Raw genomic sequence first — 72,089 nt, 5'->3', positions numbered from 1 at the left:
TCAGTCTAGTAAGGGAGATTGGACAACGCCTAACCAGCAGAACGGACCTCGCAACTTCATCTGCAGGGTTACCAGTTCACTTTGGGTATCCTTGCCGATTTGATGCCAGCGTCTGATTTAAAGGTATGATATTCGAACTTCACTAGTAACAAGTCATCGTTATTTTGTTTGCGTGGTTGAGATGGACGACTTCAGGTTGAGTGCCGTAACATCCACGTTCATATTCTTTTTTCAGATCGTAGCAATGGAACCAAAGGAACGACATGCAACTTTGATGCTTCAGGAAATTCAGCTCAGCGCTGGCGTTTCCATGATGCGTCCAATGGAGGGTCATTTAAAGCCTTGACAACTACTCTAGCTGAGGGGACACTGGCTGCCAGGTACGATGCAACGCATGCACTTGTGTTCATGCTTGGCGGCGGTAGCACCCGCTAGAAGCAGGTTGTAGCGTACCTGACCGGAAATTATTTTCATGCAGTCAGTGTGAAGCGGTTAATTGAAGACATCGTTAAAAAATGCGAAAAATACGGCATCAGTGTGCATGTTTTGGAAACAGACATGGGGGAGGTAATCAAACTATTTGGAAGTCATTTGAAATTGTTGTTGAAAAGCATAGCCGGCCAAAGACTTAATGTGTTTACCCATGCGACCCGAGCCGGAAGCTATTTTTTATGCCAGAGATGCACTAAATGTGCAATACATGTTTTGTTCCAAGGTTTTTTTTGTTTTTTTTTTTTTGTACTGCTGTTTTTTTATAGATTTGCGTGTTGGAGAAAAATGTTGTTTCGGATCCACAGCCACAGCACAATGGTATGAATATAACGAGCCGAACTCGGGACGGTGCGTGGACGGTTGAGTGTTCAAACCATAGGCGACGGAGCTGCCGGCGGTAACTATGTAAATGGATGGATGCTGGCGGCTGTGACCCTTTATATTGCGGGGTAGCTTCCGCCACCAAGCCTAGAATCCTTTCTGTATTTTTCGAATTCTGCGTCGAACTTTTGTATCCCGTATGAGCGCAAAACCGGCATAACATATTATTTCGTGCACAATTTCACAATTCCATTGATCTCTATCACCAATCTGGTAACCCTCTATTTATGACAACTTTGCGGCGGCGTCAATCACCAAATGTAGTGGACGACCGGCATCCATGGGGGCCGCCACAATTGTTTTGTTCTTTCGAGCTTGCGTTTTGGACGCCGATAACGATTTTGCATGATCGAAAACACTTCATATGTCAGCACGTTTCGAAACAAAAACAACAAGACCCACAGCGAGCACGTTTCACCCCAATCCCTCCTTACGCCACATTTCGTCCCCAATAATCGAGGACAGAAATTTCTTTCTTTGGCTGTTCTTCCTTGAAATCGCATCTACGAAGTGCTGCACTTTAAAAAGCCTACGTCAGGGCCGTGAGCAACGGAGCTACCGCCACGCCTCGTTCAATGATAGCGTCGGTTTTTAGCAGACCACCGAATCACACGGTATTATAGGAAGAAAACGGTCACGTGTCACGCGCGACCCAATCGAGGCGGGGGGAAAAATAACTTTTGCAAGGGAAAGGGCATGGCCGATGAGAAATTTCTCTTCCCCATTTAAGGTTATGGGTCGGACCACTAGCGCTAACTTTGCGCGGATCGTTCTACGACGCGCAGTTTATTCTTGCTAAAAAAGAACCCTTCAAATTTGTATGGAAAAACACCGTGTAGAACATTCTATTTTATTGATTTTAGTGACATTCCGTGGCAATTTGCATTTGTTTATTCTAAAAAAGAAAACATTTTAAGGCCTTCTAAGTATTACACAATGAAGCAGAAGTCATTGTGCGACGAGTGACCTTCTGAAAGGGGCTTTAGAGGATATGGGGGTGTCGTTTCCTGATATCGCCGCTATAGCAAATAAGCAAAAAGGGAAAAAAAATATGCTCGAAATCACTAACAATTGTGTAAAAATACTCGAAGCCTAAAAAGGAAATAAACTTTATATTGTGACCAATCACTGCCACCCGGTTTGCTCGGTGTAGTACGCTCTCATTACTCGTACACGTCAATACGGCGGAAACAGACAGCATCACGCAGCGGCATACTCGTCCAAACATGGGAGCTCTCGGGAACCTCTGGTGCCATTGTCTGTATTCAGAACACAATAAAGGCTGCAATGTAGGAAAATTCACATATTCATTTAACTGAATGATGGCATTCGCAGCCATCTCTGATTCCAGATTTCGTTGGCCAAGGAAGTATTTGAACGACTGAAAGAAACTGAATTTTTTAGCATAATGATGGATTTACAGAAAACATTGCTGAACTCCTCGGGACGTGTCACGTTTTTATTCTCAAGCCATTTTATACCTTAACTTATCGCTCCTTATCCTCCTCCCCCCTTTACCACGCAAGCGGGGCACCTGATTTCTAAGGGCTATTGTTCAAAATTGTGCGAAAGGTAGTCGCGCCAAGATGGACTCCAACAGCGGGCTCCTGAAAGTGAATTCGTTTTAGTGCAACACAAGGTGCAATCAAAAATGGTACTTTCAGCACTCTGAACAGCGGTATAGGAAAAAACAAAACACGCTGTAAGAGTTTTGGTTTTTTGTGCGGGACAACATTGCGGATGCTGTAAAACGCCAGGACGTGCAAACGGCCCATTTTATAATACGGCACGATTTCAAATCTATGCTGCGCCCTCCTAGCGATAAACTGGATCGAGAAACAAACTTCATGCGAATAAATACGGTATATTATAGTCTGCCAAACACCAGGAGATTTTCGAATTGGGCAAAACCTCTTCAGCTTCCCTTTAAATGTACGCATCAGTGAAGAACATTTTGAATGTTTAGATCATTCGCAATCCTGATGACAATTCAGAAGGGTGTTTATGCTTGCTTTTGTTATGTTGGTGTTTTTGTGTGTTGCTGCAATTTCAACTGGCCTTGAATTAATTATCATGCAGATTCGTATATTTTTATTTAGTATTATTGCCATGTGTCTGTCTATTTACGTTTGAAGATTCGTGCACTCATTTTGGATAAACAACGTCCTCTACTCGATTATTTCCGTATCTGAGCACGAATCCGTGGATGCGACCAAGATTTAGGATTACCTACAGAAATATTCGTCGTGACTGCCGAAAAACAAAAATCCGGTTTACAGCAATACAGGAATTTGCGTCCACGTGAACACAGGACCACACCTATATAGCGTTAACCTCATTCCGAAAAATAACGCGATATAAAACAGTTAACAGTGTCTTGACTCTTTCCTGTGCCGTTAGATTGGGCTTGTAATGCCATACACAATATATAGAGTGAAAGATAACACAAACTAACATCGGATTTCTAAAGTAAATTGTTGAATCAGATGAAATCGTATCTATATTGGCGTTAACTTAAATGTCCCAAAAAGTACATCCTGTAAAACCCTTAATGTTCGCAATCCCTCAAAGGGCTTATGACACGCCAAAAAGAAGATATGAGACAACATTACTGCTAAGACCCATTGTATGTTTCTATAATCCTGCTATATTTGTTTTGGAAATGGCGTGATAGTCTCGTGGATAAATCGATTTATATGCGGGTCTCCGAAGGGCGGATCCAGGCGGAGCTCAAGGCAGGCTACGTAGCCAGCCTTCCGCACGGCGTCCTATTGCACGCACTCACACACTTGGCCCTCTTGGCGTCTCGAGCTTCAGCTTCTTCGTTTACTTTCCATGTTTTGAGAATGCGGTCCGTGACGATTACGTCTACGGCATCGCTCGCCTTGTCAAACTGTTCAACATTGGTCGCAGCAGCGATGAGAGTGATTGCTATCAAGAGATGTTGGAAGCTGTTAATTTTGGCTGCGACCTGCTGGTGACCAGGGCCAGCGATGGCGAGTTACTGACGAAGTCGCCGTGGTCACCGTAGTCCGGGAATATCTCCAAGGCGCATGCAGGGTGAAAGGTCAACGGGCCGAGGGCGAGAGTGAGACTAGAGTTCGGGTTACTGAGATGCGTGAGCGCTTTTGATCGTACCGCGGCGAGGAGAGCTTGGGCGATCATGGGGGCGCCTAGAATGAAAGAGCGTTCATGATCACATGGTTCATGGATACCGTAGTGAGACTAACTTGGGCAGTGTTGCCTGGTCGCGTAATGAAAATGAGAAAAATTCTTAAATTGAATATTGCAATTACCAAAGCTCTAAATATCGTGTAACTTGGTGTATGTACTAAATAGCTTATGAGCATTCAATTTCAAGCATAATCTATCCGTTTAAGTTGTGTGTCATAACCCCTCAAAATTTTGCGAATTTCGCGAATTAAAAAATGCGCGAAATTTACGGGCACGCGAAAATTTCGGGCCTTAAGGGTTTCAATGCAGGTGTCTGGAATTTGCGAAATTTAGTGGCCGCCATTATGTCCTCTGTAACCGATTCGAGAAAAATAGGGACCACGCAAAATAGAAGATTTTACAGTATATCAACCGTCTAAATTTTTATGTTTTGAGGTATTCCTGCTACGTTCGAAGATACACAAACATTTTCTATGCAGCTATACTTTCTGAACTTATCGAAACAATCGGAGTCTGAGGAAAGCGAAAGTTCACACCAAGAGAAGAGAAGGAGAACGTCGGAAACACATGGCTGTGTTTGAAAATCTCGCGATTGTGCCAAACGGCTTTCTTCTGTCACCTCGTCCGTTCTTGCCTCACCTGTCACTCAAGAAAGCAAAATATAAAATCGAGTTATATTTGTGAACTTCTGTGTTTTCAATTCAAGGCTAGAAATCTTTCCTTCCGCTCTCTTTGTCTTTTGCCTTGTGTTTTTTTCACGCTTTTTTGTTGTTGTTGTTGTTGATTTTTTTTTTGGAAAAATGGGGGAAAGGGAGGGGGGTAGCTGTCGGATGTGCGTACAGAGGAATACAAAGCATTAATGTGAAGCTCTCTGCCGTCCTTGGTACGCAGCATATTTCCAGGCTAAGAGCGATCCAGTCAGTTTTCATGATTAAATACGCACGAAAAGACGTGTCAAATTTCTTCGTGCCGGTAATTTAATACCGTGTTCGTCTCGCCGATCGCAGAAATATGTTGTAAAACAAAAGTTTTTTTGTTTTACAATCGTTGATGACTCTCCTTTCACGGACGCAATATGCTCGCGGTAACACTACAAGCCTCTTTATATTAGTGGCTTCCCAGTTTCTCACGAACCGTTCTCAACGCCGTTGAGTCAACGCCGGCGAGCTAAGAGCGAGCGAGCCAGTTTCCATTATTAAATGCGCCCGAAAAGACGTGTAAACGTTCTTCGTACAGCTCAATTAGTTCCGTATTTGTCTCGTCTCATGATCGTATTAGGTGATGTTCATTGGCGAGACCGAAGGAAACAGGAAATACTATTCAGAGCTTTACAGCGATTTACCTCGGGATGTCTCTCTCGCAGGCGGGCGAAACTTTTCTGAACGATTCCGTGGAGCCAATTTCTTCGTCGCTGAAGATTTTCTTTTACCGTCGAGACGGCGAAAGGCTTCTTCCCTTTCGTAACGCTGTTTGTGCAATCCACAGCGCAGCATGACGGTAACGCGTTGCCACCTAAATTGCAATAAAAATACTATAAAAATACCCTCGGCCAGGCCGTAAGCAACGAAGCAACCGCCACGCATCGCACAATGATGGCGTCGATTAATTGCGGACCACCGAAACGCGCGCTATCATACGAAGGTAAAGGTCACGTCCCAGGCACGATCTAAAAGATTCGAAGGGAAAGATAACTTTTGAGAGGAAAAGGGCATGGTCTAAGATAAATTTATCTTTCCCACTTCAGGCTATGGTTTGCGCTCCCTTTCAGTAGTTAGGGACCTCATCTGGTTCGGACCTCTAGCGCTGCCTTTAGGCGAATCCTTCTGCGGTGCGCAGTTTATTTTTAAAGTTAATTAAATCATGCAATTTTTGGGGGGGCTAACACCACGTAGAACTTTCCATTATAATGAGTTTAATGATAATCAATGACGATTTGCATCTGTTTATTGTAAAAAAAGACAACATTTTAAGGCCTTCTAAGTATTACTCGATGAAGCAGAAGTCATTTGGCGACGAGTGACCATCTGAAACGAGGTTTAAATCATTTGGTGGTGTCGTCTGCGGCTGCTGCCGCTATAGCAAATACGCAAAAAAATATAAAAAATTATACTCTAAATCTCTAATATTTGTGTAAAAATACTCGAAGCCTGAAAAGCAAATAAAGTTTATTCTGTGACCAGTCACTGCCACCCGGTTTGCTCAGTGTAGTACGCTCTCACGACTCGTACATATCAATACGGCGGAAACAGACGGCGCCAAAAAATGGGAGCTCCTAGAAACCTCTCGTGCCAGTGTCTGTATTCACGACCGAATGAAGGCTGAGGTGTAGGAAACTACACAAATCTATTCAACTGATTGGACCAATTGCAGTCATCTCTGACTTCAGATTTCATTAGCCAAGGAAGAATTGAACGACTGAAAGAAACCGAACGATTTAGTATATTGTTGTGTAGCGAAGGTGATGTCGTGGAAAAAAAGAAAACGAGGAGAAGAAAACAGCTCGCGACAGAGTTGGAAGCCCACGGAGCAAAGCAAGCGGACGTCCAGTAAATGAACAGCTTGTAAGCGGTAAAAGCTACATTGGTGTCAGAAGTGGGATTTAGAAGATTTCCCTGACGTACTGAGGTCCGCACGAAGAATAAAGGCGCAATCTTTGGGAGCCTATCATCTTCGTCTAGAGGACCGACTGCCTCACTCCAAGGAGCCTCGTGTCGTTGACGTTCCTGCCCACACCCCCTTGGGGCACCCGAGCCTACGACTAAAACCATCACCATACAACGGTACCGCTCCTTGGCCCCTCTACATAACACCATTCAACTTCATCGCTGACGCGAACAATTGGTCAGAGGCCCAAAGGGCTCAAGCCTTGGCCACCCATCTCGCCAGACCAGCGTTGACCCTATTGCATCTTTCGCCACCAGAAAATCGTCAATCCTACCAGGCTTTGGTCGCGGCATTGGACGAGCGCTTTGGGGAAGGGCAGCTCCGGTTCCTTCGTCAGACACAACTTCGCAACCGTCGTCAGACTGCGCTGGAGACAATCTCCGACCTCGCGGATGACATTGAATGCCTCGCAAGTTTTGTGTTCCCAGACTGCCCAGAGGACACGGTGGAGGCTATCGCTATTATGGCATTTATCGACGCAATCTCGTCTGTTGAGGTAGAAGATGCGGTTCGCTTAGCTCGCCCTAAGACACTGCGGGTAGCTTACACTTGTGCCTTGGAGGTATAGGCTGCCCGACCGGCATCTCGATCCACGCGTATAGAGTCCTTCATGCAACAGCAACCTGCAGCTATAAAGACGGCAACACTTCCAGCTCCAATTGGCTGGAATTGCCACTAGCAAGGTCACACGGGGTCGCAGTGCCCCAACTATGACCTTGCCTCTAGTAGCCGTACCTCAACGACAATGGCTTCAAGAAGAATTACGTCAACTCGTGTCTTGGCTTCATTTTGACTTCCATCTACCTCCAAGGCGTCGTGCGTGCACTTGTCAATACCGGTGCAACAACCTCTGTGATACGGTCAGAAGCTTTGGTGAAGGCAAACCGAGTTGTTCAAGCAAACTCCGGTGACTATGCTATACAGACCGCAACAGGAGAGACGGTAGCTGTACTCGGCTACACTACCGTGCCTTTCACTATGACAACCCTTAAAGTTGATTTTCCCATTGTCGTCGCGGCTGTCGAGGAGCAGTGCATTCCTGGCGGTGATTATTCTCTAAGCACAGGAATGCGTGCTTGTCTTCAATGCCGGATTGCTGAATTTGGGAACCGACTCGTTTCTCCTGAGTGCTGCCACAGTGGCGCTTTTTTGCGACAGTGAACCCCCCAAAAATGCCGAGTTCCCGTGTCCGTGTCTCCAGGTATTTCCAACCAAGTTAGCCCCACACGTGTTACCTCTCTACGAGAACGCGACTTTTGGCCTCGATAAAACCAGCGCGGGTAAGCTTCATCAGCTACTTGAAAGATTTGCCAAACTTTTTAGCGCTGGAGACAGGTATATGGGCTTGTCATCAGAAGCTACACACCCCATCGTGACGGGACAAGCTACCTCTGTACGACAGTCTCCTTGACGCGTTCCCCTTGCACAACAGTCATCCGTTAACGACATCATAAAGGCCATGCTACAGCAGGGCGTGATTGAACCCGCGTGTTCCCCTTGGTCTTCACCAGTCACACTGGTGAAGAAAAAGGACGGGTCAACATGTTTTTGCGCGGATTATCAACAACTTAATGTTGCTACCAAGAAGGACTCCTTTCCTTTGCCTCAAACTGACGATATCTTGGACGCTCTCGCAGGCTGCGAGTAATTTTTGTACACTTGACCTCAAGAGTGGACATTGGCAGGTTCGCGTACACACGGATGATTAAGAAAAGACTGTCTTCACTACAGGTCATGGCTCGTATCAACTCCGAGCGATGCCATTCGGGCTCTGCAACGCCCCGGCTACTTTCCAGAGACTAATGGAATCTGTGGTGCATGTTTCAGTAGAAACAGTATGCCTTGTATACCTCGACGACGTTGTGGTATTGGGCAATACATTTTCCGATCACCTGGCGAATCTCGAGCTCGTGCTTGCAAGCTTCGAAAGGCAAACCTAAAATTTACGCCAAAGAAATGTTCGCTATACAAGAGCCAGGTTGAGTACCTCGGGCACATCATATCGAAGGACGGGGTTTCCACAGATCCTCGGAAACTCTCTGCTATTGCCAAGTGGCCAACCCCGAGATCCACCGCTGACGTTCAAAGCTTCATTGGGCTCGCATCGTACTACCGAAGATTCGTCCCTAGTTTCGCCCGCCTTACCAAGACCTTGTATATCCCGACAGAAATGGAAGCTCCGTCTGTCTGGCCCCCAGAATGCCAACTGGCCTTCGAGACACTTAAAACGGCCCTCACGTCTCCACCAACTCTTGTCTTTCAAAAAACGCAAAACGCCATTCATCCTTGACACCAACGCTAGCGCCTCGGCAGCCAGTGCTGTACTATCGCAAAAACAAAATGGGCATGAGGGAGTCATAGCGTACTATAGTAAGGTTTTTAGAAAGCCAGAACGCAACTACTGCACCACCCGATGCGAACCTTTGGCTATCATCAAGGCCAAAAGCCGTTTTCATCATTATATTCTGGGACGGAAATTCATTATCCGAACCGACCACACATCATTAACTTGGATGTTGAGTTTTAAGACCCCTGGAGGTCAGGTCGCCCGATGGCTGGAACGCTATAACCAATACCATTTCGACATAGAGCATCGCCACGGCTCACTCCACACCAATTCCGACGGCCTTTGGCGTCGCCCATGCGGAGAGAAGTCGTGCAAGCAGTGCACAAGCATTGCAAAACGCAGCTGCATCTCGCTCAAAACAATTCCTTGTGGCAACGAAGCGTGGAAACCGGAAAGTCTTCGGGCAGATCAACTTGACGATCCAGACATCGGCGTGCTCATACAGTAGAAAATGAAGAATAGGCGAATCAAGGAAAAGAGGTATACAGCTGATCTCCCACCCTTAAGGGCTACTTCGTGTAATGGGGCTGTTTACACCTTCGCGACAACGTTTTCTATCGACGCTGGGAGTCCGCTGCGGGTGGCTCTCTCGTCTGGCAACTGGTAGTGCCACACATATTCTGCTCCCACGTATTTCAACAACTGCACAGCAGTAAAGAAAGAGGACACTTCGGCGTGAATCGTACAATAAAGAAGATTCGCCAACGCTTCTACTGGGTGCAGTGCCACAGTCGCGTGAAGCAGTGGTGTCGTCAGTGCGACATATGCGCCTCCCGTAAAGGACGTCACGCCAAACAGCGAGCACAACTTCAAGAGCATGTGACGGGGGCGCCTTTTGAGCGCGTTGGCATTGACGTTCTAGGCCCACTTCCCCGATCTAAATCTGGTAACATGTTTTTGTTAGTCATTGTTCCGATACTAAACCCCGAAATTGCTGACACCCTGGTGAAGAATTGTATCACCAAGTACGGGGCGCCCATGAGCATTTACTCGGATCAAGGCAGGAGCTTTGAATCTCACGTATTTCAAGACGTTTGCAAAATCTTCAACATCGCCAAGACGAGGACCACACGTTTCCACCAGCAGTCAAACGGCTTGATAGAAAGGATAAACCGCACCATCTTACAACATCTGTCGATGTTTGTAAATGATCGTCATGATGACTGGGACAGCATCGTGCGCCTCTTTTTGTACGCATACCGTACAGCAGCTCACGAGGTCACCGGTTATACGCCAGCGATGATGCTGCTCGGCCATGACCTTCGTATACCCTCTGAAGTAACCATTCCACGAGCATCAGAACCGACCACAGACCGTGTGTCTTTCGTGAGCAAACTGAGAACGAATCTCGAGCGAATGCACGCATTTGCTCGACAACGGCTGTCAAGCGGTCTCGCTCGCATGAAGAGCCAATATGACGCACACGTCACAACACGCCCCTTTTCACCAGGTGACAGGGTATGGTTGTATAACCCGATTCAGAAACGAGGACTCTCCCCAAAGCAGCAGCGTCACTGTCAAGGACTCTTTACTATCGTGAAACCGCTCAGCGACGTGGTCTATCGCATACGTCAAAACTATCGATACCGGGCTCTCGTGGTTCACCTTGATCGACTGTCGTTGTATGAAGAACTTCGTTAAACATGGATAAAATTCCAGAAGACGGGAGGGGGATATTGTAGCGAATGTGATGTCGCGGAAAAGAAGACAACGAGGAGAAGAACATGGAGTGCCCGCGAAATAGTTGGAAGCCTGCGAGCAAAGCAACCGGACGTCCAGTAAATGAACAGCTTGTGAGCGGTAAACGCTACTGTTGGTTTTACAGAAAACTTTACTCAGCTCTTCGAGACGTGTCACGTTTTTATTCTCAAGGCATTTCACACCTTAATTTATCGTTACGATAAATTAAGCTGTGATTACCGAAAAATTAAGGTCCCCAAAAGCGAGGCGCCGGATTTCTAAGGGCTATTGTTCAAAATTGTGCGAGAGTTGGTCGGGCCGAGATGGACACCAGCAGCGCGCTCTTGAAAGCGAATTCATTTTAGTGCCACACAAGGTGCAATCAAAAATGATACGTTAGAAACCGTGAACATTGGTACAGGAAAAAAATCCAGGCTTTAAGAGTTAAAACAATTTGTGCGAGGCAATACTGCGGATATTGTAAAACGCCAAGACGTACAAGCGGCCCATTTTATACAACCGCAAATTTTCAATCCTCGACTGCGTCACTCCTAGCTTTAAACTCTAGGCGCAAACTTCATACGGATAAATATATTATAGTCTGTCAAACACCAGAAGATTTTCAAATGAGACAAAATCTCTTTAGCTTCACTTTAAGTGCACGCATCCGTGAAGAATAATTGAAATGTTTAGATCATTGGGAATCGTGATGACCATTGAGAAGGGCTGCTTTTTTTGCTTTTGATATATTGATGTCTTTGTGTGTCCTTGCAATTTGAGCTGGCCTTGAATTATTTATCATTCACTTCTGTCTATTATATTTTTATATGGTATTATTGCCATATGTCTTTCTATTTACGTTTGAAGATTCATGTTCTCAATTTTGGATAAAGAACGTCCTCTGCTCGATTATTTCCGTGTCTGAGCACGAATCCGTGGATGCCACCAAGGTTTAGGATTACCTACAGCAATATTCGCCGTGACTGCTAAAAAAACAAAAATCCGGTTTACAGTGATGCAGGAATTTGCGTCCACGTGACCACCGAACCACACCTATATAAATTCTAAGCCCCATTCCGAAAATCTGGCTTTCAACAATAAGAAACCGAAATCCCTAAGTTGAAATAACGCGATATAAAACGGTTAACAGTGTCTTGACTTTTTTATGTGCGGTTAGATTGGGCTAGTAATGCCATACACCATATATAGAGTGCAAGATAACACAAACTAACATCGGATTTCTTATGTAGATAGTTGAATTAGATGAAATCGTATCAATATTGGCGTTAACTTCAAATGTCACAAAAAGTACATACTGTAAAACCCTTATTGTTTGTTCGCAAGCCCTTAAAGGGGTTAAGACACGCCAAAAATAAGATATGAGACTACAGTACTGCTAGGGCTTATTGTATATTTCTATAATCCTGCTGTACTTGTTTTGAAAATGGCGCGATAGTTTCGTGGATAAATCAGTTTACATGCGGGTCCCTCGGAAGGGCGGATCCAGGCGGAGCTAGAGGCTGGTAACGTAGCCAGCCTCCCCCACGGTGTCCCTTTTCACGCACTCACAGACTTGGCTCTCTTGGCGTCTCGAGCTTCAGCTTCCTCGTTTTTACCTTCCGCGTTTTGAGCATGCGGTCCGTGACGATTACGTCTACGGCATCGCTCGCCTTGTCAAAGTGTTCGACATTGGCCACAGCAGCGATGAGAGTGATTGCTATCAAGAGATGTTGGAAGCTGTTCCCTTTGGCTGCGACCTGCTGGCGACCAGCTCCAGTGACGGCCAGTTACTGACGAAGTCGCCGTGGTCACCGTAGTCCGGGAATATCTCCAAGGCGCATGCAGGGTAGAAGGTCAACGGGCCGAGGGCGAGAGCGAGACTAGAGTTCGGGTTACTGAGCTGCGTGAGCGGTTTTGATCGTACCGCGGCGAGGAGAGCTTGGGCGATCATGGGGGCGCCTAGAATGAAAGAGCTTTCGTGATCACATGGTTCATGGATACCGTAGCGAGACTAACTTGGGCAGTGTGGCCTGGCCGCGTAATGAAAATGAGAAAAATTCTTAAATTGAATATTGCAATTACCAAAGCTCTAGATATCGTGTAACTTGGTGTATAGACTAAATAGCTTATGAGCATTCAATTTCAAGCATAATCTATCGGTTTAAGTTGTGTGTCATAACCGCATAAATTTTCGCGAATTTTGCGAATTGAAAAATTCGCGAAATTTAAGTGTACGCGACAATTTCGGACCTTAATGGTTCAATGCAGGTATCTGGAATTTGCGAAATTTAGTGGCTGCAATTATGTCCTTTGTAACTGATTAAAAAAAAATAGGGACCACGAAAATAAAATATTTTGCAGTATATCAACCTTCCCAATATTTATGTATTGATGTATTCCTGCTACAGTCGAAGATACACAAACATTGTTTATGTAGCTATACTTTCTGAACTTATCAAAACAATCCGAGACTGAGGAATGCGAAAGTTCACACCAAGAGAAGAGAAGGAGAACGTCTCAAAAACAGCCAAGTGTTTGAAAATCTCGCACTTGTGCCAAACGTCTTTCTTCTGTCACCTCGTCCGCTGTTGCCTCACCTGTCACTCAACGACGTTTGTTGAAAGCAGAAAAACAGAATCGAGTCATATTTGTGAACTTCTGTTGTGTTTTCAAGGCTAGAGATCTTTCTTACAGCTCCCTTTGTCTTTTGCCTTGTCATTTTCTCACGTGTGTTTTCTGTTGTTATTTTTTTTAAGGGGGAAGTGGGTAGTTTTGACATGTGCGCACAACGAAATACAAAGCGTTGTTGTGAATCTCGCTGCCGTCCTTGGTACGCACCATATTTCCAGGACCACACGAATTTCCGATACTGGTTCCTTGGAATGATCACAATGTCTCCAAAATTGCTGTCACTCCTGGCTAAGAGCCAAGGAGTCAGTTTTCATGATCAAATACGCACGAAAAGGCGTGTCAAAGTTCTTCGTGCCGGTAATTTAGTTCGTGCTCGTCTCGCCGATCGCAGGAATATGTTGCAGAACAAAAGTGCGAGCTGCTCCATCCTTGGTGACTCTCTTTTCGCGGACGCAATGTGCTCGCGGTAACCCTACAACCCTCTTTTTTTTAGTGGCACCCCAGTCTCTCACGAGTCGTTCTCAATTCGGCCGACTGAACGCAAGCGAGTTAAAAACGAGCGAGTCAGTTTCCACTATTAAATATGCGCGAATAGACGTGTAAACGTTCTTCGTACCGCTAATTCAGTTCCGTATTTGTCTCGTCTGACCATCGTATTAGGCGATGTTCATCGGCGAGAACGAAACAGACAAATAATACTATTGAGAGTATTACAGCGACTTACCTCGAAAAGTCTCTCTCGAACCGTGTTCCAAAGTTTACTCGATCCTACTCCAGAGTAAGGGTTTTTACTCTGGCGTTTCAAAACCTACCCGCGTCCAGCACTTTTCAGTTCGTGATGTGACGTGGCACGACCCACGGGAGTAACTCGGATCCATTTCGGTAAGATTTGGAACACAGCCTCTGAGGCAGTCGAAACTTTTCTGAACGATTCCGTGCAGCCATTGTCTTCGTCGCTAAACATTTTCTTTTCCCTTCGGGACGGCAAAAAGCTTCTTCCCTTTCGCAACGCTGTTTGTAAAATCCACAGCGCAGCATGATGGTATCGCGTTGCCGTCAAAATCGTAATAAAAATAAATAAGAATACCCTCGGTCGGGCCTTAAGCAACGGAGCAACCGCCACGCATCGCACAGTGATGGCGTCAATTTATAGCAGACCACCGGTTCGCGCGGTATCATAGGAAGGTAACGGTCACCTGTCGCCTACGATCCAGTTGATGCGAAGGGGAAGATAACTTTTGAGAGGGAAGGAATGGCCGAAGATAAGTTTTTCTTGCCCATTTCAGGCTATGGCTCACGCTTCCTTTCACTACACAGGGACGTTATCTGGTTCGGACCTCTAGCGCTACGTTTGGGCCAATCGTTCCACGATGCGTAGTTTATTATTAAAGATAATTAAATCCTGCACATCTGTTGGGGGGTACACCATGTAGAACTTTCCATTATAATGAGTTTAGTGATAATCAGTAACAATTTGCATGTGCTTATTGTCAAAAAAGACTACATTTTAAGGCCTTTTAAGTATTATTCGGTGAAGCAGAAGTCATTGTGGGACACAAACTAACTTCGGATTTTTTAAGTAGATAGATGATTTAGATGAAATTGTATCTGTATTGGCGTTAACTTCGAATGTCCCAGAAAAGTACACACTGTAAAACCCTTAATGTTCGCAAGCCGTTAAAGGGGTTATTACACGCCAAAAATAAGATATGAGACAACAGTACTGCTAGGACCAGTTGTATGTTCCTATAATTTTCTTACATTTGTTTTGGAAATGGCGCGAATAGGGGAAAGGGAGGGGGGTAGCTGTCGGATGTGCGCAAAGAAGAATACAAAGCATTAATGTGAAGCTCTCTGCCGTCCTTGGTACGCAGCATATCTCCAGGCTAAGAGCGAAGGAGTCAGTTTTTATGATCAAATACGCAGGAAAAGGCGTGTCAAAGCTCTTCGTGCCGGGAATTTAATTCCGTGTTCGTCTCGCCGATCGCAGAAATATCTTGCAAAACAAAAGTGCGAGCTGCGCGTTCGTTGGTGACTCTGCTTTCACGGACGCAACATGCTCGCGGTAACACTACAAGCCTCTTTAAACTAGAGGCACCCCCGTTTCTCTCGAATCGTTCTCAACGCGGTTGAGTCAACGCAAGCGAGCTAAGAGCGAGCGAGCCAGATCCCATTAATAAATACGCGAAAAAAAACGTGCAAAAGTTCTTCGTACAGCTAATTTACTTTCGTATTTGTCTCGTCTCGTGATCGTATTAGGCGATGTTCATCGGCGAGACCGAGAGAAATATGTAATAGTATTCAGAATTTTACAGCGACTTACCTTGGAACGTCTCTGGAGGAAGTTGAAACTTTCCGAACGATTCGGTGGAGCCATTGTCTTCGTCGCTGAAGATTTTCTTTCCGCTTCAGGACGGCAAAAAGCTCCTTCTGTTTCATAACCCTGTTGGTGCAATCCACAGCGCAGCATGACGGTAACGCGTCGCCGCCAAAATCGTATTAAAAAATAAATAAGAACACCCACTGCCGCGACGAAGCAACCGCCATGCATCGCACAAGGATGGTGTCGATTAATAGCAGACCACCGAAACGCGCGCTATGATAGGAAGGTAAGGGTCACGTGCCGCGCATGATCTAAAAGATACGGAGGGAAAGATAACTTTTGAGAGGGAAAGGCATGGTCGAAGATAAATTTATCTTCCCCATTTCAAGCTATGGTTTGCGCTCCCTTTCAGTACATGGGAACCTCATCTGGTTCAGACAACTAGCGCTACCTTTAGGCGAATCGTTATGCGACGTGTAGTTTATTTGAAAAGATAATTAAATCTTCAAAATTTTTTTTGGGGACACCACCTAGAACTTTTTATTATAATGAGTTTAGTGATAACCACAGAAGATTTGGATCTGTTTATTGTCAAAAAAGACATTTTAAGGCCTTCTAAGTATTATTCAATGAAGCAGAAGTCATTGTGCGACGAGTGACCTTCTGAAACGAGGTTTAGAACTTGGTGGTGTCGTCTGCGGCTGCTGCCGCTATAGCAAGTAGGCAAAAGAAATAAAGAAAAATATAGTGTAAATCACTAATAGTTGTGTAAAAATACTCGAAGCCTGAAAAGCAAATAAAGTTTATTCTGTGACCAATCACTGCCACCCAGTTCGCTCAGTGTAGTACGCTCTCACAACTCGTACACAGGAATACGGCGGAAACAAACAGCGCCCAAAAATGGGAGTTCCCAGGAACCTCTGGTGCCAGTGTCTTTATACACAACCGAATAAAGGCTGAGATGTAGGAAACTTCACAAATCTGTTCAACTGATCGGACCACTTGCAGTCATATCTGACTTCAGATTTCATTGGCCAAGGAAGAATTGAACGACTGAAGGAAACCGAACGATTTAGCATATTGTTGTGTGGCGATGGTGATGTCGTGGAAAAGAATACAACGAGGAGAAGAACACAGAGTGCTCGCGACAGAGGTTAAAGCCCACGGAGCAAAGCAAGCGGACGTCCAGTAAATGAACACCTTGTAAGCGGTAAACGCTACATTGGTGTCAGAAGTGGGATTCAGAAGACTTCACTGAGGTCCAGACGAAGATGAAAGGCGCAATTTTCGGGAGCCTTTCATCTATGTCTAGAGGACCGATTGTCTGACCCCATAGAGCCCCGTGTCGTTGACGTTCCTGTCCACACCGCCTTGGGGCACCCGAGCCTACGACTAAAACCATCAGCATACTACGGTACCACTGCTTAACCCCCTACACATCACAATTCAGCATCGTCGCTAACGCAAACAATTGGTCAGAGGCCCAAAAGGCCTTGGCCGCCCATCTCGCCGGACCAGCGTTGACCCTATTGCATCTTTTGCCACCAGAAAATCGTCAATCTGACCCACGTTGGGCGCCTTGTGGTAGGGTTGCCTTGCTGCATGCCCATCCGGAAGGAACAACACGAAGCCGGGGTTCCAAAACGAGAAACTACATTTATTAACGTGACAGGAATGGGTTGTTAGTATAAACGTAAAACATTGCCGGAGCGCTGAAGCAGCTCGCCTTCGTGACTACGGTCCGACTTCTCCTCTTTCTGTGGGCGTGTTCCCTCTTTTATAGGCTTCTGCGCCTGTCCTATACGTGCGCTATTGCGCGCCTCGGCCGTTGTCCAGTTTGGGCATTCGGCAGCGGCCTCTGGCCGTGGTGGGAGGCTCTTGCTCCCACACTCGGGATAAAATTCTAGAAGACCGGAGGGGGATAATGCAGCTAAGGTTATGTCGCGGAAAATAAGGCAACGAGGAGAACACAGAGTGCTCGCGACAGAGTTGGGCCTATAAGCAAAGTAAACAGATGTCCAGTCAATTAACAGCTTGTAAGCGGTAAACGCTACAGTTGCTTTTACAGAAAACATTGCTCAGCTCTTCCAGGCGTGTCGCGTTTTTATTCTCAAGCCATTTCACACCTTAATTTATTGTTACGGTAAATTAAGGTGTGATTAACGATAAAGTAAGGTTAAGATTGCACTTCGCGTTTTAGTGCAACGCGAAGTGCAATCAAGAATGATACGTTACGAACCCTGAACAGTGGTACAGGAAAAATATCCAGGCCGTAAGCGTTTAAACAAATATTGTGCGAGTCAATACTGCGGATATTGTAAAACGCCAAGACGTACAAGCGGCCCATTTTATACCACCGCACAATTTAAATCCTCGACTGTGTCACTCCTAGCTATAAACCCTAGAAACAAACTTCATGCGGATAAATATAATATAGTCTGTGAAACACCAGGAGATTTTCAAACGAGACAAAACCTCTTTAGCTTCACTTTAAGTGTACGCATCTGTGAAGAATAATTTAAATGTTTAGATCATTGGAAATCGTGATGACAATTCAGAAGGGCTGCTTTTTTGCTTTTATTATGTTGATGTTTTTCAGTGTGCTGGCAATTTCAGCTGGCCCTGAATTGATTATCATGCAGTTCTGTATATTTTATATTGCATTATTGCGATATGTCTCTATTTACGTTTGAAGACTCATGCTCTCATTTTGGGCAAACAACGTCCTCTACTCGATTATTTCCGTGTCTCAGCACGAATCCGAGGATGCGACCAAGATTTAGGATTACATACAGCGCCGTGACTTCCAAAAAACAAAAATACAGGAATTTTCGCCCACGTGACCACCAGACCACACCTATATAACTTCAAAACCCCATTCCAAAATTCTGGCATTCAAAAAAAAAAAAAAAAAAAACCCAAATCCGTTAAGTTGAAATATCGCGATTTAAAACAGTTAACAGTGTCTTGACTCTTTCGTGTGCCGTTAGATTGGGCTAGTAATGCCATACACAATATATAGAGAAAAAGATAACACAAACTGAGATCGGATTTCTTAAGCAGATAGTTGTATTAGATGGAATCGTATCTATATTGGCGTTAACTTCAAATGTCTTAAAAAGTACATACTGTAAAACCCTTAATGCTCGCAACCCCTTAAAGGGGTTATGACACGCCAAAAATAATATATGAGACAACAGTACTGCTAGGACCGATTGTATGTTGTAATTTTCCTGCTATATTTGATTTGGAAATGGCGCGATAGTTTCGTGGATAAATCGATTTATATGCGGGTCCCTCGGAAGGGCGGATATAGGCGGAGCTGGAGGATGGCTACGTAGCCAGACTTCCGCGCGGCGTCCCGGCCCTTGCACGCACTCACAGACTTGGCCCTCTTGGCGTCTCGAGCTTCAGATTCCTGATTTACCTTCCACGTTTTGAGCATGCGGTCCGTGACGATTACGTCTACGGCATCGCTCGCCTTGTCAAAGTGTTCGACAATGGTCGCAACAGCGATGAGAGTGATTGCCATCAAGAAATGTTGGAAGGTGTTCATTTTGGCTGCGACCTGCTGACGACCAGTTCCAGCGACGTCGAGTTACTGACGAAGTCGCCGTGGTCACCGTAGTCCGGGAATATCTCCAAGGCGCATGCAGGGTAGAAGGTCAACGGGCCAAGGGCGAGAGCGAGACTAGCGTTTGGGTTACCGTGTTGAGTAAGCGGATTTGATCGTACCGCGGCGAGGAGAGCTTGGGCGATCATGGGTGCGCCTACAATGAAAGAGCGTTCATGATCACGGGGTTCATGGATACCATGGTGGGACTGACTTGGGCAACGTTGCCTGGCCGCGTAATGAAAATACTAAAAATTCTTAAATTGAATATTGCAATTACCGGAGCTCTAAAAAGTGTGTAACTTGGTGTATATACGAAGTAGCCTATTGGCATTCCCTTTCAAGAATAATCAATACGTTTAATTTGCGCGTCATAACCCCTTTATTTTCGCGAATTTCGCGAATTGAAAAATTCACGAAATTCAAGGGCACGTGAGAATTTCGGGCATCAAGGATTTCAATGCAGGCGTCTGGAATTTGCGAAATTTAGTGGCCGGGATTTTATCCTCTGTAACCGATTCGAGAAAAATTGGGGCCACGAAAATAAAAGATTTTACAATATATTAACCTTCCCAATCTTTATGTTTTGTGGTATTCCTGCTACGGTCGACGATGCACAAACATTTTCTATGTAGCTATACTTTCTGAACTTATCAAAACAATCCGACACTGAGGAAAGCGAAAGTTTACACCAAGAGAAGAGAAGGAGAACGTTTCAAACACATGGCTGTGTTCGAAAATCTCGCGATTGTACCAAGCGGCTTTCTTCTGTCACCTCGTCCGTTCCTGCCTGTCATTTTAGAAACCACAAAAATAAAATCGAGTCATATATTTGAACTTTTGTGTTTTCAAGGCTAGAGATCTTGCTTACAGCTTCCTTTGTCTTTTGCCTCGTCATTTTCTCACATGTGGGTCTTGTTGTTATTTGTTGTTGTTGTTTTTCTGAAAAGATTGAAAGGGGGTAGTTGTCGGATGTGCGTACTAAGAAATACAAAGCGTTGTTGTGAAGCTCTCTGGCGTCCTTGGTACGCAGCATATTTCTAGGAGTACACGAATTTCCGCTACTGCTTCTTTGGAATGATCGTGGTATCTCCGAAATTGCTGTCACTCCTGGCTAAGAGCCAAGGAGTCAGTTTTTATGATCAAATACGCACGAAAAGGCGTGTCAAAGTTCTTCGTGCCGGTAATTTAGTTCTGTGTTCGTCTTGCCGATCGCAAAAGTATGTTGCAAAACAAGAGTGCGAGCTGTTCGATAGTTGTTGACTTTCTTTTCACGGACGCAACGGGCTCGCGGTAACCCTACAACCCTCTTGATTTTAGTGCCACCCCAGTCTCTCACGAGTCGTTCTCAACTCGACCGACATAACGCAAGCGAGCTAAGAGCGAGCGAGTCAGTTTCTATTATTAAATACGCGCGAAACGACGTGTAAACGTTCTTCGTACCGCTAATTTATTTCCGTATTTTTCTCGTCTCATGATTGTATTAGGCGATGTTTATATGCGAGACCTAAAGAGACAAATAATACTATTCGCAGTTTTAGCGAGTTACCTCAAAAAGTCTCTCTCGGACCGTGTTCCAAAATTTACTCGATCTTACTCCAGAGTAAGGGTTTTCTACTCTGGTGTTTCAAAATCTACCCGCGTCCAGCACTTTTCAATCTGTAATGTCACGTGACACGACCCGCGGGAGTAACTCGGATCCATTTGAGTAAGATTTGGAACACAGCCTCGGAGGCAGTCGAAACTTTTCTGAACCATTCCGTGGAGCCATTGTCTCTGTCGCTGAAGGTTTTCTTTTCGGGTCGGGACCGCAAAAAGCTTCTTCCCTTTCGCAACGCTGTTTGTGCAATCCACAGCGCAGCATGATGGTGACGCGTTGCCGCCACAATCGTAAGAAAAAATAAATAAATATACCCTCGGCCGGCCGGAAGCAACGAAGCAACCGCCACGCATCGCACAATGATGGCGTCGATTATTAGCAGACTACCGAATCGCGCGGTATCATAGGAAGATAACGGTCACGTGTCGCGCGAGATCCAATTGATGGAAGGGAAAATTAACTTTTTAGGAAGGAAAGGGCATGCGCGAAGAGAAATTTCTCTTCTCCATTTAAGGCTATGGTTTTGCGCCACCTTTCAGTAAATAGGGATCTCATCTGTTCGGACCTCTTGCGCTACATTTGGTCAAATCGTTCTGGGATGCGTAGTTAATTATTGAAGAGAATGAAATCCTGCAAATTTTTGGGGGAACACCATGTAGAACTTTTCGTTATAATGAGTTTGGTGGTATGCAATTACCATTTGCGTTTGTTTATTGTGAAAAAAGACAACATTTTAAGGCCTTCTAAGTATAACACGATGAAGCAGAAGTCATTATGCGACTACTGATCTTCTGAAACTAGCTTGAGATAACATGGTGGTGTCGTCTGCGTCTGCCGCCGCTATAGCAAATACGCAAAAAAGGAAGGAAAATATACTCTAAATCACTAACAATTGTGTAAAAATACTCGAAGCCTAAAAAGCAAGTACATTTTATTTTGTGACCAATCACTACCACCCGGTTTGCTCAGTGTAGTACGCTCTCACGACTTGTAAACATCGATACGGCTGAAAATGACTGCACCACGCGGTGCCGGCACCGTCCAAAAATGGGAGCTCCGAGAAACCTCTGGTGCCAGTGTCTGTATTCACAACAGAATAAAGGCTGGAATATAGGAAACTTCACAAATTTATTCGAGTGAATTGAACATTTGCAGTCATCTCTAGTCTCAGATTTCACTGGCCAAAGAATCATTTGAACGACTGAAGGAAACTGAATTACTTAGTATATTTTCTGGTTTAACAAAAAAACATTGCTCAGCTCTTAGAGACGTGTCAGGCTTTTATTCTGAAGCCATTTCACACCTTAATTTATCGTTCCTTTATCGTCCCCCCCTTCTTTCCCCCAAAAGCGGGGCACCTGATTTCTAAGCGCTATTGTTCAAAATTGTGCGAGATTTGGTCGGGCCGAGATGGACTCCAGCAGCGCGCTCTTGAAAGCGAATTCGTTTTAGTGCAACACGAAGTGCAATAAAAAATGATACGTTAAACACCCTGAACAGCGGTACAGGGAAAAGACTCGGGCTGTAAGAGTTGCATTCTTTTTTTTTTTTGTGCGAGTCAACACTGCGGATCTTGAAAAACGCCAAGATGTGCAAGCGGCCCATTTTATGCCACGGCACAATGTCAGTCCTCGACTTCGCTACTCCTAGCTATAAACTCCAGAAATAAACGTCAAGCGGATAAATATATTACAGTTTGTCAAGCACCAGGAATTTTCGAACGGGACAAAACCTCTTCAGCTTCACATTAAGTGTACGCATCCGTGAAGAACAATTGAAATGTTTCAATCATTGGGAATCGTGATAACAATTCAGAAGGCCTGCTTATGTTTGCTTTTAATATCTTGATGTTTTTGTGTGTGCTTTCAACTTGAGCTGGCCCCGAATTTTCATGCAGTTCCGTATATTTTTAGCTGGTAGCATTTCCAAATGTCTTTCTATCTACGTTTGAAGATTTATGCTCTCAGTGTTAGATAAACAACGCCCTCTACTTGATAATTTTTGTGTCTGAGCACAAATCCGTGGAAGCGACCAAGATTTCAGATTACCTGCAGCAAAATACCTTGTCACTGCCGAAAAACAAAAGTTCTCTTTACAGCGTTACGGGAATTTGCGTCCACGTGACCACCAAACCACACTTCTAAACTCCGTTCCAAATATTGTAGTGAGTGCGCAGGCGAGCTGGTGGAAATTAACCATTCTGATGTTAGCCTGAGACTGAGGCAGGAAAAGAGGAAGTTTCAAAGTAGAAGAAAAAGGAACAGTAGAGGATAACGTCTTTAACAGTCTCGAGCTCGAGCGTCTCGAGCTCCAGCTTCCTCTAATAGAGACGTATCCTCGACTGTTCCTTTTTCTTCTACTTTGAAACTTCCTCTTTTCCTGCCTCAGTCTCAGGCTAACATCAGAACCGTTCCAAATGTCCGTCTTCCAGTAGAAATAAACTAAATTTCCTGAGTTGAAATAACGCGATATAAAACTGTTAACAGTCTCTTGACTCTTTTATGTGCCGTTAGATTGTGCTAGTAATGCCATACGAAATATATGGAGTAAAAGATATCGGAAACTAACATAGGATTTTTTTTAAGTTGAGAGTTATATTAGATGAAATCGTATCTATATCGGCGTTAACATCGAATGTCCCAAGGAGTAGATACTGTAAAACCTTTAATGTTCGCAAGGCCTTAAAGGGGTTATGACACGCCAAAAATAAGATTTGAGACTACAGTACTGGTAGGACCCATTGTATGTTCCTATAATCGTGCTATATTTCTTCTGGATATGGCGCGATAGTTTCGTAGATAAATCGATTTATATGCGGGTCCCTCGGAAGGGCGTAGCTGGAGGCATGCTACGTAGCCAGCCTTCCGCACGGCGTCCCCTTGCACGCACTCACAGACTTGGCTTTCTAGGCGTCTCGAGCTCCAACTTCCTCGTTTATACCTTTCGCGTTTTGAGCATGCGGTCCGCGACGATTACGTCTACGGCATCGCTGGCCTTGTCAAAGTGTTCAACATTGGTCGCAGCACCGATGACAGTGATCGCAGTCAAGAGATGTTGGAAGCTGTTCATTTTGGCTGCGACCTGCTGCTGACCAGGGCCAGCAACGGCGAGTTACTGACGAAGTCGCCGTGGTCACCGTCGTCCGGGAATATCTCCAAGGCGCATGCAGCTTGGTAGGACAACGGGCCGGGGACGAGAGCGAGAGTAGCGTTCGGGTTACCGAGTTGCGTGAGAGGGTTTGATCGTGCCGCGGCGGAAGGAGAGCTTGGGCGATCATGGAGGCGCCTAGAATAAAAGAGCGTTCATGATCACGTGGTTCATGGATACCATGGTGGATGAATGGATGGATGGATGTTAATGGCTATACCTTTTTTAACGGGTGGTAGCTTGCACCACTTAGCCCAAGTCTAAAAAGACAAAAACGTGATTCCTCCCGCCATTTTTAAAGACCAATTATCCTTCCCCTATCACCAAGCCGTGTGGGATATCACCGGGATAACCTTCGGGGGGATCGGTCAAAAAAAGTTGGACTAATTTGGGCAGTGTTGCCTGGCCGCGTAATGAAAATGACAAAGATTCGTAAATTGAATATTGCAATTATCAGAGCTCTAAAAATCGTGTAACTTGGTGTATATACGAACTAGCCTATGAGCATTCCTTTTCAAGAATAACCTATCCGTTCAATTTACCCCTTTATTTTCACGAATTTCGCAAAGCGAAGAATTTCCGAAATTCAAGGCCACGCGAAAATTTCGGGCCTCAGGGATTTCAATGCAGGCGTCTGGAACCCGCGAAATTTAGTGGCCGAGATTATTTCCTCTGTAACCGATTCGAGAAAAATGAGGAGCACGAATATAAACAATTTTACAGAATATCAGCCTTCCCATTTTTTATGATTTGAGGTATTTGTGCTGCTTTCGAAGATACACAAACATTTTCTATATAGCGATATTTTCTGAACTTATCCAAACAATCCGAGACTTAGGAAAGCGAAAGTTCACACCAAGAAAAGAGAAGGAGAACGTCGGAAACACATGGCTGTGTTTGAAAATATCGCGATTGTGGCAAACGGCTTTCTTCTGTCACCTCGTCCCTTCTTGCCTCGCCTGTCACTCAACGACAATTCTAGAAGGCACAAAAACAGAATCGAGTCATATTTCTGAACTTCTTCTGTGTTTTCAATTCAACGCTAGAGATCTTTCTTACTGCTCCTTTTATTTTTTGCCTTGCCTTTTTTTCACGCGTTTTTTTTTTTTTTTTTTTTTTTAGAAAACGGGGGAAAATGGGGGGGGGGGGGGGGGGTGTAGTTTTTGGGTGTGCCTACAGAGGAATACAAAGCATTGTTGTGAAGCTCTGTGCAGTCAACAGACAATCAAACGACAATTGTTGAAAGCACAAAAACAAAATCGAGTCATATTTCTGAACTTCTTCTGTTTACATTTCAAGGCTAGAAATGTTTCTTACAGCTCCCTTTGCCTTTTTCGTTGTCTTTTTCTCACGCGTGCTTTTTTTTTTTTCTTAAGGGGGATGTGCGTTTTTAGGTGTGCGTACAAAGGAATACAAAACATTGTTGTGAAGCTCTCTGCCGTCCTTCTACGCAGCATATTTCTAGGAGCACAAGAATTTAGGCTATTGCTTCCTAGGAGTGAGCATGGTGTCTCCAAAATTGCTGTCACTCCTGGCTAAGAGCGAACAAGTAATTTTTCATGATCAAATACGCTCGAAAAGGCGTGTAAAAGTTCTTTGTGCCGGTAATTTAGTTCTGTGTTCGTCTCGGCGATCGCAGAACTTTGCTGCAAAGCAGAAGTGCGAGTTGCTCGATCGTTGGTGACTCTCCTTTCACGGACGCAATATGCTCGCGGTAACGCTACAACCCTCTTTATATTAGTGGCACCCCAGTTTGTCACGAATCGTCCTCAACGCGGTTGAGTCAACGCAAGCGAGCTAAGAGCGAGTGATAGAGCGAGCGATTGATAAATATCATTATTTAATACGCGGGAAAAGACGTGTAAAAGTTCTTCGCACCACTAATTTAGTTCCGTATCTGTCTTGTCTCATGATCGTATTGGCTGATGTTCATCGGCTAGACCGAAAGAGACAAATAATACTATTCAGAGTTTTACAGTGACTTACCTCGGAAAGTATGTCTCAGAGGCAGTCGACACTTGTCTAAGCGATCCGGTGGAGCCATTGTCCTCAGCACTGAAGATTTTCTTTTCCCGTCGGGACGTCAAAAAGCTTCTTCCCCTTTGCAACTCTGTTTGCGTAATCCACAGCGTAACAGGATGGCATCGCATGTCCGCCAAAATCGTAATTATATAAAAAAAAAAACCTAGGCCGGTTGTAAGCAACGGAGCAACCGCCACGCATCGCACAATGATGGCGTCGATTTATAGCAGACCAACGAATCGCGCGGTATCATAGGAAGGAAACGGTCACATGTCGCGCACGATCCAATAGACCATTTGCAATATTCCCAAGCGCCCCGGACCGCACTCAAGAAATCATGGGAACGGTGTTCCTTCAGCTTTTAAGAAATATTTTATTGACGTTTGGCACAAGGTCGCGAAGGGCACAATGACGGGGCGAAAACTGGCACAAGGACGGGCAAACTAGACTGTCTCAGAAAAACGCGACGCGACGCCAGGAAAGTGCAACAAAACTACCGGTATTCCACCGGGGAAAGGGGAAAATAGGGAATTGTACTAGACCGTTTCCGCAGCCCGCTAAGCACCCGGATAGCACTCCGTAATCCGGCACAAGACCTTGAACTACGCAGACAAGGATGGCGGTGAGCATGCGTGGCTGCGGTGTTTTCTTCGGGGATACCGTAGCGGAGGAAAAGAACGATCTACTACAACTCCCTAATAAAACGGTCAAAATTAAACTCCACTCACACCTGGCGAGGGGAGCAAACGATAAGGAAATGCGGCCGTGGACTAACGTAACGTAGCAGCAGGACCACCTGGGCAGGAACTCGCGCTCGCCTAAACAAAAAAGTTCAGAGCCGAGGTGGCGGAGCAAGCCTCCACTGAGCTGCGACACGAGAGGCCGCATGGCACGGGTGCGCTGCTGTTGGCTCACCGCGGTACAGCGATTCCGCCAGAGGACCTAGTGTCCGAAGGCCAGGAGAAGCAAAGCCAGGCCACCCCGTAAGCACTGGCCACCGAGAGCGAAGGCGGACTCCGAAGGGGCGAAACCCGTGGTGAACGAGGCGCCAGAAAGTTTGCGCTACCGGACGTTCTTGGAAGATATGCGAAACAGTCTCTCCTTGTCCGCAGTTGGGCAACAGGGGTTTGGGACTAAGCCCCAGCGGTGGAGACGTTGCTTCGTGGGCAGGATTTCCCACACCCGACGCCACTCAAAATCGTCCACAGGAGGCAGACGGCGGGACACCAATGAAGGTCACGGGAAGGCGGTCGCCCTTCGGTGCTCCTCGGGAGTGACACGCTGAACGCAAAGTTCTTCAACAACACGAGTAGGGGCCACGTCCCGTAAGACAAGGTTCGGGAACGCGCGCAGCAGTTCGTTATGGAGGCTCACCACCTCGTGGTAGAACGGAGGAGTGGACTCGGCGCTAGGGTAGAGGTTACCCAAAGCGCGAGGAACGGGCTCACGACGCGAAGTTCCCAGGAAATAGAGGGCGGGGGAACGCGCAGTCCAGTACTCCTAAAGCTGTACGAAGGGCCAACAAACGGGTCATGGTGCCGACACACGGCATGCCTCTGCCACCAAGGGACGTGGGGAGACGAAGCACCACCCGGCTGACATGCTGGGAGCCCCCGTTCCAATTGTAAAAGCGGAAGAAGCAAGAAGTGACGCGGTGAATGAACCGGAGGGGAGGGATGGCGACGTGAGCGGCGAAAAAGAGAGGACCGCAGAAAGCGGCCTTAACAAGGTAAGCACGGTCTCGAAGAGACAATGTGAACGCTTCGGCAGCAGAGACCTGCCGTTCGAGGTTGGTGGGTGCAACTTCTTAGGTGCGGGACGCCAAGCCACGACAGTCGAAGAGGAAAACGCCACGGATGCGGAGCACGGTGACGACCTGGATATCCGCCGTCAGGTTTGGAGGGAAGGCGCCACGGAACAGACGTGCGTTGCACGTGGAGCGGTTTAACTGTGCGCCCGATAGGACGCCATACTCGGAAAAGAGTCGCATGGCAGCCTCAAGGCTCTCCGAGTCCCGAATGAACAAACCGACGTCGTCAGCGTACGCTCTGACGGTAACGCTGTCTAGACCGGGCAACGGGAAGCCTCGTATGTCCCAGCAGAACGCCAAACGTCTTAAGAGAGGATCGAAACATAGTGCAAGGGGGATAAAGGGCAGCACTGCTAAACTTCCTGAGTAACGGGAAATGGAGCAAGGGGTCATCCATACGAGAAGTCGGCTGGTCAAGACGCTGTACAGTGACCGCAAGAGGGCGACGAACCTCTCAAAGAGCCGAAGGCGCCCAAGACCTCGAACAAGAGCTGGAGTTCGACACGGTCGAAAACCTTCTCGTGGTCTAGTGAGACGAAGGCTCCTGACAAGTTGGTGAAATGCGCGTACGTAAACAGGTCGCGGGTAAGAGAGAGGGAGGAGATGTTTCTCCCGGGAGCAGAATTCGTCTGAGCCCTGCTCATCATGCAGGGCAAGAGCGGTCCGAGACGCGAAACAAACACAGACGCCACAGGATTGTAGTCCATGTTAAGGAGTGTGATAGGCTGCCAAGCCGCGAGGTCCCACGGGGAACCATCCTTGGGAAGAAGGACGACCCGATCGTGTCGGAAGCAAAGAGGGACCTGCCCATCTCTCCAGGATATGGTTCACTAGGTGGACTAGTGGATCCGTGAAGACGTCCTAAAAGGCCACGTAAAATTCTGCAGGGAAACCGTCGTGCCCGGGGGCAGACCCGACATTCATCGCACGAAGGCCAAAAAGTTCATCACGATTAATGTGGCGTACAAGAGAAGGACACTTAAAGTCGGGGTAAGACGGTAGTTCACCACAAAATAGGCGAGCTCGCTCGGCAAAGTTCAAAGCGGACACCGCTGGGTCCGTACGAAAAAGGGACAAGAAGAACTCGTAGAACACCGCGCTAATGTCGCGGGGGTCGGCCAAGAGGCCGCCACTTGCGAGGCGGATATTCGGGACGCACGGGGACTCATCTCTCCCTGTACGAGAGGCGCGCAGGCACTGAAGAACTTCGGGGTCATCCACGGGCTGACCTTGCAGTTGCTGTGCGACGGCGGGTCGAAACGTCGAGTAAAGCAGGCGCTGGTAGCGGTCGCGAAGAAGCGCCAAGTACTCCGACATCAAGTGTGTGCGCGCGCCGCCACGCTACACGATACGGATGCGGCGAATCTTTTCATTGAAGGCCTCAGTAACGCGGCGTCGAAGCAGCTTCCCCGCTGTCGTCGCTTGAAACCGGGAGTCGTACTTGCTGACCTCCCAGCGGGTGGGAGGCACCGGAGCAACCGACAGCGACATGCGAATTGACCGGTGCAGGCTGGAAAGGGCCTGCTCGTCTCGTAACAGCGTGGTGTCCAAACGCCACGTGTCGCCGCGAAGATGTAGAAAGCTCGAGAGGTCCAAAATCGACAGACACCGGGTGGTGATCGGAAACGCAGCCGGCAGCGCTGGGAACAGAGAGAACAGCTCAACGAATGAGGCGCGGCAGGAGACCGGGAGGGAGATACACCCGATCGAGTCTAGGGCCAAAAAACTTGACCGTGTTAACGGCGGGTGGCGACGCAGACAACCGAGTCGAGTGGCGGGGCGCGTTTCGCGCTCGTATTGGGCGCGCTAAGGCTGCGCTGCTTTACTCCTACTACGAGCGCAGCAACAAAATGGAACACTGCGCACACGAGCTCCACACACCGAAACTATCGACAAGCCGCGTAGCCACTTCGGACCGCACGGCTATGACTAACCCGGTATCTCGTGGATACCGGTAGCAGAAGCCGAAATTATCATCGAAGATAAATTGATTAAGGCCTCTGTGAAGCACCAGAGTGTAAATAAAAAAAAAAATGACGGCGACGTTAGGAAGTTTCTAAAAATGTTTTAATACTCGTACAAAGTTTGAAGACTTTTTTTGAGCACATTTGCGGAAAGTTACCTTGAGTGATCGATGTATGCTGTTCAGATTTAACTGAAGGAAAACATTCTTGAACTCGCTTGTCGACGCAGGACGCTGTAAAACTTTGTCAGATGTTCCGTGGCTTCGTCTTCCAGCGCGAGACGAAACCCGTCAATGAGCTGCGCCGATACCGGCACACCATCCTCTGATATCACGTCAATTTTTTTTCAGGCGGGATGCATGAACAAACCTTTTCCTCAACACTACCTGATATTTCGGCTTTCCAATCGATGTATATGTCTTCACTGGGGCAAGCATTCTAAAAATGGCAGCGTCCGACTGTCTTCTCATCTTGGCAACCTTTCTGTCGCTTGCTATCGGTACGTTACCTTTGGATAGATAAATAAGTTTTCAGACGAGATGGATGAACAAACCTTTTCCCCAACGTTAACGGATATTTCGGCTTTTTAATCGGAGCACGGACTTAACGCGCCCGAGACGGTCGGCTGTCCAAAATGGCCGCTGCTCAAGCTTGACAAGCCGACCACAGCCACCACCGACTGGTCGTTCCAACGACCATTCCCAACTGTCCCTATCAGGTGCGTAACCAGGGGGAGAGGGGGAGGGGGGGGGGGGGGGGCTCCGGTGGCAGAACACCACCCGAACTTTTATTTACCCTCCACTCTCCCCGGCCGCCGCCGCCGTCGCTGCTTTCTCTTTCGGGCGCTCGCTCTTTGTTTGCATACCTCGGCTCGCAGCCTCTTTGAAACCAGCCAATGTCCACGCGTTTAGAGTCTTTTTCTATGGCAACACGGCAGCATCGCCAAGGCGCCGAAGGCCAGCCAAAGCGCGAAACGCGATCGAAGCGGTATAGGTTGTCAGTCGGTTGACGTGCTCCCAGTAGCAGCCAATCGGGACGCTTTCCTACCGCCGGCAATTCGTTTGTTTTCTTGCGCTCCATCATCGCTCCCTCCTCTCCCCTTGTTGACGTGGGAACTAAGTCTTTTTCGTGGATGATAAGGACACGTCAATATTTATAAAAACAAAAACGCTGTAAAAGTCACGCCCATTTTTTATACTGTATTTCAATTGTTAAACTGACCGAAAACGTTTTCATTGTCCTGCCTTTTAGAGGTAAAAGAAACTTGAAAACTGCGAACGACAAAAGGAAATGTAACGATTTAAAGATCAAGCGAAATGGCAGTGACAAAGAAATCACGTGAAATCTAAGAGGCGAAATATCAAAGGAATGATCATCACTGACCTATTGCCAACCGGTTCCTTTAAAAGAAGCTTTGCCTCGTACACAGAGTCAGTCTTGAACAGGGGTCCGAAGAAGCAACATATCTGCTGAGGTGAGCCATCGATATTCTTACTACTCCTTTCTTTCTGTACGAATGCTAGTTTAAATTGAAACTTTGTGACCAACAAACAGTTTTCTATTTAACTTAGATATCCCTTTCTGGTCGTGCTGAAGAAGTCAAGATGTATCCTACACTGCTTGTGTTTGCTAGCCTTGTGGCCGCCATCGCCAGTGTTGGCTCTCAAGACACCTCCTCAACCGGTTCACCTGTGGACGCCTGGAGGGTAAGAACTGGAAAAGGATTACTTGAGTACTTGATTCTCATTTTTTCTTGGAAACCCACGCATTTTTTGAAACTATATGTTTCGTAAGGTCCTAAAGTTTGAAATATCGTTTTAGATTTTACAGTAGCCTCGCCGTTTATAGTAGAGTCACTAGAATTTAAAGTTGTAGTATTTAAAATTTGCGTTATTTTACATACATTTTACAATAAAGCTGCTTAAAGGGGCCATGAAAAGCGAAATGAGAAATCACGTGGTGTGTGAAGTGCTTGGGACGATAGTTCCAAACTTCCACCTTCCTTTTTGAGCAAACCATGGACCGTGTCATTCGCAAGCGACAATAAGTGCCGTCACGGCAATCATTGGGCACGAACGCGAATTCAAATATTCGTCGACGGGTTGATTGTTGCCGAGCGCCTACGTCCGAGTGACGCAGTGCTCGTGTCCAATGCCTGAGCTGGTGTAGGCTGGCGTGCTTTGAGTACCGCGGATGTAGCACAGTGAAAAGGCGGAAAGTTTTCGAAGGAAATGAGGTACGAAAGAGTCTGGTATATCTTCGAATTTTCGTACCAAAAAGCAGGTTTCACTTTCTACCGTTTTTTTTTTTTTTTTAATTTGGCCCAGTGAGCGATATGCGATTTGTAAGATTCCAATCTAAAGTTTTTTATCCCAGCCCAAAATTTCTTTCATGGACTCTTGATTTCGCTGAAATCTCCGTGAAGCCCACTTTCAGTATTCTGCTGCCTATTTAAGAAACGTGCAGGATCTGGAAATTGCTGTGCGGTCGAGCCATGCTCTTTGTTTGTCCTTTTCTTCTCCGTTTATTCTTCTAAAACGTGTCATTCATGCCCGAGTCCCACTAGAGCGACGAAGTGAAAGAGACGACAGTGACAAGCCTCAAAAACTTTCTTTCGCGATTTGACATGCTTTGTAGAATATAGGAAGCTATGCTCAAACACGAGCATCATGCAGGCGAGGGCATCTTTTGCAGGCTTGCAATCACTCGTGCTTACTTCACGAGCACCGAACGACTAAACGACTGCCAAAGGTAACATCTCGAGCATGCTGCATGTGTTTTCGACATGTAGTTGTTGTTTCTTTATGGTTGTCGTTATAGTGGAACTCGGTCGTACAGTACGAGAACTGTTCAGCCCTTCTGTGGCGCCCCAAAAACACCTACGTGCGTTTGCGGGCTTCTCGTTTTCGATAGAGACCGCGATATTAAACGGTGTGCATCACTTTGATCTACGGAAAGCAGCAGCAGGGTCTTGTGGCCTCCTTCTGATTAAGAACGTTTATCGTTCTAAACCAGACGTAATGCGTTGAACCTTGCAGCAGTGTCCAGCAATAAACACGGTTTCCGATTCCTCTCGATACACCGTTTCACATTAGGTCTGACTGCGGCAAACGCCACGATCCAATGGAGCCAATCATACAGCGCCATAAGTGCTTGGTCACGGCAGTCGTTGTCTTTCTGCGTTTGCTAATAACGGCTAAACCAATCACGGACGAAATAAAAATGGCGCAGTATTAAGCAGCATTCACTTTGCGTGATTGTTTTACACGGTAACAGAAAGCTTATAAAGGCGACCAGCGCCGTGATGATGCGCTTTTAGCGCTTATTGATTCACTTCGTGGAATCACAGTGTTGGCTGAGGTCGAATTAAAGGGCAACTTCGCTCAATTCCGAAGATATCAGAATAATGAGTGATTTCGCCTTAAAAAGCCCTAGTAAAGGACACTACGGCCTTTGCTTCGCGAAAAATGGGATATGTATTTTTAAATTTAATTTTAAGCATGAGCAGAAGTCGAAACTGAAACTTCCGGCTCCTTCCGGCAACATGTACCTCGGGCCGTCAAGAACGTGGCGATCACGTGGTACGAGATGTCACGTGTTGCCGGACGGCTATGCCTGGTAGTCGATCCCGTGTGAACCATCTTGCGGCCGAAGCGCGTCGGCACGAGAAACAGCTTTCCAGATAAAGGTAGTTTGAGTCGTGTGATAGCCTTGGGAACGGTACTAAAAACAAAGCTCTCTGACGCACGCGTCACTCCAAGGAGCAACGGGGAAAACAGCCCGACCCAGCTGCCTGTGTTCGTCTCGCACTGCGAAGCGTACCGGAAGTTTTGCAACCTACGCAGCTCGAACATTCTTTCCCAAATATGATCAGGCTTCACCCATACAGTACCCCGATATTGACGAGTCTGAATCCAACTCCCAGGCAGACTTATCTAGTTCTTTTAGCTTATCTGAACTTATTGCGGCGATTAAAGCTACGAAGAAACCCACAACCCCCGGTCACGATGGTGTCTCTACTGAGGTATTACAAAACCTGAAAGGTCCAGCCCTTGACACACTCCTGGAGGCCATCAACCAAGTATGGGTGACAGGAGACATCCCCTCTGACAGGTAGCATTCTATTGCGGCTCTATCCGGAAACCAGAAAAGGCACCCAACACTCTCCAAGCTTTACGATTTGATTTCGCTTACACCGACGATTTGCAAGCTTGTACAGAGGATGGTAGCCACACGAGTGTCCTGGTGGCTCAAAAGCTACGGCAAATATCAGCCCGCGAAAATCAGCTTCCCACCGTTCTTGGGTACTGAGAAGGGCCTGTCGATTTTGATGGACGACATCATACAGGTCAAGCTGTATGCACAATTGTAGCTTGAGACATTGCCAAAGCGTATGACAATATTGACTACTGAATAATAATGACGAACCGTATGCAGAGAGCAATTCGTGAACTCCTTGCGCAGAAGTTGCGGTTCCATCAGAAAGACGCCGAGCTCTGTTAGGCTCTGATTGAATGATAGAGGGTGGACCTCGAAGAAAGCTGCCTTGAGGTCTACCCACTATTCTTCAATCAAAGCCAATCAGAGCTCGGCGTTTCTGACGTCACCACAACCCCTGCAAAAGAAGCAGACAAACTTGAGGTCCGCCTAGAGCTGGTGTTTCTTCCGCGGGTTACTCGATTTGTATACTCCTTCATTCGGAATCAAACCTTTGCTATAAGGGAGGATGGACAATGAGAGAGATGTTTTACATCCAATAGGGGAGTCCCCCAAGGCACCGTCTTGTCTCCGGTTCTTTTTAACATTACACTGATACCTCTAGCATGGCAACTCCATCAGGTTCCGGACGTCGAATGTCTCATCTATGCTGTCAACGGCACTTTATGGACTAGACACAAGGACCTCTCTGGCAAGCCAAGCTGTTCCAAGAAGCCCTTGATATTCTTCTGAACTATTCAGATTCAGCTGGGCTGTAAATATCTCTGCAAAAATGCCACAATGTTGCGTAGCAATCAAGGCGGGATGTGAGGAATTCACTCCGGCCCCCTTTCAACTCAAGCTGGGTACTATAACAATACCTAAAAATACGAATGTCCGGATACTGCGCCTGGATATTCAAAACCAAGGGCTCCGAAAGATTAGGCCAACATCTGCCACCACTCCATTTCAATGGGCGCATAGCGCCGAAAGCTGGTGGTGCCCGTGCAGACATTGCTCGACGGCTGGTTCATGCGATCTTGCAACCGCCAATTATATACCAGGTGCAGTTCCAACAACTCACGGCGGCACAGTGGTCGCAATATGAAACTAGGAATCGTGACGGAATGCGCGCTTTTACGACGCTGCCTCCGGATTACTCTAGATTCAATCCTACAAAAACACACGAGGCTGAACACAATCACGAAACTCATCTCTCAACGAGAACAGGCAAGGGAACAGCAGTTTGTACCAGCGGTTGCTGCGCTACATGCGTATTTTTAACGTGGCTCCCCGAAACACAGCACGGCAACCACTGTCAAGCTTACACTGACGCAGCGATCTTCCCACACGGCTGCCGATTTTCATTCCTCATCAGCTCCTTTGACATACTTGCACTCAGGGGCACCAGCGATATGCATCTGCGAAAGTCGACCCTCTTGTCATGGAACTACAGGCCATCCACGTTACTGTACAAGCAGCAGCCACCAAGATGCCGACCATCCGCAATCTTCACATTTTTGCAGACTTCTTAGCGGCAATTGAAGAGCTCAAAAAGGTTTCTAAACGACGGAACTGTGTCAAACGATACACATTTTTAACCTTAGTACTTCGACCTGTATTATAGGTGCATTCAAGTGGATTCGGATAACAGCTATTTACCGTCGTAACTAATTCTTCTGGTTCTAAGCATCCTCAAAAAATCGAAACTACATTCAAGGACGGTCAATTTTCCTGTTAAAAATTCAATCAAAGATCGTGTGACGCCCACCTTTCTGCGCCGTCGCGCAGAACACCAGGGGGTGCCACCAAACGGGAAGGCCACAGGGAGGGGCACGCGACACCCAATCACGGGTGACGGCTTCCCGGCGGACTGAATTTTAGAACACGCGCGCCTTCGAAAAATCAGTCCGCCGGGAAGCCGTCACTCGTGATTGGCTCTCGCGTGCTCTGCCATGCTGCCTTCCCGTTTGGTGGCGCTCCCTGGTGTTCTGCGCCACGGTGTAGAAAGAGGAGCGTGGTATGATATTTGATTGCGCTTTTAATATAGAAATCGGCCGCTCTTGAACATAATTTTGGGCTTTCTAGGTTGCTTAGAGCTTGTAGATCGAGTTATGATAATAAGTGGACGATTTATTAATCCACTTCAGTGCCCCTTTGAGGTGTACTGAATTCAAGGTCATGCCATAAACCAATACAACCTTGCAACTGATCAGCAGGCACACTGGTAATCAGTTGCAACGCAGTTGCGCGAGAACAGCGCAAACTGGTGCGCTGCGGTGTACTCGCACAACGCAACAGAGGCTGGTTTCGCTATTTCTCCACGGTGCGCGGTGGTTTCGGGGCCGAGATGCGCTCCGATTGCAAATCCAAACTTAAACACCCGTCGAATTTGTGCGGTTTTTAATAAAGCCGTAAAATGCTTCGCGGGATTTCTATCGTTCTGTAATTTGTTGATTTACTGTTTTTTGATGATCTTGAGCAATTTTCTAATTAAAACCATGCCCTTAAACACAACACTTAAAAGTTAATAACGCAAAGGTAATTAACAGTTTAATTATTCCGGACTTTAACAATTTTCCTAAATGTCCCCTGGCCCAGGATCAAAACGACACAAGTCTTTTTTTGTTGCGACGCGATGTTTTCGCACTTTCGAAGTTGTCCTCCTTTCGTCAAACTCCATGTGTACTATATGGAGTTTGACTCCATAAACTATATATATACAAAACCTTTGTTCTTTACTATCTAAATCAATAGGATGTGTATAGAATTCATAAACTGCTACCTCCATGGTTAAAAAAGGAATTCTATTAATTATTCTTTATGTGACTCAAAAATAGCATACGGTGCATTGGTATGGGGTACCACAACTATGACGAACATAATAAAATAATAGTCTTTCAAAAACGAATTCTTCGGATGCTCGACAATTTTCAGCGTAATTGGCGGGACTTGCGTACGGATCCACTGTTTAAAAGATTCACTATACTAAAGGCTAACAAAATATATTACTTTAAATTACTTCAGCTTATCCAAAAAGGGAAGCTATACCTAATCCCGAAGAATGTTAGCTCAGATCATGCACTGAGAACAAATATCTGAAAAAAAAAACAAAGTAAGAACAAATTACGGCAAGCAACAACTGGATTATCAAGTTTATTTCCTTGCTAAACAAAATTGAAGAAAATGTAAACTTTCAGTGTTTCTTTCCGATTTTCAAGAGAAATTTTAAAGAACTCCTGGTGGAGAGTGATGTCGTTTTTGAATGAGGAACATAATGTGAAAATGTCCTTTTTTGATGTAACTAGTATTTTTTTTTCAATCGTGGTAAATCTGGTACAAGTGGTTATTTTGAATATGTTTGGTTCTGCATGTGCATTTGCAGGTGTCCTGTTTTGCGCTGTACTGTAAAGGGAGGTAGAGGCCCCGTCAAGCTGCAATGGCAGCTTTTTTTCTCTACCTCCCCTCTTCCCCTAGTTTGAAGAGAAATAAACTAAAAAAAGATATACACACCAAAGATTTTTTTCTTAAATTGCATGTTCAATTTGAGTTACATTTCATTTTATCTTAGGATAGGTCTGGAGCGTTGTTATTGTTGCTTATAATATAGAGCAACAACTTATGTGTATAAGCGGATGATAGTTACTTATGTGAATAATAGTAGAAAAATTCCAATGCTCTATATTTAAACACCACGAAATAAAAAAAAAAAATAGGAAGTCGAAATGGAAAAGTAGCCACATTTGCGCTTTTCCAAGCGCTATATTTTAGACGGAAATAAAAGAACGCAACATGCCTCTTTTATGCAAACGTGGTGGTATTGTGTAGAATGCTTCGCCTACATAAAAACAGTTTTCTTATTGCACGTTGAAGTTGCGGAACTTTTTACCTTGAGACATGTTTGAAGCCCCATAGATAGTTTAAGACATAAACTAAAGCATCAATATATATATAGATGATATATCCTTTTGTGGAAAATATATCAGAAAAAATCGAGCAGTAAAGCTTAAAAAAGGTACAATATCAATATCAATATTGGGTAAAATGTCAATGTAGCCAAATATGTCCGTTTTGAAGCGCTATATTTCAGACGGCGACAAAATAATGCAGCATGTCTTTCATTTAAAAACACCACGATGTGGTTTAAAATGCTTCACCTAATTTTCTTCATCCTTTAAATTCAAAGATGGGTGTTTTTATTCGCACGTTGAAGTTTCGAAACTTTTGACCTTGGAACATGTTTGACGCGCTGTAAAAGTTTCTTTATAAACTACTCGACCAACAAATATTATACAGACGGTACCCCCCATGTGAAAAATATAGGAAAACAAAAGAGTGCTATATCTTAAAAAAAATTATGAGATCATAAGTAAAAAATTTAAAGTAAAAATGTCAGAGTCAGAGATGTTTGTGCATTTTTAACTCGCAATGTATAGGGTGTCTAAAATGCGGAGGCTCACCCTAAAAAAAGCCTTTCAAATCGGCGCCTGCAGTTAGCAACCTGAACTTGTCGTCAACGATGTATTTCACTGATGGGTTTAAAGCTCTGAAATTACGAGGCGCAACTTCCTTTTCGTAAAACAATACGGCGCCAAACTCTTGCCATGGTCAACGGCGCACGGCGATGCAGACGACCGAGTCCAGTGGCGTTTGGCCCACGTCTGTGGAGTTCAAGATTAGATGCTTTGGTAGGAGAAACTTTTTTTTTAATTGGCAGCGATTTTTATTTTTAAGGTCCTATAACCAGCCAGTCAGACTACACCACCGCTTCCGCCAAGCATCGAGGTAACTTTAGTCTTTCTGCACGTGCGACAACCCCGCTAGGGCTCTGCGCGTGTAGAGCGCAAGACGGCACGAGCCCTCGCATGCACTGCCGTCTGCCTCCTATGAGCTAAAGTTAGGGCGGCGTCAGTGAGATCGGTCTATTCATGATGTGTATACGGAGTTGGTGAGGGAATTGGTGTGTCACATGACTATATTTTCCCTCCAAATTTAGTAAGGAAACTGGATTAGTGTCTAAGTCACAGGGGGTGAATGTTCCCGCTCTATTTTCAACTGACGGAGGTGGTGTACAAGTCGCGTGACGTCAATTCTCAGCTAGATATAGCAGGTGAAACTGAAGTGATGTTTTGGCCACAATACGGGAAACTTAGTTGACGGGTAGGTGTTGTGCCGTCGATTTCCCCAAAGAGTATAGCTCACGTGACGTCAGGTAATGACGACACCTTTCCAGCTAGATTTGGCGGAAAATGCACAGACGGACGGACGGACGAACATACACAATTTAGGAATGGCGAGTAGCGCTAAAAAACAAAAACATTTCAAGCTTTATAAAATATAATGTTTTGAGTTGTGGCATTTAGCCAGGTGAAGCTTTAAGCTCAGTGCCACAGCGCAGTCAGTTTTCTTTTTTTAGATTTGAACATATTATCAGTTTCCTCATTCATAGATTGCAGCGATGGCTCTCCTAAGTGCTCTGTGGAAGAGCAGACGCTGCAGAATGAATAGAGTGTTGGAGGAAGTATAGACACCGCACTGGCCAGCACAAGACAGTAATTGTTTTCAATCTCTTTTTTTGCAGACTGTGACTCTCCCGGGGGCTTTTTACCTCATCTACCGTTCCTACGAAAATGATGAGGGCCTCGGAGGCACCGGGAAATGTGTCTCCATAGAATTGTCCGAGAAAAACGAAGAAACCAAGACCACGAAGAGCGGAATGAAGTACTGGGACGATCAGAAGAACTCATGGTAAGTATACACTTGCCCTTGGCTACCCTTCTTTGCTTCGCCTGATTACAAGGAACTGACTTTACAATTTAGGATAATAAAGACCGTGCGTATCAAGGTGGCTCCTACAGGCGGCGACACCATCCAAATGAGCAATGCGGAGGGAGGTGACGCATGTAAGCCGGAATATCTTACTTTATTCAAAATCTAGATATCCTACCGTACACTCTCAGAAAAAAAAGGTATATTCTTACACCCCTTGTCCTATTAGGACACCCCAAAACTTTATTTCGACGCACAGAGCGCTGACTTCAAACAGACGGCCTCGAATTTTACGAGGTGCTTGAGAACGGTGAGATATTCCACATTAAGCAGCTAAAGTACGTATCGAAGACTACAGAAAATAAACGCTGAGGTTTTGCAGTAATACAAAGAAAACGACGATAACATTTTTTTGTCGTCAATAACACGTACATTAACTATTTCAATAAGTTGTACCACTCGGCTATCAAGCCGCCTGTTAAAGTTGGGAACGACCGCTCGACGTCAGCGCGCTCTACGTCGAACTGAAGTTTTTGGGTACCGTATATGGGACATGGGGTCTAAGATTATACCCTTTTTTTCTGAGAGTGTAGATTTACACAGCACAGTACCCATTGCGGTTTTATGTTGCGTGTAAGGTCCCGTTCACACACATGCGTCTGCTTATCACCGAGTTCTTGTAATATTTTACGACGAGAGAACAAACTGGCACGCTGGCGCCATCTATGAGGTAATCCTGGGAAGTAAATTTCAATCGATAGAATGTTTTGCGGCATCTGCAACATCGAATGTACGTACTGTGTTTCCGAAATGATATTTTATAACATTCTCAAAAGTTTTTCAATCCAAGGAGGAAAGAATGATGTGCGAAAAAGAAAAGAAAATATACCGAGAACCGCAAATGTTCCACAGCTACCGGAAATACGGCACCAGGGTTCCTCGATGCGCACTCTCCTGCCGACCCCTAATGCCCCTGAAGGGACATTAGGACTCGGGGCTTTACCGCCTCCGGTCCATGTCCGATTTTCGTGGCGTTCACATTATAGCGTCGCCGCCATCGGCGGCGTTGTCAATAGCGTCGCTACCGACAGCGGCGCTTCGGTGGTGGAACGCTCTCATTCAGGTAAAAATTAAAATAGAAAACTTTTTCATATAACAGCAATTTCTATAAAACGCCTTCGGCGCAAAATGAAAATAAAATGTATTTTATTTTCTATCTTCATTTCTATATTTTTCTTTTGTTCCGAAAACAAAACTAGAAACCGACCGGCACCCCGGGCCTCGGCGCCGACCAACACACCATAGAAGCTAAGGCCGTAGCGCACTTTTTGTGACGTCGCAAAGGAAGGCCATCGAGGGCGCGCGCCGAAGCGCCGAAGCGAAGGCAACGTGCGTGGATCGACCGTCGTAACAATACAAGCGTGTCTTATTAGCTAAAACAAAAACTGCACAGAGAAATTTGCCTAGAAAACACTTTATTACATGGGCAAAATATTACATCGCATAATAATCGGTAAGGAATAGCACGAGGTACGCGTTTAAGACGTCTACAGAAAAATGGTATTTATTAAGTCGAAACCATTGAGTGACGTAATTTTTGTTGTAGGAATGCATATTTTATACAGAAATCCTTCGGCAAAATGACGAGAAACGCAGTGATTGGACACAGCAAAACAGATCACAGATAAAAGAAATGTAGACGTAGTCAATGCGAACACGGCTGGACAGGTGTCACTTACAATCATGGAAGCGATGTTAACGCATGCAGGCACTGAATTCTATCATTATACCCAGGTCACATTGCAAAATTAATATAATTTTCATTGAATAACTTTATAGGCTTGGCAAATCAGCTTGCGATTTTCGTATCTTCACTCAGGATCGCGGGGTGATTCAGTCCTATAATATTATTTATTGAAGATATATTAACTTCTTCGTTTGGTAGGGGTACTAAACTTACTTAATATTTGCAATCAACTAATCCACATCTCTCAATAAGCTCAAGCTACCTAAGAAAAAAATATAATTTATGCTTGATTCAATATAACTATTACCTTAATACAGCCAAGTTGTAGTATGAAAGTGGTAAAGGCCATAAAATAAGCAGCAAAGACACTTAAGACTGCTTACGTGTAGGAATGCGAAAGCATTCATACACGCAGCGTATTCTTACAAGAAACGCTCCGCTTCTGCCTTCTTCAAACGGCGCTCCGGCGGTGACATACGCTCCCCCACTGCACAGCCACGTCAACCCCCGCGGTTCCACGTGTTCCGTGACGAGGCATCTGCGTTGTAGTGCTTTTCTTTGTGTTCAATTTTTCTGAGGCGCTTCCGCTTTCCGCTAATATAAATTTATGGGCCGTTTCGCTCAGCCAACGGGAGTTTAAGTTCCGTTTCGCTCAGTCAAAATGAAAATTCAGGTACCGCTCCTCTCAGCCAATGGTTATCTTGGTGCCGTTTCGCTCATTTAGTGGGTATTCAGGTGCCGTTTTTCGCTGCTACAAACATCAGATAACGCCGGCTTCCCTCCATGAGACAGTTAATTCTTTCGCATTTTTAATATTAGTGTAAATCAGTATTGAGTAGTAACTAGTCACTAGTAACACGCTACCGGTAACTAGCTTCGATTTTAGGAAAAACTGCTGCAGAAGCCATCTGTACCACGAGGAAAAAACTAAAAATGAAAATGAACTATATTTAGGGTGACGATGCTTGGCCAAGCTGGTCCCGCCAACTGAAGGATGTGGACGGTTGTGAACGTGCCCCATGTGTATGGTACATGGCCTTCAGCGCACGCAGATGAAACAATGCGCGGCATCTCTTAAGCGCTTCTCTTTTCTTCGCGAAGGAGAGTCTTTGGTGATTGTGGCCTCAAACGCCCGCAGGCTTACGGCACAACCGATTTTCCGAGCCTCCAACTCCCATTGCATTGTTGCGGGATTTCGACTTTAGGTGCATTTGGTTTCCCTTCCCTCTTTTTGCAACCCAATTACCGGCCTTGCCTCCTGGCACCCACTTGCTGTGCCCATTGCTCTGCTTCCCGCGTCCCCTCACTTGACAAAGAGTATTCACTCGAAACGTGTGTGTCGTTCTGCTTCCTTGTGTGCTTTCTTGTACTTGAAAGACCGCTCTTAGCCGGGAGTATGGACACTTGGCATCAATTGATTTATAGATATTCACGTCGTGGGTATTCCGGGTGGTGTCTTCTAGTTGGGGTGGTGAGATGGAGGTAGGCAAACGTGTCTCATTTGGTTAGGAACTGGCGGAGAAAAGATCGCACCAGCCGTTTGGAATTCTATGCGCAGTGGTCATTTGTACCTCGCTCAGACCTTCTTTTGCACCGCTGTCGTGTTCAGCGGGTTCGACAGAGGATTGTTGTCGCGACATTGCTCTCCAATTATTTAAGAGATGCTACTGATTTCATGAAAGAGTGTGCGCACGCAGTAGAAAACGAGTCGACCAACGAGTGAATTGGTGTGGCATAATCAGACATCTACAAAGCTGATTGCAAGGTTCAACTTATATCATTGTTGTCTTCACATTTGCACTGATTTTTATTGGTTCTATCCCAGTTCTTCTCACCAATGAAATCCTGAATTAGAATTGACCGATTGTAAACCCGCACCATGATTGGATATGCCTAAGACCTAGACGCGTGTTTTTTTGTTTTTTTATTCGTCTATACGTTATAGTTGTCGCGCTTATTTTAAAGTTCTTCATGGGTGATCAGAAAATATCTGCTGGCTTAACACCTAAAAAAAGCTAAGGTCCCCTACAATTCGGCCAAAGACGATACAATAAATCCTTTTTCATATTGTAAATTTACCCTAATATTTTCTGAACTTAAGATTTTGATCAGGGAGCTATTCATGGTAAAAATTTAAATAGGAAGAACCAAATATGTTACTATTGATTACTGAGAAAATATCAGTTTCTTAAAAATCAAAGTTCATGTTGAGAACAACAATATGTTTTGAGGAGCATAAAAACTAATTTAAAGGCATATAAGCCAGGTTAATTTTGAATGTTTTCTAATATTTTTTTGTCAAGTAACGACGAAATAACGGCGTTACTTTAGCGAAATAAATGCAACTGTACCAAGTTGATCTTTCAAGTTTTTCAACTACTTGTTGCAGGGTTACTTTTTTCCTCCAAGTAACTGTAACTGTAACACTATTAGATTTCAGCAGTAACGTGCCCATAACTGGTAATAAGAAAACATAAGCACAAACAACCCACTTTTAATAATAGCCACGTAAGGTTCTTATTCACCTTCCAGTAAAAACTTGAATGTTGCCACGCATACTTCAAATGTAGACTCAATTGCACTCGCATTGCTATGAACGAGAATTCGTTCTATCACGAGATTAAAGCAACAGACTGCAGCACTCTACTCGCGTCCCACGTGACCAACAAAGCGTGTAAATAGGTTATTTCTCGCCTGTCCATCGTATCCATACATCCCGCAATATCCACCACGAAAACATTTGATCACAAACTCCAAGAACTATTTCTCCTTGTCAAGGGAAAGAAGTGGATTGACAATCGACCCGGGTCATCGCATAAGTGTGCTTATACGTATATTTCCACGGGAACACTTCACGTGCAATTGAAACGTTCCTTCTTTATTCAAAAGTTCAGCGCATACATGCATGTATACTCCATATGAGTCCTTGTTCAGAATAGTCAAAGTAATGGAAATGATTAGCCAGGCTTAATCAATAGTAATAATATCCACACTTAGCTTAATCTCGGAATAATTACCACAAAAGAAAAACAACTACGATACTCCTCTCGTCAGGGATCAAGCCTGGGACGCACGGCAGGTTTATTCCATTTTTTTCTAATAATGTGGACACACCGCAATTCAATCCCCATTAAAATATTCCAGCATAAGCATTTTTGTTTTAGCATGTATATATATAAATGTACACATCACGGGCACTTTTCATTATCGTACGTGATCTCCATCCGCATATTTTCGATTACACATATGTTTACATTCTCACACCAGCTTTTGGGAATAAATTCAAGCAAGAGCTTGATAATGCTGACAAAGACGAGAGAGCATTGAACGAGTCGAGCGCAACACACACACATGCTGTATATGTTTGCGCCCCCTGCCGCACACATAGGCCTACTCCACCCCACACAGGCGGCACGAGGAAACCACACGCTTAATGGGTTTGCCAAGGTCAAACCATTGCTGATCCCCAATCTACGACAGAACGATCAAGCTAGCTTAATTTTCGTAGTTTATAATGCATCACGAAGTATCGTCCACATAACATTGAACTAAAAACCAACGAGGTGCAATCGGAGATCAGGTTTGAGTGCGAACTAGCGAGTGATAAAAATTACACGTTTCCTGTATTTCTTTTTTTTTTTACACAAGCGACCCTGTGCGTACGGTTCTGCAACGTTTTCTGACCTTTGTTCGCTGATGTCATAAAGATTTCAACAGAAACAGCACTACTTTGTTTTAGAGTCCCAGAAGACAAGCTTGTAAACAAGTGCGTTTTTTTTTTCTCTTTTTTAACGGACTCGCGCTATGCATGCCGGCCGTTCGTAGTGGGTACCATAATCTCGGCTGCCGGAGCAGACGACGCATATTGTCCTCACTCTCCGCAGGGAGGGCGCTGGCATCAGGGCACCCTACTCTCGCCGTAACAGATTTTTTAACGGTACGGTGTTTAAGCAGTCGAATGTGGCTGAACCAGCCCAGGACACATTCGCGTTTGAGCGCGTTTGAGTGGGGAGTGGCGTCCTTACAGCCTGAAGCGGTTGCTTGCGGACCGATGCACGACGTCGCGCAGTGCTTCGCAACGCGCCGCGAGAGACTAGAGACCGGGTCATCGAGGAGTTTTCGTAGATCGTTTTCACCGTCCCGCAACGCTCTCCGCAACCGCCTCCGATACCCGGAACTGTACAGTGAAGGCCGTCGACGTGCAGGCGCAGTAGCGGTTTCTTCGTTGCGGAGGGCTTAGCGGAGGGGGAAACGCGGTCAACGAAAACTCCCTTGGACGCGGCAGTAACGGGAGCGTGTTGCGATAGACCAGTCAGAAGTCAAAGAAAGGAGAGGAGGGTCACGTGTTCGCTCGCACCACTCGACGATGCGAATCCGGTTCTCCGTTCACGGAAGCGACTTCTTCGTTCGGGGAGCTGTGGGGAACGCCTCGAGCAAAGTTTTTCAGAGGCTGTCATGGTTCAAGCCGGGCAGAATGCCGTGAGAGCCAGCAAGATTGTCTTAAGATCAACCACTTCGACGCTGTTGTCGGGCACCGCCATGTTACCTTGAACTTCGTTACTGTTCAGCCGTTACCGACAGTACCGCATTCTTATTGGCTCTTGACTGCAGTCGACTGTGTGTCAACGCAACTTTGTGTACAAGCTTGGCACAAGCTCTCTTAGCAACGGTACGCTTCCGCTTGCCGCTTCTAACGCACCGCGCTCGAAAGCAAATGTGGGGATGTGCCTCTAGTCTTATGTGAAAGTTGCGGGGCAGATTCATACCTGACAAAAAAAAAAAAAAGTGACATGTAAAACTTTAAGTTTGTAACTTCCTCGGTCAAGGAGTTACCTAAAAGTACATAAACTAATACAGTATCCCCTGAGCAGAACCCAACGAGAAAAGGTAATGATGATGACCTCTTCCTTCGGTGAAACATACTGCATAACACGCCTGTCACGCGGCTCTGCACTCTAAAAAAAGGCCTGTGCGTTTGCTTTCCCGCGCAGCATTCGGGGAGCCAATCACCGCAACTTACAGAGGCAGCTCGGCGAATGATCATGCCGAAACATATGTTTAGACCGAAAAACGCAGTCTGAGTTGTGACATTAAGCAATACAAAACGTCGCGCTTGCATTGCTTAATGTCACAACTCAGACTGCGTTTTTTGGTCTAAACAGATGTTTCGCCATCGTTATTCGCTGAGCTGCCTCCGTAAGTTGCACTGATTGGCTCTCCGAGCGTTGTGCGGGAAAGCAGACGCATGGGGATTTTTTAGAGTGTGAGTATAAATTGCAGAAATTATAGGACTTTTAATAGAAAATAAAAGTCAATGTGAAAAAGTTTACAATTTTTGCGTGCATTAGGTTTAATCAACTGCAACTTTCCATAACTAAAACAATGAAAGTATTGAAAGTGATCTTACAGCAGTGTTCATTACAAAATTTGAGTACAGAAACTTCAAAAACTGGCTCCACACACATCAAGTCCTTATGAAATTTTATTGTTTTCCCGAACCGAGATTTGATGTCGCAATATTACAGGAGGACACTTAATATTGTCTACGTGTAGGAATGCGAAAGCATTAGTACATGCAGCGCATTCCTACAATCACTGTGCCCCACTGTCCTCCGTAGAGGCAGGCCGGGTGTCGCGACATGGCGCAATGCAGAACGTAGAGCACGTGACAGAGTTGTGCGCAGGGAGAAATAGGGAAAATTTTCCGCTTCCCCTCTACTCCCCTCCCCCTTTCCCGCCACGCCTGACACGTGACCCGAGAGAGAGGAAAAAACGGCAGCCAAGCACGCGCCACCCTCTCCCTTTTAGCGGGGCGTGGGCCGCAAAACCAGGAAGAGGGCTCCTCTGGGGACATACCCGTATATTCACTTTTATTTTCGATTAAATATTCCTGCAATTTATATTCATAGCCGCGTGAGACGGGTGTTATGCTGCATGTTTCACCTTGGAACTATAACGCGTCGCAGCCATTATGATTTTAGCCGACGTTTTTCGCTGCTACAGACGGAATTTAGCTGCCGCTTGTTGCTGCTACAGACGAAATTTATATGCCGTTTTCCCCTGTCGCAGACAACGCCGGCTTCGTTCCATGGGACAGTTAATGATTTGCATTAAAAGTGAAATCGAGATAAACGTCTTCGAAAGTCAGAAAGCTGCACCATAAGACCTGTCCAAACAGGACACTGCAAAAGTCGTCAGGCAACACGGCTCCGACAAATCGTTCGACGGTCCGCTTCCGTCCTTTTTTTTTTTCTTTTTTTGGGAGGGGGGGGGAGTTTTTTTATTTAAATCTCGCCCGTGCCCTTTATGGCGCACTTTATCTGCTCATCAAGTGGGTCCGGAGAGCTATTCACACGCTCTGTTGGGTTTCGCTCAATCGCCCAAGGCCTCCGCCATTTTTCTAGTCCCTAAAACGGGAAAGGGAACGACACGAAGGTGTCGTTCCCTTTTAATGCGAGAAGCGAAACGCGTGCTTTGACGCAGGAATCACCCAAATCCACCCGAAGCGGACCTCTTTGGCCTTCCAGCCGAGGCGACGGCGGTAGCGAGGTCTGCGAGCCGCGAGAGAACACCAGTGGCAGGTGGCCTGTCCTGTCAAATCTGACGAGCACCGACCGACGTCAAAGAAAAGTGGAGGAGGCGAGGAGAAAAGTCGTGATGTTGGCTTGGCCACAAAAATTGTCAGTCGACACGACTCCTTCAAGAATCGCCAAAATTGAAGCGCCCGCTTCAATTTTGCTGATTTTTCAAGGAGTCGGGTTGCCTAACGCTTTTTGTAATGTCGTGTTTGGACAGACCTTTAGATGATGCCAGCTTGTCGGAAATATTATTTTTTTTTGCTGAAAAAATTATTTTAGTTATGAGTGAAATTTTTTACATCATCCAAGAGGATATTTTGAAGCTCATGAGACCAAACAAAGCCAATATTTCATAAATTTAATATACTAGTGCAATTTCCAAATCACTATAGTTATAAACTTGCACTTTCCTACAAAAAGGTATTTTAGACAGAACGAAAATATGTATCTATCCATTTCCCAACTTGAACTTGGACAAGCAAATTATCCAACTCGTAATGCTGAGATATGTATAGTGCCACATTCAAGAACAAACTATGGGAATCAGATGTTATAATGTACCCTCCCCCATCTTCTGAATCGTTTTTATGAACTCGAAACAGATATCTTCAGTATGTCCGCCAAACAAATATGTTCACTTTCTTGTCTAATGGTTACTCCCATGTAAGAAAAAAAAGCAAGTTTAGTTTAACCCGGTTATATGCCATTTACACGTGTTGTTATTTTCTACATATATTTTCGTTTCTCTTTTCTCGCCCTTTTGTTTAAATTCTTTTTTTTTTAGCATGGGAAAGACATTAGATGATGTCTTTCCCATTCTATAATGAATATTTCAAATGCTAGTGTATTTACGTTTATGTTTGTTCTTCCGTGGGCTGCTATGGGGGGGGGGGGGGGGGGAAGGGGAAGGGAAAGAGGCTACTCAAGCAGCGTGCTAGTTGCTTTTTTCTCTGCCTGCATTCTCTGATTCAGGAATCAATAAAGAATTGGAATTGGAATTTGAAAAATGCGACTTTAAAAAAAGTTTAAGGTAGTGTTTCTTTTCCCTATTTGCTTATAATATGTGAAAGCTTTAAGAAACGCACGGTGCGGCACGACCTAAGTATCTACTTATTATTGGTCCTGAGCCAATGAGATCGCGGCATTAGCAGACAAGAACGTTGAGGAAGCGAGAAGCTTGAACAGAATAAGCCACACCCTGCGTTTCTTAAGCTATCAGGGGCTGCGGCGATTGCGGGTCGTAATATATGTCTATTATGTTTGTTCGACAGCAGCCGCATCTGAAGGCCGGTTCGTTTATTCGGATTACGGAACCTGTGACGTGGTTGTCCTTTCGGGAACAGGGGATAAAAGTAAGTAGTGCGGCCTTCACAATTTCAACTTCTACCCCACGTTGTTAATTTATTTTATTACATGGGAGTTTCTGCACATCACAACATAGGTTGCGCTTTATATTACAAAATATACACAAATAAGCAATGTACATTATTACGATGTATCACCACTAATTGCACCGACAAGATAAGACGCTTTATGGAAGCAATACAACGCGTGTTTTGCAACCTGCGAACCGACGATTCTACTGCAGCTGTGTGATTAGTGCCGAAGAAATTTATGACTTTCACGGTCAAAACGGAGTCAGCGGGTATTCCCTGGCATGCACCATACCGAAAGTTCCCGGTGCCCGGTATTGGCTGTCTATGTAGGTGCGCTAATCTTTGTAATGCCCAGTGGAGATGACGACCAAGAGCATTTTGACAAGCGGGACGACGGGTCCGGCAATGAGCTTGACCTCCAGTGGGCTATTCTTCAGATTTGCCCGAAGGTAGGCGTCATTTCAGGCGCGGTGCAAGCTCTCAAACAAATAACAGACAGCTGCATTTTTGTCCGTCCAGTAAAGCAAATCTTGTTCGAAATGCCATGCACTATGACTGTAAAAAATGGACCGTAAAGTTCACGGTCAAAAACCAGCAGCTGATGCTGCCACTATTGCGTCGTAAAAATAATAGTGTATTTTTAATCTCGTTTACACTAAATATGACCGGTGACCGTAGAAATCTACAGTGACTAGGTGATAAAATTGACCGTAAACCAGATTTGCAGTGCAACGTCATTTTTACGGCACTGTAGCACAGTTACATTTTTTTTTCGGTAACGTGTTCATACTTTTCAGAACAGAAACGGCTAACGCATTCACGTTACATATTTCGAGTAACGGGTAACGGAGTTAAGTTACTTCTTCCCAAGACTTAAAGAAATGTTAGACAATTTTGTGTGTGTGTTTTTAAGTGCCAAACCATGTGAAGTTTTTGAGTTTTTGCGTTTTTCTTGGCGTTTTTTGTAAGTATTTATGTGAAACCGTAAGAAAGATAAAATCACTATGTTCAGTGTCTGCATGGACATAATATTTCTTAAAATATGGCGCGTATGCATACCCGTAACGTCAAAACAGTGAACATTGTTAATTCATAATGAAAAAAAGTTACGCAAAAGTAACATGCGTATCTTTTTATCAATAATGGAAACGGTAACGCGTTATTTCACGCTCAAGTGACTGGTAACGTATTTTCTTACTTTCTTTCGGTAACACCTACAACACTGTATAGGTTAACAACTTCGTGGTACGACGCGGCAGAGTCTCCTGCCTAATCTGAAAATAGACATTCATCACGGCCTCTTGCGCCTGACACCCAAACGTGCCTTTGCGAAAGGACGTTTTGAAAGGACTCGGTAAGGAAAGCAGCGAAGCACATGATTCGGCCTTTACGGTAAAAAAATCACACAGAAAAACCGAGCGCTGCAGCCGTGTTCCCAACAGGTGTACGTGTTTTGACCAAACCACATGCATTTACATATTTTATTAAAACCATGAACTTAAGATATTTCATTGCTTCAGTTGCAAATCATTCTCAGCAGTACACATCTGAAATATTGCCGAATGTTTACGCAGAAAACAGTTATTGAAAAAAATCTTTAGCGAACTACTTTGTGGTGCGCAGGAATGCCCCTCTCAAAGTTGCGAACCGCCTTAGCCTTTGGCTGCGCTCGGACGGAAGCTGAAACGAGGTATAGAGAGAGAGCTTCACCGGAGCCTCGCGCGTCCCCATTCACGTCGCAGCGCACGTGACTCGGAAGAAGTTAAGGGAGTTGAGAGGGTGCCGAAAACTTCAAACTTCGTCAATTTTTAAAATAAAAACTAAGACATACAGGCAAAGCCGTTTTTTGTTGTTTACTTCGGAAAGGTCGAGACACCAACTCCCAAAGTATTTAAGCAAAACACTGAAATTGTGGCACAGCTCCTTTAAGTAAGCAAAGGACAGGGAACACGAAATAAAAGAATCAGGCTTGTTTTGTACTCTACACCATCTCACCTTAGCATGCCACTAGCATTGCCAGGAACTCTCGCTGCGTAAGTTTTCAAGCAAGCAATGCACATTCTAAAACAAAGAGCTCACATCTGGAGTCATTGCTGCAGGGCTGCCAACACGAGAGATATTTCCCAGATTAAGGTAATATTCAGGTCCACATGGGAGAAAGGGAAATCTTGCTAGTTTGAGGGAAATTTTAGGCACCGTATAGAGCTAAAAATTTAAAGGCCAATTATGATATTTTTTTTGAGATAACATCAATTTCGAGTGGCTTTGGCTACATTTGGATTATTCCCTCCATCCGTTTGGCGGTTTGTTGTGCGACCATCTGGCAGCAAGCACTGAGGAGCACTCGGAGAACTTTTTTCGGAAAAATCAGTTTTCATCGCCGCCATGAAAACTATGGAGGAAGGGGCCCGTCAAATCGAAGCTTCTGAGAATGCCGCTGTGCCTTGTGGGAAAAGAAAGATTTGGTGCAACAAGAAATACTGCGAAATACCGACACCATGCAAGATACAGACTTACCGTGGCGAATAAGATTTCGGGAAGTGCCGTAGACCCAATGCTGCCTACCATGTGTCGAGTTCCGTGTGTTCGACTTTCAGAACTCTAGGTCGTTTTCCACCTTTTGTTTTGGACTGACTATTATAAAAAAGCACCAAAAAGTTATTAAAGCAGTACCATGTTTTGATGACGTGCATAAGATTTTGAGTCGAAGATGGGGTGTCATTCGTCAGTTTGAATCTCCCAGTAATATCTCCCCTCGATATGATTTCCATTGACCACCCTTTGGGCCTGATAAACAAATTTTTGCGAAACGTAAGCGAGGCGTAAAGGTTACATAATATATCTCTCATCGTAAAACATTGCAGTGACGCAGAGAGCAACGAATTTTTAGTATTATATGATTATTTCGGCAAGCGACGCGTCCGCAAGAGATATTCTGACTTCCCGTATAGGCAGCCCTGCTTTGCTGACATTTATGGCCGTCGGATGCAGTATACAAAGGGACAAATATGCAAACCAAATGATGCCAGAAAGCACAAATGAGTTGAATTCCTTTAAATAAACTCGAAGGTAGTGCAAAGGTTCTTTGGGTATGCAATGTTGAAAAGATAGTACGCGCTCAATTGTACAGCCAGTGCTTGGTCGTACATGTAAATTTCGTCCATCACAGTTATTCCATAAATGTAGATCGAGTACTCTTGGCTGTGTAGACGGTTCCCGCTACAAAATAAAGAACCACAATAGGACGCAAATGAAGGTATAACATCCTGTAAAAGTTCGAAAATGTTGCTCCCACCAATATTTGAGAGGATACCCGACGTTTCGAAACCAACTTGGTTTCGACTTCAACTCTGACCCAACCAGGCAGATTTCTGCCGTATATGTTTACTTTCCAATATTATGTTGTACACTGCAAAGCTATTAAAGCAATATAGAACTGAAGGAATCAATGACAGCTTGAGGTTGTGGAAAGTAACCGATACTCATCATGAACTACCGCGTGGGTCTAGTGGATCGATGGCGGTTTGAAAGGACCGCATAAACCGGTTTCTTAACTTGCCGAGCTGCAATTTACTAAAGAGATGCTCGACGCTGGTGCATTCATTAATGGAGAGTAGGAACACATAAAACTGCCTGAGTCAAAAGAAAGAGAATCAGAACTTGTTTTTGTCTATGAAAAAATTATCGCTAAGCCTTTTGTCTCAAAATCATCAGACGATCGTTCCGGGATATTCTAGAGCCTGCTAAGATTGAACAATTTGTGAACTGGAGTGCAAATAGAATTAGCTTACTCATTCTTCACTTTATTTGCGCAATATAAGCGTCACAGTAACACAATACTTTTGAGCGTACATGAAATGTTTAGAGAAAACATAATTTTGGTTTTTCTTGATTTACGTAGGTGAGCTAATCCTTTCACAATTTTAGTAAACGCTTCCACCAATTTTAGGCAACTCTGTAGTATATTTTAGCACAGTACGGTACGAACCCGATTTTTGCCGTTCATTCAAACGGCCATCGATCCCTTTGACCTACGCGGTACAATGCAGGGTAATCATGGGTAGTTAATCCTGATTCCTGTCAGTTACTCACTGGTCTTTTCATAAAAGTTTGGAGTGCAATGAGCATTGGTTATCCCATACGTTAACTTAAGACAGTTGTACCTCATTCTGCGGAAGTAGAAGAAAGTTTTTTTTTTCTTTTTTTATCAAAGTATGTCACAAGCAGTACAATTAGCCACACGCTATTTGCTTGATGACTTTCGGAGGCTCTCGCAGCACTATTCGCACCTTTTCTAACCAGATTATTGCTTAGCATGAACTCAATCATCCTCTCTGTTATGCTTAAAAGAGAATTGTTCAGGGCAACCTCAATTTCAACAGCGACGAGTTGCTTGAAGTGTTGGAACAAACCGGAAGGAACAAGTAAAAAGAGCCAAGCCTCTTTCTTGTTTTTGATGTTCACACAGCAAGCTACAATGTTACTAGTTGTCAACACAGCAGCTTGGGGTAGTTGGTTTTTCATCTTATGACTTCAGATCGCATAAACATCTCGCGAACAGGCACTCTATTGATTACAGACACAAAAACATACACACACGTGCAGCGCTGAACTCTCAACGTTTTGTATTTTGTCTTCGTTTTATCTTACGTATTCTTAGAACAAGAGCTCTAAATGTTTTGTCCTCGGTTTCTTATTCGATTTTTAAAACAAATATGTAAAATAGTCCGTAATTTTATTCTGAAGGTGAGGCAAGCTAATTATTTTGCAGATAAGGTGAGAGGCGGGAAGCTCACGCGTCCATCGTCAAACCTGGCAACATACTTCGCTGCAATTATTTCCCTTGTTAGTTGGTTGTTGTTTCGGTCTAGCACGCTGCAACTGCGTAGTTGTGCCGCACACCCGCAATCCCGGCAGTGCAGATGTAGATGTCGTATGTTTCCTCTAGTGGTTTTATTGTGGGGTTCGCAACGTCGGTTGTTGACGTAGCGTCCTCATCAGCGCACCCCAGTGTCTTATTGACGTAGATTGTAGAGAATGTCCTCAAAAATATGAAAATGCGGGAGGTCATTAAACCTTCCCTAAGAGACAGGTCAACTAGAACTATTGTTGTTCCTTATGTTCACAACTTCTCCCGTGGACAGCAAAAGAAGCAAAAAAATGAACATTGAAGTGGTATTTTCAGCTCAGACCAAACCCTCCAGCGCGTGCAAGAACATGCGTGTTTTTTCAAACCGATGAGAGAGATGCACTAAGAAGAACAAGATCAGTTTTGCTTAGTCCACGAAAAAGGTCGTTGTTTCGGCTGCGCTACTGTCGCAATTGTAGACGGAAGAAGAGGAAGGAATAAAGGTTGTTCTTCACCGGTACTGAAGCAGGGCGGTCGACTTCAGCTGCCACGGCAAAATAGAACAGATTGGCGAAGTATGATGGACCGACAGGCATGAGCCTAGCGGTGCCGCCTTCTTTCTTTCCCTTTCCCGAAAGACCTGTTATCTCTTGGAAACAGTGGCGGCGAGTGTTCAGAAATTACCTGCTGCTTTCGGGAGGAGACGCCCATGGACCTGCTCGGCGGAAGGCCAGACTTCTACATCGCCTCGTTGTCGAAGCACAGCGAGTCTTCACACTTCCGGCGGCTCACCCTCCGGTACCACTGAAGGAACCAACTGCCGGCGCTAAGACACTGACTACCCCGGACGACTACAGCATCGCTTTGGCAGCCCTGGAGACCTAATTCGCGGCAGCTTCGAGCGCGGTCGTGGCACGACGCCGCTTCAGGCAAGCACTCTAAAAAGAGCCCGTGCGTCTGCTTTTCCGCACAACTCTCGGAGAGCCAATTACCGCAACTTACGGTGGCAGATCACCAAGTGACGATGCCGAAAAATTTGCTTAGACCAAAAAAAAGCAGTTTGAGTTGTGACATTAAGCAATACAAGCGTGACGTTTTGCATTGCTTAATGTCTAAACTCGGACGCGTTTTTGGTCTAAACATATGTTTCGGCATCGTCATTCGCTGAGCTGCCTCTGTAAGTTGAGGTGATGTGCTCTCCCAGTGTTGTGCGGGAAGGCAGACGCACGGGCATTTTTAAGAAAGAGGAGCGCAGCTACCGGGGGAACCTGCCGAAGTATTACTGGCCGAGCTGCGAGACCTGTCGCCGGACGGCGAGTTCGTACTCTTGATGGCCGAGTTCATCCGAGATCAGCTGGTGGCGAAGACTCCGAGCCAGCAGTTACGAGAACGTCTATTTCTGGAGGGGAGTGGTCTAACCTGGGACCGGGCGCTGCGTATCGGCTGACGGTTAGAGGAAGCGGTCCTGTACTCCAAAGAACTCGTATCGTCCTCATCGGTACACAAGATGGACATTAAGTCTACTCCAAACACATAGCGACTAGAGCGTGCACAGAGAGGTGAGCCTTCATTCTTCACTTTGAAGAAACGTTACCACTGGTAGGTCGTCGGGACATCTCGTAAATTCTGCAATGTGCAAAGCAAGAGGGAAAAAGTGTGCTGGATGCGGGAAAGTCAGGCATTTTCGGGCTCTCTGCAAGAGTACCGCCAATCGCATTAGCAAATGTGGTACAGTCAGAGAAGTTGCGTGCTTCAATGACTCTAACGAGGACGTTTTTAGTATTCTTCACGTGCACGATAAACCAAAGAGAGGTATCTACATTCCGGTTCAAGTCGAACATACTCGACATCGATGCCATCGCTTGTTTGTCCCGTGAGGTTAGTGGTAGCCCGTTGAAATGTTTCGAGACCACGTGCGTACCTTCTGGACTCCCTCGAACCTCGATAGATGATTTCGCGAAACTTTTTGAAGGAACTTTCGGTACCGCGACGGCGTTCGCTCACAATGTGAAGCCGCGTCAAGGAGCTCAGCCCGTTCCTGCCAAGCTGCGAAGACTTCCTTTTTCTGTCAGGGACGAGGTCTCTGAAGAGCTCCATCGAATTCTACAGGCAGGCGTCATCGAGAAATTTGATGCGTCTGAGTAGGTCTTTCCGATCGTGGCGGTGAGAAACAAAACGGGAAAGTTGCACTCTGCGTTGATTGAAGAGAAGTAAACAAGGCCGTCATAATTGATAACTTTTCGCTGCCTCACACTGAGGAACTGCTACAAGCTCAGGTCGGAGAGAAGTACTTCTCGCGGCTCAATCAATCGAGCGCGTATCATCAGGTCACTTTGTGCCCGGAAAGCCGAGACCTGACTACGTTCCTAACACACGATTGACATTTCAGGTTCACCAGGGTTTGTTATGGGTTGGCTACGGTTCCTGCTGCGTTCAAGAAAATGATGACTACAATACTGAAGAGATATCAACAAGTACACTACTACCTAGATGACATCCTTGTTCTCGAAACTACCGAAGTGATGTACCTCATGAATGTGCATGCATCGCATCAGAGAAGCGCGCGTGAAGCTGAACGACAAGTACATCTTCAATGTTTTAGATCTGTCGTTCTTGGGACACGTTTTCAGCTAGCGGGGAGCGTCACCCATGCAAAGTAATGCTGACGTGATTGTCAAGGCCCAAGCACCTACAGACGTCACCGTGCTACGCTCGTTTCTGTGCATGGTCAGCTACTACGCATAGTTCATCCCTGGGCATGCAGACCTCGCAAAACAATTACGTTAGCTACTACACAAACGTTCTGCTGAACTGCTGCATAGGAAAACAGTTTTCAGAGACTAAGCTCTTACTTTTCTGCGAGCCTCTTCAAAGGTTCGACACTAAGCGGCCCGTGGTTGTGACAACTGACGCCTCAGCATACGGCCTTGGCACTGTTCTACTGCAGAAGAAAAACGGAGACCTTTTGACCGTCTCCTTTGCCTCTCGAACTTTAACGCCACAAGAGCGGAAATACTTTTCTGGAGAGCGTGAGGCATTGGCTTCATGTGGGCGTGCGAGCACTGGCGTGTTTTCCAGTGGGGTCGGCATTTTACGCTGTAGACCGACCGCCAGTCACCGTTGACACTGCTCATCACGCAAAGAACTGGCCAGCGACCATTCAGGATTACAAGATGGCATGCTCGTTTGCTCGCCTAAAGCTTCACTATGGTTTTCAGGAAGGGAGAAGACAAGTTTGTGGCAGATGCACTTTCGCGTATGCCTCTTAATCCGCCCGAGGAAACCTAGGAAGACGAGGTTGTCCGTGCCATTTTTTTGTGTATATCACAGCAAGAGTTAGTCAAAGAGAATTGGTAGGACAACCGTCTGCAACCAGTGATTGCTTTGACAACCGGTACCTTGCCACCAATAAAGGAGCTGCACCCTTACATGGCATCCTTTCAACAAGTAAAAGAACTTTCCATGAGTGGAGATCAGCTGTTTCGGGGGGTTCGGGTTCTCGTTCCTACCTCTCTTATTGTGAAGGTTTTGGAACTAGCACACGAAGCTCACCATGGAATAACAAGACCAAAGCAGCGGGCTTGTGACACATATTGGCTGCTTGGAATGGACAAACACATTGAAACTGTTGTTAGTTCCTGCGGTGTTTGTGAAGCAGGTGACAAGTCTGAGAAATTCGTGGTATCTCCCCCACATCCAGTTGCATTTCTGTCTGCTTCGTGGGAATAAGTCTGAATGGACATTGTTCGGCCATTTTCCAATGCTTCAAGCGACTGCCGGTACGCTCTATTACTAATTGATTATTTCAGCAAGTGACCCGAAGTGTGTATTATGGCACAAGGGGACGTCGAAAAAGATCATCCCGTTTTTACGGGCAGTGTTTAGCCGGGAAGGCAAAACACTGCCCGTAAAGGAACTGAGGGCCATGATCTCTGAAGTTGTCAAGGATCATGGCCCTCAGTTGGTTTCCGCAGTGTTTGAAGCATTTTTGGCAGAACGGGGAGTGGAACACAATTCAATGCGGCGTACCATCCCCAGGGTAATGAACCGATTGAACGTTTCAACCCTGTGTTCAAGGACTTCGTGCAAGTCACTGTCCAGGAGCAGCGTCCCCTCAAGAGAGCGGTAGTGGAGTACCTAGGAGTTTACAGTTGCACTCCTCACGCAGCGACAGTCAAGAAGCCAGCTTCCCTGCTGCAAGGACGCCAATTTAAGGATGGGGTTGGACATCGTGGGGGCCCTTTCAAGGATTTTCTCGATCAACCAAGAAAGAGTCTGGGAGATCAGCGACAACGAGTGACTAAGTACCAACAGAAGTCCAAGAAGTATACCGATGCCCGCGGGAGCAAGAGTCAGTGTGCAGAAACCTGGAGTTAATGTACCGGTCAAGCTACTAAGACACACTTCAAAAGCTGGCCTCAGCTACTCTGCGTTCCTCAAGGTGGGAAAATACCCATGGAAGAACGCCTACCGTCTAGAACACGAGAAAGTGTTAAAGAGGAAGCAGCTTGTCGTCCTACTACCATGCACAAAGCCACCTCCTCAAGATGCCCTGGGCCACATCCTATGGTTCTCAACGCCATCAATGACCCCATCGTCAGCTGCCTCTCCGCCTTCTGTGGTCGCGCAACCACAATCACCTCCCCGCGACATTGTTGGAGACTGCATTGTCGGCATTTGCATCGACCTCGCCGGCACCGGGATGTTCACTCATCAGTTCGCCCTGTTCAGTGGCCATGGAACCAAGACGGTCTGCCGGACAGACCTCCAGACCAGAAAGATTGCTGGATTTTCTTCTTGATATTAGTGTCCTTGTTTCACATGTTGTACATAAAATTTTCTTTTTATTTTGAATGGGGGAAATGTTGTTGCGGCGCTACTATCGCCTTGTAGACGGTTGTTCTCTTCCGGTACTGAAGCAGGACGGTCGACTTCAGCTGCCATTGCTCCATACAAAAGACGTTTACTTTAGTGCTCTCTTTTGTGGAAAACGCTATACTGGCCAGACTGGACGGTGCTCAACGATCAACTTCGCGAACACCACAATAGGCTCATTAGAGCCAACTCGGGACATCTTGGTCTACACTGCCGGGATTCCGGGTGTATGGAACAGCTACGTGGCTGCACCGCGATAGACCTAAAACAGACGCAACTAACTAGGGAAATATTTTATGCGAAGCATAATGCCAGGCTATACGATGGATGCCCGTGAGCCGCCCATCTCTCACCTTTTCTGAAAAAATAATTATTACTCTAAAAAAAGCCCATGCGTCTGCTTTCCCGCACAACACTGGGAGAGCCAATCACCGCAACTTACGGAGGCAGCACAGCGAATGACGATGCCAAAACACATGCTTAGACCAAAAAACGAAGTCTCAGTTGTGACATTAAGCAATGCAAGCGTGACGTTTTGCATTGCTTAATGTCAGAACTCAGACTTCGTTTTAGGTCTAAACATATATTTCGGCATCATCATTCGCCAAGCTGCCCCTGTAAGTTGCGGTGATTGGCTTTTCATGTGTTGTGCGGGAAGCAAACGCACGGGCTTTTTTTAGAGTGACATGTAGGAAGATAATCGGGGTCTATCTTTCAAATTTGATTTAATAGGCGGAGAAAAAAAAACGAAGACAAAGCAATATGCAGGTTTTCTTTTAAAAATACGTAGAAAATAAAGACAAAATACAAAGAGTTATGAGTTCAGCGCTGTTTGTATGTTTTTCTGTCTGTGATCGAGAGAGTGTCTCTTTGTGGGAGGTCAAAGCTCAGTGAAGGTCGAAAGACACTCTTCCTTTGCAGTGAATGTGTGACCTTCATGAGGCGCAATGCATTGTCTCTCTGGCTTCCCTCTATTTCTTTCAGACATAGATCCTCAAGCTCAGCTCGTTTTTCTTTCAGGACATTTTCAGCCTCGTCAGGGAAGGAGGTGTGCACACATCCGCACTGTATTTTCATTATCTTCCTTTTCGTAGTTGCATGGCTCCTCCTGCGGAAGGTTGCTATCAACCCTTGACAACAACTTGTTTTTGCAAAGACTTGTGCCCGGTTCCCCTGACGTGTCCATTAATAACGTCTTTGAAAAATGGATGATTCCTTACTGTCTTGCGTGACATACCGTCGAGGTGTTTCTTTAAGGACCGGTTGCATGGTAGCAGGCATCTCTTTCCATGGTGAAATGAAGTTCTCCGCCCCTTCGATGTCTAGGTGTGAGCTCGGTAACTCAGTGCGTGTACTGGGTTATGGTATAGAATTTCTTGGGTGTGGTTCTGTTGCTTCCTGAGAAGTACAAGCAGGCGGTTTTCCCGTAAAAATTAATAATAATATTATTTATAATAATATAATAAGACATATTGATGTCATAACAAATATAAGGCAGGATTACGAACATAGTTTTCTCCCTTCGCGTTTCCGTTATTTCTAGAACCGACTTTTAAATGCACAACGTGACCCCCCCTCAAACATGTAGTATTTTTTCGCCACTAAATCTCGTATGCATCGTCGTACGTCCGCCCAAATATAGCGCTGCCGGTCCAAACCAGATGCCAAAGCTTCAGAACCAACCGTTAACTCACCTTATTTAAAAGTTAAGTGTTTTTTCTGAATCTTGCGCAGGGAAAATGGGGCCCGCTCTCGGTAGTGGGCACCATTCAGCCAATGTATTTATGAGTTTCAGCGGCCATCAGTCCCCTCTCTCATGGCCCTAAGGGCCCTAAGAGTGTCTGTAAGTGAATGAATAAACTATGATACATCTACAGAACACGATCCATCAGGCGCTACTATTTGTATCAATAGTCTAAGAAATTCTAGCACCAATGGACGGCCGTTAAAGCTATAAATTATGCAACCTGCCTAACTTGTGGCACCAACGTGAGATTTTGCCTCAATAGGGAGTTCTCGTAGACCGCGTTTCCGCCTCCGCTAAGCCCTCCGCAACAAAGAGGCCGCTACTGCGCTTGCGCGCCGATGGCCTTGACTGTAGAGTTCCGGTTGTTGTTGCGGGTTGCGAAGAGCGTTGTGGGACGGCGAGAAGGATATACGAAAACACCCGAATATTCCAAGGGAAAACATCTTACCTTCAGCACAGAAGCTTACAAACAGTTTCCTTCTTGACTTGGTTACAGACAACCCGCCAAGTCTGCTTCACTACCCCAGCTAAGGTCACTGCTTGTCTCGACACCAAGGTTTTGCAAAGCTTTGATCACATTACTGATTTCCAGTTCCGTCAGGTTGCCTAACGCACAAACAACTTTTCCTTGACTGAATCCATCCTAAAATGAAACCATGTGTTTCACAATTAGGGTCGAAAACAAAATGGGGTGTGTGTATGTCTATACGACATAGAACGTAGTCTGCCTCAACGGGTGACTTGTCTCGCAGATGTCGATGAAAAAGTCAGCCAGTGCATTACAACCGCTACCCTGAAGTCTTTAACGTACATCACGCCGTAGTGAATTGTGATACACGACCCGACGCCGGTACGATGCTCATCCAGATCGATATGGGCAAGGGCAAGGATTAAACCGAAGATCCCAGGGTTCTGCAGCGCGAGCTTTCGATCCACGTGCTCCGAGCTGGTTTGCGCTAGGCCACTCGGCCACCGATCCCCCCCTAATTAGGATATACTTTGTATGAACACTGTAGTGTGGAAGTGGAAAGTAATCGGTCAGTGATGTCAGACATTTAGGCAGACGTGATCACACATTTCACTAACCGCGTAATAGTGAATCGGTGACAGGAACCTCCCATAATAATTGCGCAGCCTCAACAAAACAGTCTTTATATACGACTATCCCTTGAAGAATTTTCCCGAACACATATTCATGCGACTGACGTGCCACAACCGTTCCATGAGCGTAAGCTGTTCCCATGTAGATCACTTCGTCTGTCACACTAGGACCTACCAACGATATTCCCAAATTCCTGATACACTGCTGCTATTCAATACAAGAAATCTGCATACTAAAGGGGGTACTGCTTTTACAGTTCACAGTGGGGCTAAAACATGCGTCGAAATACAAGTAAGCTTGAAGTAACTGATATTCCTGCGCTTGGTTACGTTTGCAAAGTGATTTGCAGTTTTTAGTTGTCGCACGCAGTTCGTAGAGTAAGAGTGATTTGATTCGAACCTCTTTTCCACGTATTGATCAGTGGACCGAACTCCAGAAGGAGGCCTGGATAGTGTAGCAGAATATGGTGCTTGGGAAGCAAGGCTTCCGAATATAAAAACTATGGAGAATTTTAGAAGACGGTTTTTGCACATCCGATACAGTACGATGGGACCTTGGGTACGAACTGCGCATATGCTAGTCTTCTGTAATAGCGCATGCGCAGTGCCTAATGGAGGGTCCATTGTTCCGCATTGGATGTGCAAGGACGGTTTTCTAAAACTCCCTATAAACACGTCGTGGCTATAACCTCGGGATTTTTTCACGGCAAAAGCACCGTCTTCATTACAATCCGCACTAGTCGATGGAGTCGCAGGGTCCTCAACCTGAAGCGGGTCTTCAGGCGATGTGGCGTCGCCCAAGAAACACGTCAAAGGTGAATACGCCTGGCTCATATGTGAAGTAGACGATGATTTCAATCTAAATACCTTGTGGCAGTTGAAGTACGGACACGCAACCAAGATACCATCGCTGACGTGGCCTTTGAGATGTCTTAGTGAAGCTTCCTTTCTGCGACAATCGACTTAAGTATAATGGCAAAGTGCACTGAAAAGTTTCCAAACTCCTCGAAGTAAACCGAACTTGCCCTTAGGTGTTCGAATGCCGATGACTTCTCAAAACATGACACCTGAGAGAAGCACACGTAATGAACTGGTGACAGCATCCTCCGTCAAAGGACGAAATAATTCGAGAGCTGAAAGTGTGCTGATCGAAGTGTCTTGGGACGTTACATGGTCGCCGGAAACGCGTTTTCCTTGTGTCGACTGGTAGAGTGGTCCAACTGGTTTCTCAATGAGACAGCGCCTGAATAATTTGGACCAAATTGGTGTGAATACTACCCCGGCTATTCGTGATGACGTACGTAGATTTCGCAGTTTTGTTGGAATTGCTTTGTTGCCCATCGTTCCGTGATTAGATATCTCTACCACTGTCTCCATGTTTCAGATTCGTTTTGATACATTCTGGGCAATATAAAAAAATGATTCAAAAGCAGTAACTGTAAAAAAATATCGAAATATGTATTACTCATTGCTAGGTTGAGATTTTAGACTTTTTTTTTATTTTAATCGTACATATACGTACAAATACCAATCTTCCAACACCTCTCCTCTGCATCACCCGGGTGAGAATCGTTGATCCGATTACGGCACGTTTTCCAAGCTGTTGTTAAGGTATACAGGAAAATTAAGAGGTTTAATAGCATTTTCTAAATCTCTTAATAAAATCTAATTATATATTTATTTTGCCAACTTTTAGGCCGGGGTCAGAGCGCTCATACATCATACAGAAGACAGTCTGCAAACACGAGTGAGCGCAATATCCTTGGTTCGAATGCCGCCGTGCCAAGTTTCATCTTTGAACTCATTGCCATGCGGCATTCGAAGCACGGACCTCGCGATCACTTGCGTTCGAATCTGTATGCCGAATGTCTTTTCTGTGATGGTATAAGCAGTGTCACCCGGGCATTAGGGGTGCCTAACTTGTTTTCAAATAAAACTCTTAATTATTCCTATTTAAATTAAAATTTAGTGCGTAAGAAATACTTGAAACGTTAAGTACTCTGAGCTCTATATGCTCCGCAAAGAAATTTCTCATAAGAGCCCAAAATGTTTACTATTTTTTTGTATGATACGCTTATTTTCAAGTCTACCGTCAGCTTCACATTTAAGAAAACACCTAGTTTTAACGTACATATTAGACTAACCCGTGTTGTTCAATTTCGCTGATGAAACAAACAAAAAAAAAATAACCCTTTCGAATTTGTCTACGGATGCTGAGTGCCTGCTACGATTGAAAATATTCTGGTGAATTTATTGCTCTCATGTTGTAACTTGCTGTTCTTCTGTTATTATTTATTGGCACTCATGTGATATTGCGAGGGTTAGTTTATATTGTAAATTTTCTCCTATTCTAAAATGAACGTAAAACATCACTTTTTAGTGATGTGTAAGCTAGCACGTGACTGTCACTCATGTTGATTTCCTCATAAAAATTTGCATGTGACAGATGAAAATAGTTATCATCGAGGCTATTTGTTTGTTATAAACGTTACTTGTTCTATAGTTGGTTGTGAACCTTAAGGCATCTCTATTGTAAAGATTTTCCGTGGACATTATCAATAACTGGAAAGTCCATGGAAATAATAATCGGTCTTACTCTGTCGCGTAAAACATTAATGCGATGGAAAGGAAGCCAACAAAAAAGGTTATAATATTCCAATTTCTTCGTTCCAGAATGTGAGCTCTGGGTCAGTGCAGCGGTAGCTCCCGGAGGCGATACAAGCGGCAGTCAGAAACTCGATAAATGCCTAGAAGAATACGAGAACCAATGCTCAGGCCAAGAGAAATACCAAATCTACGATACAGCCCCATGCAGTTCCGAATAGACTGAAAGTTGACGAATCAAGAGACACAACATTGCACACTGTGGCACTCAGTTGAGAGTACGCTGGAATAAGTCCAATTAATTTTGATGTGTTTGCAGTGTTTCAAGGGTGGTGGTATGCACAAATAAAAAACTTCAGGAGCTCAATCATTGTTTATTAAAAAACCTTGTAAACTGTTCCGAAAATAAAATTAGAATCGTTTATACCCAGAGTGTATTTATAAAAAATATTTATTTGCACAATAACGTTATTTGATAAAATAGATAATTTGTATAACTTAGAACATGCATCCGAAGTTCGGATGATTGTTTTCTACGATACTTCCAAAAATCTACATTAAACTGACGTGTTGACGAAGCTCAATTTAATTAGTTTTACGTAACAGATGGAGGCGTTATGTGATAAAACCTGGATATTTTATCTCAATTCTGTAGATTTCACGTTCGTCCTGCCCAATTACTTAGACACGCGTCTGTTATGTAATGCTTGCAACGCCCAAACCGACTGCAGCTCACGCTACCCTCTTATTGAACCAATCCAACAGTGCCTAGATGTGCGTCGTCACAGCGGCCATTGTCCTTTTTCGTTTGCTATCTCCAACTAAACAATCACGCACTGTGAATGAGCCGACATATTGCGCTCCCTTTCTTTTTGTGTTTAGTTAGCCGGTGATACTCACAAAGATAATGAGCACTGTGACGATGCACTTCTGGGGCTGCTTGATCGGCCTCCTCGGTTTGTAGCGTCGGCAGCGATCTGACTTCAGGTGACACTGAATATAGTACCGGTCCAATGTGGTTGTTAAAGAACAAAGGAACGTAACTCGTTAGATTGGAAGGGCATGGCTTTCCGGTTCTCACATCGCATATCGCACTGATGTTGCCCGGAAACGTGACGTCTTCCAGCCGAAGAGAGGATGACATGCTCAACGGTTCGAGCTCGTCATCATTCTCTCTAGAGGCCCGTTCGCACAATTACGTTTGCTTAAGAACGAGTTTTTGTGACATCTTACGACGAAAAACCACAGTGGCATGCTGGCGCCATCTAAGAAATTTTCCTGGAACTGTATCTCACTAGCGCGAAGGTGTTGCTGTAGTGACGAGATCAAATGTACGTACTATCTATGAGCAGTGTTTGTTTTAAACTTCGTCAAAAGCGGTTTAAATTTAAAAAAAAAGTCATGCGCGAACAAAGAAGGAATTTTTCTATGGGTGAATCCTTAAGAAATACTTTAGCTTGACCGTTGGGAAACGCCACACACGTCTTCCTCGGGGAAGCTCTAAAGCCGATTGTTTTATTTTTCTGCTTTGCTTTTCTCGTTCGAATTTCTCTTTTGCTTACTCTATTTGTTGCCGGTTCTTTTTGGCTTTGTTTCGGGTTTAGTGTTAGCGTTTCCAAAAGGGGGACGTGTATGGTGTATCCCAAGGCTCATGCTAACGTTTTCCTTAAAACTCCACCAATGCATCTTCCTTTAATTCTATTTTCCCGGCGAAGCGAGTTCGCCGAGCCCGCTTCGCCCCCAGTCTCTGTCACACGCAGACCCGCGTCGGCTTGCCGCTTCTTGCGCCCCGTTTCGGCCAGCCGAGCTATGCGCTGCTTCTGCGCCTCAGTCTCGTTCTCCCGCCTTGCACGATTAGCAGCGGCATCCGCTGTCTGATGCTGCTTTGGCTGTTCACCGGTTTTCTTCGCGAGCATTGGCTTCCGCCCCATTACGTCGCCTCCCTCTCGCCTTTGTCCTCCACTAACCTGCTCCTCTCTACGCGGCGCGCTTCCAGTTATATGCACTGTTTTGACAGCAGACGAACGCCGTCAGCTTTTTCCTGTCACGTTAGTACTTATGCTAGCGCAATACAAGGAAGCTGAAAATGTATTTCGAAAACTGAGAGAGTGGTTGATTCTAGCGTAGTTTTATCCCGTGAATCTGAAGATCATGTTCGTTTTCCAGGAAGATGCAACTAAAAGTGAGAAAGACGAAAAACCTACGAACTGTCGTAACGTCATAAGAGGATCTTTTGGCCGCCAAGCACGTGCCGCTGAGGACCGCACGTGCAATCACAAGCGTGCTAGGTATATTCCCCCGCACTTGTACCAGTCGTGAAATCTTCTTCTGCCCTTTTTAAAAATAGCAAGAATGCGCGTGCATAGTTTTGACAGGCGCTAAATTTGCGCGAGGGTGGACATCCCCGAAAACTCCTCTTGTGACGTCACGCTCCGGAAAGGAGGGCCTTCAGCGCTACTTTGAAAATAATTTTCTAAAGGCTCCACGCAACAAATTAAAAAAATATATACATATATATATTTTGATTTTCCAGAATTTGGAGCTCATATTCAGACGACTTAAGTGCGTGTCCTCAAATACAAAACCGCTTCAGCTTCCACTTAAATAATAAATAGAGGGAAATGCCGAGTGTTCCACCGCTAAGCAATAGATGGCGCAACAGTGTTCTCTCGTCGTAAGAGATCCCAAGACGATTTAGGGAACTCGGTCGAAAGCGGTCGAAGGTTAGTTAACCCAGGCTTAAAGGAGCCATGAAACAATTATTCTACTTTCACTAAATATTTCCATCCGCTAATGTTAATAGACAGTTTTAGTGGACCGTACGCTATAGCTTTGCGTACGCAAGGAAATTGCGGGTCGTGAGTGCGCATGCACAGAACGCAATAAAAGGGCTAGCGTATTGCGTACGCACGCAACGCTGGGGATTTTGCGTCGCTAGCTAGCGGGTCTTGCGAGACGCTCTCGAGAGATCTCGGACCCAACGAGAATGCCAGTTTCAAGATGGCGGTCGCCCCGACTGGCGCAGCAAGGGCGACGTGGTGTTTTCGAAGTTTTGTGTTACGTGAAATTGCGTGGTGTTCAGCTCGGCGATTCTTTCTGTGACCTACCGGGGTCGAATCACATCGCCGTGCAGCTCAAGGAGCGCACAGTGAAAATGTTCGCCGCTCGGAATGTGCATCGACGCTGCGATCTGCTCAACGCTAAGCCTATTCCCACACTTCATCGCCGACGGACGAACGGCTCTAAAAGAAATCGCAGAAGTTCTCGTTATGCACTGGACATCAGGGTCATGAATTTCATTCCGCGATAGCATTGATAAATGGTGCCGTTTCCACGGGACGAGTGACGGAGGCTCCGTGTTCGAATTTGGCTACGCACTCGTACTCGTAGCCTCTGTACCCCGCAGAAAAGCGCGCTTGACGAGGCAGCTGTGGCTTGGTTTAATTTGAAATAAAATGATTGGACCCGTTTTCATTTTCAATATTTCTTTCCAAGAGCATGGTTGCGCTATAAGCACGCGGAATTCTACGGCTCTAGCAAATTTAACCAAGATCCTGCGCGGTGTCCACTCGAAAACGTAACGCACAACCAACGTTACTAAAACACTCAGTTGGGAAACTCCCATAGAGACAGCTTTGAAAAAGTCGCCCCAATCTGTCTCCGAGCACCGAGCTAATGACGAACACACCACCACCATTTCTCTCGCAGCGGTCACTCGAGGAACTGCACGTGACTGCAATTTTTGCTTTAAGAACAGATACAGCGCATGAGGTTACTAGGGTTCCACCCCCGTCTCCCCGGCGGACGCGCCGCGTCGAACTACGGAAGTTAAAATGCACCTAGGTCAGGACGCGCTACCTGAAAACCCCGCTGAGGCATGGTTGTATAAAAACAATATTAATTGTTCCGCAAAGCTCTGCAAACTAAAGATTTTAAAATTATAACGCGCCCCCTTTTTGTACGAAACTCCAATAAATTTCATACAAAAAGAGTCTTTTCCGTTTGTTTTTACGCAAAAACAGGCTTTCAAAAGGCTCAAGGTGACCACAGTACAGACAAACGATAAAGAGTGGCGTTGTTGTCGCATTTAGCTCGGTCTCGGTGGACGCCAGCGGCCCAGGTTTCCACGGCGAGTTTCCCAACTGAGTGTTTTAGTAACGTTGCGCACAACTAAATTCGGTCCGAGCAGGTCATTTTTAGCGTACGCTATACTATTGCGTATTGCGTACGTAAGGTCCAGCAACGGTATACTAAAACTGTCTAATAACACAATAAACTTGCCTTTGTTTTTCTTTCTTGTCAATGGTAGGCACCAAAAAAAATATAGTAATATGAGCATCGTTCATCCCCTCAATTCGGAGCCAGAACAAGCGGCCACAATGCCTGGTGCCTATCCTGTGCAGTCAACGTTAATCATACCCACGCCTAGGGGTTGGCAATGCAGTAAGCGCGTGCTGAGGTTCAACCATTTTTATAGTAGGGATATTCTCATCACCGCAGTGGCTGGACACGAGCCACTGGCTGAGTGTCCGCCGAGGCATTGATTTTTACGAGCCGAAGTAGAGTGCTCACGCAGTTCTCGTGCCAAATACATGAGCCGCGCTCGAGTGTTGTCAGGCGGATGATTTTGATCTTACAATTTGTGGTAGGGTTGCCTTGCTGCGTACCCATCCGGGAGGAACAACACGAAGCCGGGGTTTCCAAAACATAAAACTACATTTATTAGAGTAACTAGAATGGGTTGTTAGTACGGAAGTATAACATTGCCCTGGCGTTCGACCTACACTCCTCAGTGACCGCGGTCCGTCTCCCACTGTTCTGTGGGCGTGTCGTCATTTTATAGGTTCTCGCGCGTATTCCTCATGCTCTATTGTGCGATTCGGACTGTGTCCTTTTTGGACGGTCGGTAGCGGCCCCTGAACGTAGTGGCAGACCCTCGCTCCCACATTAGCGTCCGGCTCGCCAATGGCTATCTTCGTGGTCGTCGTCGGAAGGGGGTCGTCGCAGAAGGTGTGGACGGCGGCGCTGTACGAGCACTTTTGCGCGCTCAAGGTCGGGTCGTCCTTTGTGGCTGTTCCCGGCATCGCCGGCGGAGGCAGTTTCCGGTGCCTCTGGAACGTCTTGTCCACTGGCCGCTGTTCCGTGGGGTAGGTCTTGCCGGTTGCCGCCCTTGGTGACAGGGACCACCACGTGTCCTAGGACGCTGGCGTGCAGATGACCGGGATTCGTGGTGGCATTAACCGGGATCCATCTTCGTGCATGAGAACAAGATATTGCAATTGATGCCTTTCATGTGTAACCACTGGCTCTATAATGCCTAAAAAAATAAAGGATATGGCGTTGGCACACAATCGCACAATACCCCCCCCCCTTTCCTTCAAAAAGGCGATCAGATCCGTGGGGTAACATACGAGGTACAACGCTCGAAACTCGAAGGAAAGAAAAAAAAAATTAGAGGAATCTTGTCCATCGCTCTATTCGCGACTCCAGCAAAACGGACGCCAACAAGCGGGAAAACCGTCAACCAGCCGGACCAGGTCTGTCCGCGTCCCTCCGCGTCCCTCCGCGTCTCTGGTGGCTTTCGCGGACACGTGGTGTCGGCGCGGTTGCGAACAATGTAATTTGACAAAGGTCCGAAAATTTCTTAAGTTTGCCTGAGTGTTCATTAGTGTGGTGAAGCCTCAGTAGATTGTTTCCTTCCATCACGTGTTTGAAAACGCGTTTACTCCACAACACACGGACGCATGCTTTCGATTTCTTGGATGGAGAGGAATAACGCTTTGATTTCATGTCTGTCTCCAATCACATTGAGAGTGACGGGACGACTACTTGGTAACTGATAAGTGGTTTCTTTATAAGGACGTAGAACAGTGGACTGAGGACGACAGACGAGGTGTTTCACTGGAGGGAACACCAATGTTGCAGTCAAGTGAATGGGAAAGTTCGATAGCTGCTTTCCTTGAGCTTGGTTGTGTTCAATAAGCTTCAAGTTTGAGCCGCCCACGTCCGGTCGGTGCTTTGGCTATTCACCTTGGCTGCTCTTCGCCGAAAAAGCCTCTGGACCGCACTGAAGGAGTTGGGCTGATTTCGCAATTACTTGATTCAGGGAAACCTGCTTTCTGCATATGATGAATGCGGGAACTTATGTTTCCAAAAGGTGGGGGACGCGTCTCGCAAAGTTAGAAGCTGTCACGGCATTATGATCTATCGCGCGTCCAATATTCATATTATATCCCCGACGAAGCCAGCAGCAATATATATCTCCATTGCTCGCGTTGACCGGCCACAAAAAATACTGATTTTCTCCGTTCAGGTTTCAATGTCAAGTTCAATGCAGAGAGGTTCCGTGTGAATCTCCGATGAAGACTCTCTTCAGTTTGTCCGCATTCGTGTCCGTGCTGCCGGCTAGAACCGTTTGGGTAAGTTTAAGCAGTATCTCTCTGTCTGTCAAATATACTTTTATTTAGCAGTCTCCCTAATAGCGAGTCAACTAAGCTCATATTTCAACCCGATGAATATACTAATATCGCTTTAGTGGGTGTGGGACATAGTACGTCAAAATGACTTCTCGATGGCTACTAAAACCTGAACTGAAATACGAGTATCAGCTGCTTAGTGGGGCGCCAGTGGGTTAACATGCTTCTTAGCTCAAGAAGCGCTTGCTTAATTGTCGTAATTTTCATGCAGCCTGTGTTGTTGACCAAGCAGACAACTGGAGCTGTTTCTTAAGCACGGATAGGCAAAAAGCTCGACTTCGCGGGCAGATGAGTCGCATGGTCGAGGCATGCAAGTTAGCTGAAACTTACTCTCGGTGGAACAATTATGTAGTCATCGCCGCTTTCTTTAGATGATCAAAACTTATTAGAGTCTATTACCGTCTCTCCGGAGACCATAGTTTCGGTTTTAAATGAAATCTCTGAAACAAAAGTTTTACACGAAAAGAACAAAACAAACACCGGTAAAACAAAACTATGCTCTGCAAGTTTATGTGCACCGGCTACACTTAGCCGTCTCAGCTCAAATACCTATAAAACTGGGCATAAGACAAGAAAATCTGTTAAATTGAATGCGCCACCCGTTCAGGTGGTCCGGCCGAGCCGACGCGACCTGGACCCAGCCGCCATGTTTGTCTGGTGGTGGCGCCCCCTATAGGCTCCTTGCACTGACGTCACATCGCACACTTTTGAACACCAAGTAAGAGGAGGAGACGGAAGCTGCTTTTGTAAGAATTTTGAGTGACAGGTTAATCTTCTATAATCTTCTGGGGGGAGAATAGCGACGCCTGTACAAATCCGGGAGGCACAAAGGAGGTTCCTGATAAGAGGGGAGCTCCTTCTTCCCCTCTTCTTTGGAGGGCAACGGAAATGACGTCCTGTGCAAGGAGCCTATAGGTCGCTG

General features: G+C 45.6%; 1 protein-coding gene across 1 annotated transcript; it reads left to right on the top strand.

The window, feature by feature from the left end:
• Positions 1 to 31,452: 31,452 nt before the first annotated feature.
• Positions 31,453 to 64,912, top strand: LOC115320985. The gene is made up of 5 exons (XM_040213457.1): positions 31,453 to 31,554; positions 39,627 to 39,793; positions 39,866 to 39,948; positions 49,414 to 49,491; positions 64,761 to 64,912. Exons 1-5 carry the CDS (start codon positions 31,453 to 31,455, stop codon positions 64,910 to 64,912), a joined length of 582 nt encoding a protein of 193 aa, XP_040069391.1.
• Positions 64,913 to 72,089: the final 7,177 nt, after the last annotated feature.

The sequence above is a fragment of the Ixodes scapularis genome, unplaced genomic scaffold, assembly GCF_016920785.2.
Source record: "Ixodes scapularis isolate PalLabHiFi unplaced genomic scaffold, ASM1692078v2 ptg000683l_1___fragment_1__unscaffolded, whole genome shotgun sequence".
In the NCBI taxonomy this organism is placed as follows: Eukaryota; Metazoa; Arthropoda; class Arachnida; order Ixodida; family Ixodidae; genus Ixodes; species Ixodes scapularis.
Note: the sequence above shows the minus strand (reverse complement) of the source record. Positions and strands in the feature narration are given on the sequence as shown.

What these genes read in the sequence shown, in the direction of transcription:
- LOC115320985 (XM_040213457.1), top strand. Translation starts at nt 31,453, where the DNA reads ATGTATCCTACACTGCTTGTGTTTGCTAGCCTTGTGGCCGCCATCGCC. An exon ending in GACGATCAGAAGAACTCATG is followed by an intron (nt 39,794 to 39,865) that starts GTAAGTATACAC and finishes TTTACAATTTAG; the next exon opens with GATAATAAAGACCGTGCGTA. An exon ending in TTCGGGAACAGGGGATAAAA is followed by an intron (nt 49,492 to 64,760) that starts GTAAGTAGTGCG and finishes TCTTCGTTCCAG; the next exon opens with AATGTGAGCTCTGGGTCAGT.